General features: G+C 46.8%; 3 protein-coding genes across 7 annotated transcripts in view; all 3 read right to left on the bottom strand.

Annotated features, from left to right (window-relative positions):
* lamtor3 (late endosomal/lysosomal adaptor, MAPK and MTOR activator 3) overlaps positions 1 to 9783 on the bottom strand; it is a 19378-nt gene extending 9595 nt beyond the window's left edge. The window contains exons 1-3 of one of the 5 annotated variants that reach the window (XM_078206992.1): positions 9703 to 9783; positions 3500 to 3545; positions 2237 to 2271 (exon numbers count right to left, since the gene is read on the bottom strand). In XM_078206992.1, coding sequence (XP_078063118.1) covers positions 2237 to 2271; positions 3500 to 3508 — 44 coding nt within the window. In that variant the 5' untranslated portion in view covers positions 3509 to 3545; positions 9703 to 9783. Of the gene's footprint in view, positions 1 to 2236; positions 2272 to 3499; positions 3546 to 5284; positions 5342 to 9319 lie in introns of those variants that run through there. The other 4 variants (XM_078207046.1, XM_078207056.1, XM_078207210.1 and 1 more) reach the window with 4 other exon arrangements.
* A 5168-nt stretch (positions 9784 to 14951) lies between these two features.
* LOC144488755 (dnaJ homolog subfamily B member 14-like) lies at positions 14952 to 58410 on the bottom strand. The gene is made up of 8 exons (XM_078206885.1): positions 58066 to 58410; positions 31050 to 31233; positions 25278 to 25423; positions 23768 to 23950; positions 22069 to 22154; positions 20260 to 20369; positions 17326 to 17498; positions 14952 to 16445 (listed from the first exon to the last, which is right to left on the bottom strand). Exons 1-8 carry the CDS (start codon positions 58196 to 58198, stop codon positions 16321 to 16323), a joined length of 1140 nt encoding a protein of 379 aa, XP_078063011.1. The 5' UTR covers positions 58199 to 58410; the 3' UTR covers positions 14952 to 16320.
* A 7355-nt stretch (positions 58411 to 65765) lies between these two features.
* On the bottom strand, positions 65766 to 68009 carry LOC144496424 (histone H2A.Z). Its single transcript, XM_078217390.1, has 5 exons — positions 67891 to 68009; positions 67675 to 67752; positions 67340 to 67453; positions 66355 to 66484; positions 65766 to 66250 (listed from the first exon to the last, which is right to left on the bottom strand). The coding sequence occupies exons 1-5, from the start codon at positions 67891 to 67893 to the stop codon at positions 66189 to 66191; spliced, it is 387 nt and encodes a 128-aa protein (XP_078073516.1). The 5' UTR covers positions 67894 to 68009; the 3' UTR covers positions 65766 to 66188.
* Positions 68010 to 71736: the final 3727 nt, after the last annotated feature.

Genomic DNA, 71736 nt, shown 5'->3' with positions numbered 1-71736 from the left:
ACTCATCAGGTGAGATATGCAAGAATAACAACAGTAAACGGAACAATTCATACTGCATGAAAAGAGAACGGTGATTGGTTGGCATGTGGACTCTGATTGGTAGAGGCATTGCCATGGAGAATGCACCAGGCAACAGTTAACTACCAAGCTTTTGTTTAAATTCAAACCACACAGGAACAAACCATGGAAAAGCTGACCCCTAAGATTTGTTTAATTGAAAGTTTGAATATGATCCTTCTGCCTGCAAAGGACAGGGTCCTGTTTTTGAATATACATAGATTTAAGCACATGTTAAGGTGAGCCACACTAAGCCCAACTGATAATCTTAAATTGATTGTTAGTGTAATTCTTAGTACAATCAGGATTGCTGTCTAATAGCAAAAACAGATGTAGTCTTGAACATGATGTTTTAAGTTTTGTAAGCACAGACTAGTTGAGTTTAGCCCACGCTCTGCCTGTTGTGAACAGAAAAAGGAACATGCTGTCTGATACGACCCGCCAGTCATTGAAACTTACGACAGCTGACTCACAAATGAGTAATGCAGAATATGAAATTCATACTCCGCATTACTCATTTGTGTAATAGGCAGATCATCTAGGCTTGACGACAGCATCTTGTTAGTGGTGAAGACAACTTGTGTTGTTACTGCATAGTAACAGAGTGAAACAGCGAGCTTCACCTGCTGCTCATATTTTTAGACACCTTAGCCTTGACAGGCTTACGCCCATTCATGAGTTTGCACAATATACAGTAAGCAATGATCTGATCAGGGTAACCATTATCTCACAGGATGGCTTTGATGCTCTATTTCAGCATCAAGCTTTCATCTGAGCAAGTGATAGGGCCCTATTTACAGGTTGACAATAAGGCCAATCTTATAGTGAATGGAGCCGTAGGAATCCCAGTACGTATGTTGACCAGTGAAGGTTTGCTTGCAGTAGACTACGGTACAGCTTTTTTATCAGCAATACTCTATCATACAAAACAACAATTTCTAAGAGCTTTAATTAAGGAATTATTTTATATTTAGGACTTAATTTTAAAACAGTTTTGAAGAACCCATCAGACCAGGCCACAACTACAGATGGGCGGCACGGTGGCACGGGGTTAGCACTGCTGCCTCACAGCAGATCACGGCTTGGATCAGTGTGTGTGTGTGTCTGCACATTCATCTCGTGTCAGCGTGGGTTTCCTCCGGGTGCCCTGGTTTCTCCCCCCCACAGTCCAAAGATGTGCAGGTTAGGTGGATTGGCCATGCTAAATTGCCCTTTAGCATCAGGGAGACTAGCTAGAGTAAATGCATGGGGTTATGGGGATAGGCCTGGGTGGGATTGTGGTCAGTGCAGATTCGATGGGCCAAATGGCCTCCTTCTGCACCGTAGGATTCTATGTTTGCCAACTAATCAGTTCAAATCTCCATTGGTGTTTTGATTGTTGGCACACAAGATAGTTTCAGCTTGTTCTAATCTTCTAACAGGCATGCATCTCCAACTGGCAACCAAATCTATATTTTTTTTAAAGATAGCTTTTGTTATCAAAACAACTCTCTTGAATGCTAAGCTGAAATATATCAGCTATAAAACCAAGAATGAAGGTCAAAGAGTAATAGTCTTTTTAACTGAGCTTCTAAACCAAGATTATTGTTAAGCAAAATAGGAAAGTCCTGGGAGGGCTAATCATCCCGTGACCAAACCCTGCATCTGCAATATGAGGCATCCAACAGCCTTTCCTCGTGGTGTATGGTATCTGAGTATCATTTAGGGTCATTCTTACTGGCACAGAGACAACATGTCCAAGCTAGCGTCTCTAACAGTGTTAGCAAACAGTTGGCACTTGAAAATGGAATATAAGTTCTTGCGTGTTATAGATTTGAGTTGGGGGGACAGTGAGGAAATCACCACCTCATGCTCCTAAAAAACCCAGGGAACTGCTTTGAGACTATTGGTGAAACCCTCAGACACCCACCATGTTACACAAGCTTGAATTTATATTTAAATTTATCTACAATAAATTTGAATATAAATTGACAAGATGAGAAATCGACTTCAGGAGTAAAAGAGAAAACAATTTTAGAATCTAATGAAAAAGTGGAAAGAAAGACAACAATTTAAAAATATTAAAGAATTAATAATATGCATTTAGGAAGTAGCTAAAGTATTAGCCAATCGAAATTAACTAAAGAAAAGTCAGAGATGGAAACCAATCAGATGAGACAGGATTGATTTATATTCTTACCTAGGCAACTGTTTGTAAAGGTATCTCTTCAAGTCCTGTATAAAAGAAAAATATTTATACATTTTAACTGCACAATTCTAACATAGTATACTGTGAACTTTCAATCTGAAACTATAATTTAAGTTTAAACCTCTCACTGCTCCAATGAGTTATAGAACTACCCTGGATTTGTTTCAAAGAACCAATTAAAAACATGTTAAACCAGCAGCCAACATCCAAAATCAATTCAACCTGTGGTTTTCAATTGGTTCAACTATTTAACTTCATGTATGATTCCTGTGAGTTAAAGTTAAAAGTTTATTTCTTAGTCACAAGTAAGGCTTACACTGCAATGAAGTTACTGTGAAATTCCCCCAGTCGCCACACTCTGGCACCTGTTTGGGTCAATGTACCTAACCAGCACGTCTTTTGGACTATGGGAGGAAACCGAAGCACTCGGAGGAAACACACGCAGACACGGGGAGAACATGCAAACTCCACACAGACAGTGACCCAAGCCGGGAAATGAAGCTGGGTTCCTGGCGCTGTGAAGCAGCAGTGCTAACCACTGTCCCACCGTGCCACCCAGTGTTCCTCAATGAAGTATTCCACAGTGAGACCCAGTATATGCTAGAATAATATACCCTCCCCGATGTTTGCAGCTCTGAGTTTCAAACGGGAGGGTGAGTAAGGATAAAATGGTGGGGGTGGGGGGGAGTAAAGGCAATGGCTCAAGTCAGCCCAATGTTTAGCCAGACTAAATCAAGGCTCATTAGACAGCAGACAAGCAATCCAGCACAGAGACACAAGGAGGAGTTAAGAGAGGGGTGAAGAGAAAGGAGCCATAACCACTGCAAATCTTTAGATGTGCAGTAAATATACGTACTGAAACTTGCACCACTGATATCAGGTTTAGGGAGTTCTCCGACTGCAAAAAAAAAACTGTTCGAACTAGACTTGGACAGAACAATGGAAGATTCATGTGTCCAGAATTAGTTTTTGAATTAGAAAAGGAAGCAAAAGAACCTACCTTGTCAGATGTGGCACACTACATTGCTAGATGAAGTGCTGCTTGCATCAACAATGGCTTACAGAAGTGACAACACCTTCACTGTACCACCCAGCTGGGTTAACAGCACATTTAATAATTGTTGGAACCCAAGGTATATTATGGTGCTTCAAAAAGCAGACTCTTTCCATAAGCGTTTTAAACTTGTTACAATCTGGACAGCCTAGCAAATGACTGACACATTTCCTTTTAGTAATCAGGAAAATAATACTTACATCCGCCATTTTCCTTTACAATTTCACAACCAGGCAAAACCCAATTCTGAAAGAAAAATAGTAAAATACTTCCTTTAAATGCATGACTTTATTCTTGAATACTTAATAGCATAAAAACTAAACTATGGCATAACGAATTGTCACATGTAAACTCTGCTATATTAGAGCATCAGAGAGGAATTTAAGATTTTAAAAATCAGTGGCATTTTTGTTTTACACTTTTGTCTCCTTATTTAAGAAAGGATATCATTGCATTTGAAGCAGCGAAGGGAAGGTTCACACAACTGATACCTGGGATTGGGTGGGGGGGGGGGGTGGTGGTTGCTCAGGTAAAGCTTGTATATGCATTGGAGTTTAGAGGAATGAGGGGTGATCTTAGAATCATAGAATCCCTACAGTGCGGAAGGAGGCCACATTCGGCCCATCGTGTCTGCATCGACCACAATCCCACTCAGGCCCTATCCCCGAAACCCCATGTATTTAACCTACTAATCCCCCTGACGCCAAGGGGCAATTTACCATGACCAATCCACCTAACCTGTACATATTTGGACTGTGGGAGGAAACCGAAGCACCCAGAAGAAACCCATGCAGACACGGGAAGAACATGCAAACTCCATACAGTCACCCAAGGCCGGAATTGAGTTCAGGTCCGTGGCGCTGTGAGACAGCAATGCTAACCACTGTGCTACCGTGCCGCTCATCTCTTATTGAGACAAGTGCCAAGGTGGATGCTGAGAGGATTTTCCTCTTATGGGAGAGACTAGAACTTGGAGACACGGTCTAAAAATAAGGAGTTTCCTATTTAAGATAAAAATGAGAGGTTTTTTATTCTCTCAGAGGGTCAGTAGTCTATGGAATTCTCTTCCCAATAGAACAGCAGAGGCTGAATCACCGAGTTAGATAGATTCTTGACTGACAAGGGAGTCAAATGGTATGGGGTTAGACAGGAAAGAGGCACAATCAGGTCAGCCATGATCTTATGTAATGGCAGAGCCAAGGGCTGAATGGCCTATTCTTGCTCCGAATTTGTAATCATGCAAATACATCCAGCGAGGAAAGAGTTAGTACCGAGTAATGGAATACTTTGTGTATTCAATAGTTTGATGCTTCAGTAACACACTTCAGCCACAATCCTTTTTGCTACTCAAACTCCTCCATGACCTCACCCACCCCTCCCCAAAGCTTTCTTGAAAACATTTGTGGGTGGAACATCCCACTATTTTCAGGGTAGTATATAAATGCAAGTGGTTGTTGCTATACCATTGAGTTTTCTCATTTTATTTTATGTTTTTTATAAGTGTCACAAGTAGGCTGACATTAACACTGCAATAAAGTTACTGTGAAAATCCCCTAGTCGCCACACTCCTGCACCTGTTCGGGTACACTGGAGGAGAATTTAGCATGGCCAATGCACGTCTTTCGGACTGAGAGAGGAAACCGGAGCACCCGGAGAAAACCCACGTAGACACGGGGAGAACGTGTAGACTCTGCACAGACAGCGACCGGAGTCGGGAATCGAACCCAGGTCCCTGATGCTGTGAAGCAGCAGTGCTAACCACTGTGCCACCATGGCTCCCTGGGAAAAACTGGCAAATTTGGAACATTTTTATGTTCTGCAGCTATGACTGCTAAGAACCAGGCTGACGTTTCCCGAATCCATTTTACTTGGGATACTTACAACCAGAGGAGCTTTCACTCATCATTATGGATCTATACATGCTCAAATCCCGAAGCTAGCATAATATATTGCCTGATATTTTCATGTCTGTATCATTCCATTACCTTCAGAATGCACCAATACATTTATCCAAAATGAAAGTAGTCAATTTTCATCTTGAAATGAACTAATTATGAAAAAATAAAGAACCAGCTATTACTGCAGGCAGTTAATATTCTGCCCTGTGACCAACTCCACCATAGCCCACAGCAGTAATTCTCAGATGAAACTTCTCATATCCGATACAAACAAATCTTTTTTCCCCCCCCCTCTATCAGAGCAGAAATTCCTGGACATCAGCAAGTTTAGAAATCTAAACTCCCTGCTCTTCTTCAAGAATAGTGCTGCCTGAGAGTGATACAAGACTTTGACATAAATGCCTCATCTAAAAGATGCACCTCTGCCAGTGCAGTACTCCCTCTGTGCTGGCATCCTCAGCCTAGATTTGTGCTCAATGTTCGAGACTGGGATTTGAACAATTGTGAAATCTCCCCTCAAACTTTTCTGCTTGAAGGAGAACCACCCCAGTTTCTCCGTATAACCAAGTCTCTCGATCCTGATACCATTCCAGTAATCGTCTTCTGCATTCTCACTAATACCTTAGCGTCCTTCCTGAAGTGTGTCTCAGGATTGGACACAATGCTCCAGCTGGGGTCTGACCAGTGTTTTATAATGGTTCAGTGCTTTTGTGCTCGATGCGTCTACTTAAAGCGAAATACTGAGGAGGCCTTTTTAAGAAGTGAAATCTCAGCTTGTCCCTCCACTTTTACAGTTTGATGTACATGCCCCTCCAGGAGTCCCTGCTCCTTCAGCCCCTTTAAAATGGTACCACTAATTTTATATTATATTTCTATTTTATATTGCCTCTCTCGTCTTCAATGTGCGAACTTTGTATTCAATACTTCTTTTTATTCCGGACTTTCAGGTTTTTATTTTTTTTAATTCAAATCAGACTTTTGAATGGACCCACCTCACATTAAGTTGATCTTTCTCTACGCCCTAGCTATGACTGTAACACTACATTCTGCACTCTCTCCTTTCCCTCTTTATGAACGGTATGCTTTGTCTATATAGCGCACAAGAAACAATACTTTTCGCTGTATACTAATACATGACAATAATAAATCAGTAAGTAGTCTCACAACACCAGGTTAAAGTCCAACGGGGTTATTTGGTAGCGTGAGCTTTCGGAGTGCTGGTTCTTCATCAGGTGACTTCATCACTCACCTGATGAAGACGACTTTAAGGACTGTTTTCTTCAGACTAAAGGACTTTAACCTGGTGTGAGACTATTTACTGTGCCTACCCCTGTCCAACGCCGGCATCTCCACATCAATAATAAATCAAATCAATAGTTTGATGCGTCATCTTTTCTTTCCAACAACACACTTCAGCCACAACCTCATTTAAATCGCACCAGTCCCATGTCTTTCTGGAATCTGTTGCTGTTCTTTTCAATATTTGAGTTTAAGGTAGTTGGCATAACTGACAGTTATGTCCTTTATACCAAAGTCCAGCTCATTAGTACTTAATCAAAATGGCTCACAACCGAAAACTATAGCTGTGGAAATTGGTGGAAAAGCTACAGCTTTGAATCCTCTTGGGGAGGGGAATACCATCGTTCAGGGGGCTGACAAGAAAGATTAGTGTGAAAGCAACACATTTCAGAAAACTCCTTTGGTGAACGGATCAGTAACAAGGGTTCAGAAGATTTAAAATGGTTGGCGAGAGGTGGGATAGAGTCATACAGCAAAGAGTCTGTTCAGCCCATGGTGTCTGCGCCATTTTCCAGCACTTCCTCCGTAGCCTTGCAGCCTATGGCGTTTCAATTGCTCACCAAAATATTTCTTAAATGTTGCGTGGGATCCTGCCTGTACCATCTTTTCAGGCACCGAGTTCCAGATTCTCCCCACCCTCTGGGTGAAAACGTTTCTCCTCAAATTCCCTCAATCGCCTGCCCCTTACCTTAAATCTATGCCCCCTGGTTATTGATCCTTTTACTAAGGGGGACACTCCCTTTCCTGTCTATGTCCCTCATAATTTTGTACATCACAATCAGGTCCCTCCCTCAGCCTTCTCTGCTCTAAAGAAAACAGCCCCAACCTAACCAGCCTCTCTTCATAGCTGAAACGCTCCAGCCCAGGCAACATCCTGGTGAATCTGCTCTGCACCCTCTCCAGTGCAATCACATCCTTCCTATAGTGTGGCAACCAGAGCAGCAAGCACTACTCCCGCTGTGACCTAATGAGCATTTTATGCAGTTCCATCATAACCTCTCTGCTATTGTATTCTATGCCTATAAAGTTAAGTATCACATATGTCCTCTTAACCACCTTATCTGCCTGTTCTGTTGCCTTCTGTGATCTATGGACATGCACCCAAGGTCCCTCTGTACTTCCTAACGTCATTGTGTATCCCCTTGCCTTGTTAATCCCCCAAAATGCATCACCTCACCCGTTTCTGGGTTAAATTCCACCTGCCACTGTTCTGCCCATCTGTCGCTATCATTCTGTAATCTAAGGCTTTCCCCCTTGCTATTTATCACACCACCAATTTTTGTGGAGTCTGTAAGCTGACTGATCATACCAGCATATTCATACCTAGATCATTAATGTACACTGCAAACAGCAAGGGACCCAGCACCGATCCCTGCGGAACACCACTGGACATAGGCTTCCAGTCACAAAAACAACCTTTGACCATCACCCTCTGCCTCCTGCCACTAAGTTAATTTTAGGTCCAATTTGCCAAATTGCCCTGGACCCCATGGGCTCTTTCCTTCTTCATCAGCCTCCCATGCAGAACCTGGTCAAAATCCTTACTGAGGTCCATGTAGACTACATCAACTGCATTGGCCTCATCTACACACCAGGTCATCTCCTTGAAAAATTCAACCCAAGTTGTTAGACATGATCCCCCACTGAGAAAGCCATACTGATTTTCCCTGATTAATCCTTGCCTCTCCAAGTGGAGATTTATTCTGTCCAGAATTTTTTCCAATAATTACCTAACCACTGATGCTAGACTACCTGGTCTGTAATTACCTGGTTTATCCCTACTTCTGGAAAAGTGTTTTCACCTGGCGAGTTCTGACATCTAGAGCACACTACTGAATGAATAGTTTAAAGAAATATTTTCACTTTATAGCACTTTCATGACCTCAGGATGTTCCAAAGCACTTCACAGTGAAGTACTTTTGAAGTGTAGCCACTGCTGTAATGTACAAGTCATAGAATGGTTACATCACAGGCAGACATTTGGTCTGTCACATCTACACAGAAACACAGCTAGCCCCAATTCTAATCCTTTCTCCATAACTCTAAATTGCTTCTCTTCAGATTATTCAATTCACTCCGACAACCATGATTGAATCTCCCTCTGTCGCACTTTCACGATCACCAACAACCTGTCCTGGTCCCTCCACGCTACACGATAGTTAAGAAAGCCCACCAACGCCTCTACTTTCTCAGAAGACTAAGGAAATTCTGCATGTCTGCCACAACTCTCACCAACTTTTACAGATGCACCATAGAAAGCATTCTTTCTGGTTGTATCACAGCTTGGTATGGCTCCTGCTCTGCCCAAGATCGCAAGAAAAAGGTCATGAATGTAGCCCAATCCATCACGCAAACCAGCCTCCCATCCATTGACTCTGTCTACACTTCCCACTGCCTCGGAAAAGCAGCCAGCATAATTAAGGACTCCACACACCCCGGACATTCTCTCTTCCACCTTCTTCCGTCAGGAAAAAGATACAAAAGTCTGAGGTCACGTACCAACCGACTCAAGAACAGCTTCATCCCTGAATGGACCTACCTCGCATTAAGTTGATCTGTCTCTACACCCTAGCTATGACTAACACTACATTCTGCACTCTCTCCTTTCCTTCCCCTCTACATACTCTATGAACAGTATACTTTATATAGTGCGCAAAAAACAATACTTTTCACTGTATACCAATACATGTGACAATAATAAATTAAAATGCGTTCCAATCCTAACCCACTGCAGCCTAATAAGGTTGCTGTTGTAACAGAGCCAATTTGTGCACAGCAAGATCCACAGGCAGTGAGCTGACACTCAGTCTGAGGGGTTAATACCGGGGGACTCCCCGCCGGGGAGGGTTGCTGTCTGATCCAACAGGCGGCTCCGCTGACAGTGCGGCACTCCCACACTGATCCCCAGCGCGGGTCAGCTGACAGCCCGCCGGTCACGTGCCATCCGAGTCAGCTGACCGCCCCGCCGCCCCCGGAACCCAGAACAAGAAACCCCCCCAAACCCGAGAGAAGCTTCTGGAAGCCCCCGGCTGGGTTAAATCCCGGGCCATGGGCCGCATTCGGAACTATTTCCCCATCTCCTTGCTGGCGTTTCTGGATCTTTCCATGTCCGGGGCTCCGGCCGGGCCGGCACAGGGCTGGGTCCGCTCCCAGGCCCCGCTCCCAGGCCGCCGGTCCCGGGCTGGGGGCAGGAGCGTCGCTTTTACCTCAGGGACAATCCGGGAGCCGCTCGAGCACAGCGGGGGGGGCGGGGCCAGGCTGGGAATGATATCCAGGGCGGGGCTATCTACTGCGCGGTGACGTAATGTGGGCGGGGCTATCTACTGCGCGGTGACGTAATGTGGGCGGGCCACCTACTGCGCGGTGACGTAATGTGGGCGGGGCCATCCTGTGTGATGACGTCTTGGGGCGAGGCCAGCCAGCGAGGTGACGTATTGGCGCGGGGTCAGTCACCCAATCACGTGATAGGTGCTCCTTTTCTGACGTCACCTGTTTAAGGGCGGGAGCGCTCTCCAGTGTCACGTGACGAACGGGGGCGGGGTTTCGATGGTGACGTGTTTCCAGGGGTGAAGCTGCCACCTTGCGTCACGTGCTCAGGGAGCCAGCTGTAGTGTCACGTGGTTGTAGGGCCCAGTGATACTGTATCCATTGAGGAACATTGGAACAGGCCATTCAGCCCTTCGAGCCTGTTCCCATTCAATCAGATCATGGCCAAACTCCCCCTGCTCTCAACCCCACCTCCCCATATTAAATCAGAAATATATCTATCTCCTTGAAACTATGATTCAGACTCCACCGCGCTGTGGGGGCAATGAGTTCCACAAATTCCCCACCCTCTGCAAGAAGTCATTCCACCTCCGCTCAGTGTTAAATCTGCCGCCTCTCAACCTGTACCTGTGACCTCCTGTTTGAGATTGCCCCATAAGAGGAAACATTTGCTCTATATTTACTCAATCAATCCCTTTCAAAATTTTATATACCGCGATCAGATCCCCTCTCATCATTCTAAGCTCCAGCATCAGCCCAAACTGTTTAATCTTTCTTCACACGTCAACCCTTTCATCCCCAGAATCAATCGGGGAGCACGGTGGGTTTCCTCCGGGTGCTCTGGTTTCCTCCCAGAGTCCAAAGATGTGCAGGATTGGTGGATTGGCTATGCTACATTGTCCCTTAGTGTCAGGGGAGTAGCTAGGGAAAATGCATGGAGTTATAGGGATAGGGGCTGGGTGGAATTGTGGTCGGTGCAGACTTGATGGGGCAAATGGTCTTCTGCACTGTAGGATTCTATGATTCAATGGTGAACTTCCTCTGAATTGCCTCCAATGCCACCACACCCTTCCTCAAATAAGGAGACCAAAACGGAGCACAGTGCTCCAGATGTGGTCTCACTAACACCTTATACAACTGCAACTACACTTCTCTACTTCATACCATAAGAAGTCTCACAACGCCAGGCTAAGATCCAACAGGTTTATTTGGAATCATGAGCTTTCAGAGCGCTGCTCTTTCATCAAGTGAGTGGAGAGGTGGGTTCACAAACACGGAATATATGGACAAAGACAAAATTGCAAGATAATGGTTGGAATGCGAGTCTTTTCAGGTAATCAAGTTTTTACAGGTACAGACAGTGCAAGTGGAGAGAGGTTAAAGAGGTGTGAATTGTCTCAAGCCAGGACAGTTAGTAGGATTTTGCAAGCCTAGGCAAGACCTCTTCACTGCACACGACCTTCATCGACACTATACAGGAAGTTTATTTATTAGTCACAAGGCTTACATTAACATTGCAATGAAGTTACTGTGAAATTCCCAGATACATCGATGACATTTTCCTCCTTTGGACTCATGGCAAAGAATCACTGAAACAACTTATGATTACATCAGCAAGTTCCACCCCACCATCAGACTCACCATGGACTACTCTCCGGAATCGGTTGCATTCTTGGACACACTCATCTCCATCAAGGACGGTCACCTCAGCACTTCACTGTACCGCAAGCCCACGGATAACCTCAAAATGTTCCACTTCTCCAGCTTCCACCCTAAACACTTTAAAGAAGCCATCCCCTACGGACAAGCCCTCCGTATACACAGGATCTGCTCAGATAACGAGGGACACAACAGACAGCTACAGATGCTGAAAGACGCCCTCATAAGAATGGGATATGACGCTCAACTCATTGATCGACAGTTCCAACATGCCACAGCGAAAAATCGCACCAACCTCCTCAGAAGACAAACGCAGGACACGGCGGACAGAGTACCCTTCGTCATCCAGTACTTCCCCGGAACGGAGGAACTATGATATCTTCTTTGAAGCCTTCAACATGTCATCGGTGAAATCTAACATCTCGGCAAAGCCATCCCCACACCCCCACTACTTGCCTGCATACAACCGCACAACCTCAGACTATTGTTTGCAGCAAACTACCCAGCCTTCAGGAGAACAGTGACCACGACACCACACAACCCTGCCACAGCAACCTCTGCAAGACGTGCCGGATCATCGACATAGATACGACCATCACACGTGAGAACACCACCCACCAGGTACACGGTACATACTCTTGCGACTTGGCCAACGTTGTCTACCTGATACGCTGCAGGAAAGGATGTCCCGAGGCGTGATACATCGGCGAGACCATGCAGACGCTACGACAACGGATGAACGGACACAGCGTGACAATCACCAGGTAGGAGTGTTATCTTCCTGTCGGGGAACACTTCAGCAGTCACGGGCATTCGGCCTCTGATCTTCGGGTAAGTGTACTCCAAGGCGGCCTTCACGACACATGACAACGCAAAATCGCGGAGCAGAAACTGAACGCCAAGTTCCGCACACATGAGGACGGCCTAAACCGGGATCTTGGGTTCACGTCACACTATCTGTAACCCCCACCATTTTGCCTGGGTTTGCAAAATCCTACTAACTGTCCTGGCTTGAGACAATTCACATCTCTTTAACCTGTGATTATCCCTCTCTCCACTCGTGCTGTCTGTACCTGTAAAAACTTGATTACTTGAAAAGCTTCGCATTCCAACCATTATCTTGCAATTGAGTCTTTGTTCATATACATGCCATGTTTGTGAACCCAACTCTCCACTCACCTGAGGAAGGAGCAGCATTCCAAAAGCTTGTGATTCCAAGTTAAACTGTTGGACTTTAACCTACTGTTGACAGACTTCTTGCTGTGCCCACCCCAGTCCAACGCCAGCATCTCCACTTCATGGCTACTTTTATACATAGTCCTTTTACAATAAATGCCAACATCCCATTTGCCTTTTTTATTACATGCTGTACCTGCATACCGACTTGAGACTACACTGTCAATGCTGAATGTCGTACAGGGAGAGTGCCGCATTGTCAGAGGGTCAGTACAAAGGGAGTGCCGCACTGTCAGAGGGTCAGTACTGAGGGAGTGCCGCACTGTCAGAGGATCAATACCGAAGGAGTGCTGCACTGTCAGAGGGTCAGTACTGAGGGAGTGTCGCACTGTCAAAGGGACAGTACTGAGGGAGTGCCGCTCTGTCAGAGGGTCAGTACTGAGGGAGTGCTGCACTGTCAGAGGGTCAGTACTGAAGGAGTGCTGCTCTGTCAGAGGGTCAGTTCTGAGGGAGTGCGGCACTGTCAGAGGGTCAGTACTGAGGGAGTGCTGCTCTGTCAGAGGGTCAGTTCTGAGGGAGTGCGGCACTGTCAGAGGGTCAGTACTGAGGGAGTGCCACACTGTCAGAGGATCAGTACTGAGGAAGTGCTGCACTGTCAGAGGGTCAGTACTGAGGGAGTGCGGCACTGTCAGAGGGTCAGTACTGAGGGAGTGCTGCATTGTCAGAGGGTCAGTACGGAGGAAGTGCCGCACTGTCAGAGAGTCAGTCCAGAGGGAGTGCCGCACTGTCAGAGGGTCAGTACTGAGGGAGTGCCGCACTGTCAGAGGGTCAGTACTGAGGGAGTGTCGCACTGTCAGAGGGTCAGTACTGAGGGAGTGCTGCACTGTCAGAGGATCAGTACTGAGGGAGTGCTGCACTGCCAGAGGGTCAGTACTGAGGGAGTGCCGCACTGCCAGAGGGTCAGTACTGAGGGAGCACTGCAGTGTCAGAGGGTCAGTACTGAGGAAGTGCTGCACTGTCAGAGGGTCAGTACTGAGGGAGTGCCGCACTATCAGAGGGTCAGTACTGAGGGAGTGCCGCACTATCAGAGGGTCAGTACTGAGGGAGTGCCGCACTGTTGGGTGTTTTATTTCCTCTCAGGTAGATGTAAAAGATCCCATCGCATCATATGAAGGTGGGAGTTCCCAGCAGTATCCAGGGCTAATATTTTCTTTATCTGTTGGCATCACTAAAACCAGGTTATCTGATGACTTTCACATCGCTGTGGTGGTTGCATGCTGTACACAAATTAGTGGTTGTGTTTCTGACATCAGTGACAACATTTCTAACATACTTAAAATGTTTTGGGACATCCTGAAGTTGTGAAATGCGCTATATAAATGCAACTGTTATTTTTAATGCCCATCACAGCATGTAAACAGATGAATACTGAATTGGTAAATATTTCCTACTCAACAAACTCATTGCGGTCAAATGAGGAGAGGGAAAAGTGGGGGGGGGGAGCCAGTTGATGCCCCCTCATCTGGCCGTAACACTCTGCACAGAAGCTGCTCGATCTACTGAGTATTTCCAGCATTTTCTATTTTATTTCAGATTTCCAGCGTCTGCAGTATTTTGCTTTTGGGATAGCACAGGCTTACTGGGCCAAATGGCCTGTTTTTACTGTAATTGCTGAGGTAATGTTGAAAAAGGACACAATATTTTTATTGCGTGAAGCCAGGCGGTTTGGGGCGTGGATGTCAGGAAGCACCTCCTTCACATCACAGGCCAGTCAAAATCTGGAACACTCTCAGAAATGAAATGATTTTTTGAAAAGCAAATACTGTGGATGCCGGAAATCTGAAATAAAAACTGCTGGAAATACCAGGGTTCAGGCAGCAGTTGTGGAGAGAGAAACAAAGAATTTAAATATGATGAGAGATCATCTCGCCCCGAAATCCGATGGATTTTTATTGGGGTACAGTTCGCAGAACAAAAGCAGGTCATTGGGCAGCTTTGACGAAGGGTCATCCAGACTCGAAACGTTGGCTCTTTTCTCTCCCCACAGATGCTGTCAGACCGGCTGAGATTTTCCAGCATTTTCTGTTTTTGTTTCAGATTCCAGCACCCGCAGTATTTTGCTTTTATTTTAGCAGGTCATTTGAGTTAAGATGCCCATCAGCCATGTTGGAAATGAACAGCAGAACAGGCTCAAGGGGCTGAGTGGCCTGTTTTCTAAAGTGGAAAACCAAGACCAAAATTCAGAAAGATAGAAGTGAAGTGCGACATAAACTTCAGTGGACAAGGGAGCTCCCAGTGTGAACTTAGAACAACACACAAAACTGTGGCCTCAACTCAAAACCCATCCAGGCTACACGCTTAAAATAATTTTTATTTGATGTAGGTTAAGACAAGGATACATTAAATATATATATTACAATCAGCAGTTCAAATTTACAATAGAAACTAAGCCATTCTTACTGATTTCAGTTTGGTTCTAATATATATTCACAATTTTTAGCAGATTATTCCATCAGCACCTTCTAGTGGGATTTATCTTCACAATTCAAATACCTGGGACAGTTTTCTGGGGCATAAAATTATATATTGACACCAACTCGCCGCGTATTAGATATTGGACACATGAAGGAAAGTTGAACATTGCCCGTCTGGAGGGGGAAACTCACTAGAATTCATCACCCTGCGATACAGCTTCAAGCTCCTTCAGCCCAGTGAGTTGGAAGGATTACTTGAGCTGTTTTGTTCTAACCTCATCATTTCTCAGTCTCCCACAACCCAGACATCGCAATATTCAAATCTTCAGCCTTCGCATGGGATTCCTTGGAAACTGTATGTACATTGTCATTATACTTTAATAGTACAAATAAATGCCGCTTTTTAAGAATTACAGCACACCTATACAATATTCACAGATATCAAGTAGTTTATACCACTATACATGCAACAGTGGAGATTGATCCCAAGAACTTTCACATAATCCTTAATATAAGGAATATGTCAATGTACCAATCAATTGTTTACCTTATTCAGTTAATAGCAAAAAACAAAAATGTCAGTGAATAAATCTCAGCCAAATAATTATTCAGAACACAAATAAAGGGAATGTTTCTAAGATTTCAAGACATTAAACCCCATCTCACTGTTAACAAAGTACTGGAATTGTATGGAGTTATTCTGAAACAGCTAATAAATATCTTAAAAAGTACAAAACTTTCAATGAGAGACACGAGCAGGGATGTCTCTTCAAGGTACTATAGACAAGCAACCAAGGACTGGGAGCCTTTGCTCAGTCTGTGTGTGTGTTCCAACGCGGGCCACCGGGACTGCACCGAAAGTCAAACACAGACAAGGCAACTCTGAAATTAAAAACTTGACAGCCTTTGAGTCATTAAACCTTGTTACAACTGACATTAATTGCATTAGATTGAATAATGTGCTTTTTTAAAAAGCTAATCTAGAATACACTGTATTGTATACAATAAAGTGAAGGGGATATGAAACGTACACACACACATACACCATCCAGCCACTGCACAGGACAGCGGCAACAATCGCTCACAGCCCGTGTAAACAGTCAAACAGGGGGACAGCTGAGGATTCTCAAGGTAAGATTCGGTTACAAGACTTCAATTTATCATTTATTTTAAAATGCCGATCGATCAAAATGTCTCCCTGTACAACAAAAAGATTTAAATTAAAGGCTAAATCCCGGCTGGTCTGCCTCAGCCTCCCCGATACAGATCGTTAAGTTTCGCCAGCTTTTCACAACTTTCCATTCTCATCAGCTCAGCTTTCTTCCGGAGTCGGTCATCTCGGTAAACCTTTGACGCGTAAAGGTAGTCATTTTCTTTAAGGACAGAGGAAGTAATGCCATTAATATACACAGTCCAGCAACAATGGATGCTGAGAAAACACTACAAGGTATAGGGTAGGGGCTGTTAGGCCCAGTGACCGAGTATCACACTAACCAAAGGTCTGCAGGGTAGGTGGATTGGCCGCGCTAAATTGCCCATTAGTGTCCCAAGGAGAGTAGGTTAGAGGGATTAGCAGGGTAAATACGGGGTGTCACAGGGATAGGGCCTGGGTAAGACATGCTGTTGAAGAGTCGGTGCAGACTCGATGGGCAGAATGGCCTCCTTCTGCACTGCAGGGATTCTATAACTAAATTGCCAGAAACAGGCCACTCGATTCAACTGCTAATCCACCGGTATTTATGCTCCACACGAGCCTCCGCCCTCACTCTCCATCTAACCCCATCAACAATAGAGTTAGTGGCTTAATGGTAACATCACTGGACTAGTAACCCAAGGACTCAGGCTATGAATCTGAGTACAGGGGTTCAAATCCCACCACGGCAGTGGGTGGAATTTAAGTTAAATTAATATAATCTCATCTGGAATTGGGAGCTGGCCTCAGTCCCATTTGGTTCAATATTGTCATTTAAAAGGACATCTGCCATCCTTACCAGACTGGCCTACATGTGACTTTGGACCCCCAGCAATGTGGTTGACTCTTAACTGCCCTTCAAGGGCAACTAGGGATGGGCAACAAATGCTGGCCCAGCCACCGACACCCACATCCCATGAAGGAATAAAAAACAATCTCCCTCCATTAGGATTAGTTAATGCCTCAAGCTGTACGATGTGGGTGTCTGCATGTTAAAAGGTATGATTGAAGAGTCACTGTAAAAGGATGAAATATCACAAAGATAAGTTCAAACAACTTACTCTCCTGTCTTTCCCTCCAGCAGTTATTCCGAAGGTTGTTTATATAATCTTCTTCAACGCTCTTCTCTACTTTCTGTAATGTCACACCAGTGTATTCTTTGTCAAAGTCTTTGTTGACGTAGTAGACTACCTTCAAGTTGCTCGTCTGCTTCCTGACAGTGTGTTCCATAGCTCTGTAACACACACAACTCATTAGTACGTTCAAAATTGTTAAGCAGAGTGAAAAAAAAACATGTTTCTAGCAATCTGCATTCAGACTATCCGCTTTTTAATCTATCCAAAAAAACATAATTCAAATTGAATCCAATTCATGGTCCACACTACGGGGACAGACATTTTGATTTATTGTCACATGTATTGGGATACAGTGAAAAGTATTGTTTCTTGCATGCGACACAGACAAAGCATACCGTTCATAAAGTACGTAAAGGAGAGGGAAAAGAGTACGTAAGGGAGAGGGATAAGGAGAGGCTGCAGAATATTAACTAGGGTGTAGAGAAAGATCAACTTAATATAAACAAAGAACAAAGAACAGTGCAGTATACTACCCTCTGTAAAAAAAAACTTGCCTCGCACATCTCCTCTAAACTTTCCCCCACGCACCTTAAACCTATGTCCCCGAGTACTTGACTTTTCTACCCTAGGAAAGAGCATCTGACTGTCCACTCTGTCCATGCCACTCAATCTTGTAAACCTCTATCAGGTCACCCCTCAACCTCTGTCGTTTCAGTGAGAACAAACCAAGTTTATCCAACTTCTCCTCATAGCTAATACCATCCAGACCAGACAATATCCTGGTAAAAACCTCTTCTGTACCCTCTCCAAAGCATCCACATCCTTCTGTAGTGTGCTGACCAGAATTATACGCTATATTCCAAATGAGGCCTAACTAAGGGCGTGTACAGCTGAGTAAACAGCTGAAAAATGGCTTTGAAAAATTGCATCAGGTGACGCCTCGGTTTGACCCCCATCGGCCACCCTGATCCTTTACTCTACCCTGGCCTGGGAGATCGATCTGCTTGATCGTTCACTCTCCTCCACCACTCGTAAAAGAAAGACTTACATTTTTATAGCATTATTCATGACTTCAGGTCATCACACAGTGCTTTACAGCCAGTGAAATACCTTTTGCTCACTGCTGTCGTGTAGGAAATGCATTAGCCAATTTCAGTAACGAAGTAATGACTGGATAATTTTTTTTTTAATGAGTGATTTTGGTTGAGGGATAATTATTGGGCAGGAGAACTCTTCAACATGGAAAATTAATGTCTAAAATAACTGAATAATTCAAACAAAGGAACTGTGAATTAGAGCTTTGGAAGTTGAGAAGGGAAGAGAATTTCCTTGAAGGAAATATAAAAGAAAGAAGTTGAAAGATAATATCCCTGCAATAGGACAGTTGCCAATCACAAACTGTCTTCGAGCCCTGCTCAGGTGCAGCATACGCAGCAGAGTTAGAAGATTGTGGATTCACGTCCCACTCCACACATCTGAACACATACAGGCTGACACTCCCAGCGCAGTACTGAGGGAGTGCCTCACTGTCTTTCCGATGGGACATTAAACTGAAGCCCTGTTCCCCTGGTGCTATTTTGCAGAAGAGCGGGAGAATTCTTCCCAGTGTCCTGGGGCCAATACTTGCCCCTCAACCAACGCCAGTGAAACATTCTCTGGCCATTATCCTATCGCGGTTTGTGGGATCTTGCTGTGCGCAAATTGACTGCCATGTTTCCTACTTTACAATAGCGACCACATTTCCAAAGTATTTCTTTGAGTTTACATCACTTTGGGATGCCCTGAGGTTAGCAGGATGCAATATAAATGCAGGATTAAAAAAACAATTATGAAGCAAATATCACAGTAACCAAAATAAAGAATAGAATGTCCATTATAACTTTGGCTCCTTCTCAAAAATTAACAATATGTCACGCAGCAAGTAAACCTCACAGCGCGTGGTTGTTTGAAATTAACCTGGTTGCTCCCTCGAGCTTTGTAAATAACCAAAGTTACTACATTCTGTTATAGCTGAATAAACACTCAAATCAACGTGGTAATCCCAGACCCTCTCAAAACATTCTGCTGAGGGTGATACCGGAGTGGGTAGTGACGTGTGATTGCTCACAATGAGTTTACTCTCAGTAAGATGGCAATTAGCAGTCAGATAACGATATTCAAAAAAATATATATCCATCACATTGGAGTTAAATTTGGGGCCAACACTACAGTTAAGAAAACCCACCAACGCCTCTACTTTCTCAGAAGACTAAGGAAATTTGGCATGTCAGCTACAACTCTCACCAACTTTTACAGATGCATCATAGAAAGCATCCTTTCTGGTTGTATCACAGCTTGGTATGGGCTCCTGCTCTGTCCGAGACTGCAAGAAACTACAAAGCGTCGTGAATGTAGCCCAATCCATCTCGCAAACCAGCCTCCCATCCATTGATACCGTCTACGCTTCCCGCTGCCACGGAAAAGCAGCCAGCATAATCAAGGACCCCACGCACCCCGGACATTCTCTCTTCCAGCTTCTTCCGTCGGGGAAAAAGATACAAAAGTCTGAGGTCACGTACCAACCGACTCAAGAACAGCTTCTTCCCTGCTGCCGTCAGACTTTTGAATGGACTTACCTTGCATTAAATTGATCTTTCTCTATACCCTAGCTATGATTGTAACACTACATTCTACACTCTCTCCTTTCCTTCTCTATGAATGGTATGCTTTGCCTGTACAGTGCGCAAGAAACATTACTTTTCATTGTATACTAATGCATGTGACAATAATAAATCAAATCAAATCAAATGGGTCTGTGACTTGGTGGTGGTGGTGGTGGAGAAAGGTGGTGTGCCACCAGGGGACCCGGACCAAAACAAAACTGCCTCAAGACCAGTGACTGAGTGAAAAGACAAGTTGGACACACTCAGCAATACTTACGCTCTGTAGTACAGACTATAGGGTGGCGTGGATACCATCAACTGGCTTAAAATTGACACTACGACCAAGACAATAATGGGCAACAATTGTATAAACGTTGAAAATCCTCCCTGAAAGATATGAGAGTAAAATTAACATGCAGTTAAATTTTCCATGTTCCACTTCATTACAGATTTGAAAATGTTTTTGTCTTCCTTCAAGGTTCAATAGCACCTCTGAATATTTGCAGGTTCAAAGTTAAATCGGACACTACACGACAATCTGTTCTTATCTTAGAGCACTTTCACAGAAAGGGGCAAGAGTTAGGAGAGTAGACCATTCGGCCCCTCGAGCCTGCTCCGCCATTCGACAAGGTCATGGTTCTTCTAACTGTGACCTAATTTCCTCTTTCCTGTCAGCCACCCCCGCCCGGTTGAAAATCTATCTCAGCCTTGAACATATTCAATGATCCAGCCACCAATGCTCCTTGGGAAAGAGAATTCCACAAACTGACAACATTTAGAGAGAAAACGATTTGCCGTATCTCGGTCTTAAATGGGAGACCCCCGATTTTTAAACTCTGACCCCTGGCTCTAGACTTCTCCACAAGATGAGAAACATCCTCTCAACATCCATCCTGTGGACGAGTACACTATTGGTCTACTTATTCAAGGAAGAATGTGAATGCATTGGAAGCAGTCTTGGTTTACCACACTGATACCTGGAATGAGTGAGTTGTCTTGTGAGGACAGGCTAGGCTTGCATCTGCTGGAGTTTAGAAGAACAAGCAGGGACTTAACTGAAAGATAAGATCGGCCATTCGGCCTATCAAACTTGCGTCAACAGGCCCTATCCTTGTAACCCCATGTGCTAATCCCCTGACACCAAGGGTCAATTTCACACGGCCAATCAACCTAACCCGCACATCTTTGGACTGTGGGAGGAAACCGGAGCACCCAGAGAAAACCCACGCAGACACGGGGAGAACGTGCAAACTCCACACAGACAGCGGCCCGAGGCTGGAATCGAACCCGGATCCCTGGCACTGTGAGGCAGCAGTGCTAACCACTGTGCCACATGTTCCCTCTTGTGGGGCAATCTAGAACTAGGTGTCACTGTTTAAAAAAGGGGGTCGCCCATTTAAAACGGAGATGAGGAGAAATTATTTCTTCCGAGCGTCTTGAGTCTTTGGAACTCTCTTCCTGAAAAGGCAGTGGAAGTAGAGCCTTTGAATATCTTTAAGGTTGAGCGAGATAGATTCTTGATAGACAAGGGCATGAAAGGTTATCGGGGGGTCGGCAGGAATGTGGCGTTGAGGTTACAATCAGATCAGCCATGATGGTATTGGATGGAGGAAGGAGGCCCGAGAGGCCGAGTGCTCTATAACTCGTATGTTAAATACCCCTCCGGATCTTCTCTGATTAATATTTAAATTTAAAAAAAAAAATCAACTTCAAGTGAAATTGCAAATTTTATAAACTCAGAATCCCTGCAGTGCAGGAGGCCATTCAGCCCATCGAGACTGCACCGGCAACAATCCCACCCACCCGTAACCACACGTATTAACCCAACTAATCCCCCTGACACTAAGGGGGCAATTTAGCACGGCCAATCCACCTAACCTGTACATCTTTGGAGTGTGGGAGGAAACCGGAGCACCCGGAGGGAAACCCACGCAGACACGAGGAGAATGTGCAAACTCCACACAGACAGTGACCCAAGCCGGGAATCGAACCCAGGTCCCTGACACAGTGAGGCAGCAGTGCTAACCACTGTGCCATCGAGCCCTGTCTATGAGCTGGGGGTAGTTTGTGGGATGCGAATACATACATCAGCTCTCTCTTCCTCTCTCTCTCCTCTGTGATACGATTGGTAAGATGCTCTTGTTCTTCCATTGGTGTACGGCTGTGTATGTCCTAAAGGAAAAAACTAATGAAATAACTCAACAATCTCATAGCGTCAAATAAATCCAATAGTCTCACATAGAGAGCGAGAGAGAGACTTTCTCCTTGCTTATTTTGCAAAAATATATTAGAAATGATTCCAGTCCACACGAACTGTAACTGGTGTAAATACATTACAAAAATGTTAATGAATTTTATGAGCTGTACAGAAACTGAGACGGCAATGTAAATAAGGGAAGTATTAAATATATTTCTGTAATATAATATGATTTACATTTTGTATTCAAATTCTACCTTCCGGCCTTCTGAACACGGCAGCAAGTTAATGATCCCACACTCTCTGAATTAATTGCTGGGATGGAGGGTTTGTTCTCTGGGCCAAGATTGTTCTCTGGAGTTTCGAGGAATGAGAGGTGATCTCATTCAAATGCACAGACATCTTATAGGGTTCGACAGGGTAGATGCAGGAAGAATACTTCCCCCTGGCTGAGGGGGTCTAAAACCAGGGAACACAGTCTCAGGATAAGGTGTGGGCTAATTAGAACCGGCAGATTGTTATGTGAATGGGTGTAAATTGAGAAAGGTGGATACTGAACAAGATCTTGGAGTCCTCGTGCATCAGTCGCTGAGAGTAAGCGTGCAGGTACAGCAGGCAGTGAAGGCGGCAAATGGTATGTTGGCCTTCATAGCGAGAGGATTTGAATATTGGGATAGGGATGTTTTGCTGCAACTGTATAGGGTGTTGGTGAGGCCACACCTGGAGTATTGTGTGCAGTTTTGGTGTCCTTATCTGAGGAAGGATGTTCTTGCTATAGAGGGAGCGCAGCGAAGATTTACCAGGCTGATTCCTGGGATGGCAGGTCTGTCATATGAGGAGAGACTAAGTTGGTTAGGATTATATTCATTGGAATTTAGAAGAGTGAGAAGAGATCTCATAGAAACTTATAAAATTCTAACAGGACTAGAAAGGGTAGATTCAGAAAGAATGTTCCCAATGGTGGGGGAGTCCAGAACTAGGGGGTCATAGTTTGAGGGTAAGGGATAAACCTTTCAGGACTGAGGTGAGGAGAAATTTCTTCACCCAGAGGGTGGTGAATGTGTGGAATTCACTACCACAGTAGTTGAGGTCAAAATGTTGTGTGATTTCAAGACAAAATTAGATATAGCCCTTGGGGCTAACGGGATCAAGGGATGTGGGGGGGGAAATCAGGATATTAAATTCGATGATCAGACATGATCAAGATGAATGGCGGAGAAGGCTCGAAGGGCCAAATGGCCTACTCCTGCTTCGAGTGTCTAGTTTCTATGAGATGAGGAGGAATTTCCTCACTCAGAGGATGGTGAATCCTTGGAATTCTCTGCCCCAGAGGGGAAGCTCAGTCATTGGGTGAGTTCAAGGCTCAAGATTGATAGATTTCTATATATTAACATTGAGGGATATAGGGACGTGCAGGAAAATGGTGTTGGAAGTAGAAGACCAGTCATGATCTCATTAAATGGTGGAGTGGGCTCGACGGGCTGAATGGCCTCCTCATGCTCCTATTTCTTACGTTCACTCGTGTAGAGAAAATAGTTGTTAATATACATCTTGTGTACTTTTTTTGGGAGGGTACGTTGAACTGTACCTGTGGGGAATCCTCCTCCAAAGAACATGTTAAATAGATCCTCCGGAGTAATGTCTGATTCATAATTCCGGTGAAACTCGAAACCTCCATGTTGGTAGTTACTGGCGGACTGGCTGTCACCGTATTGGTCATAGTCCCTTCGCTTCGCTGGGTTACTGAGTACAGCATAGGCATTTCCAATTGCTACAGATTTAAAAGAGAGAGAGGGGAGTGGGGCGGGGGAGGAGAGAGCGAGAGAGAGAGAGAGAGAGAGATATTAGAAGCCAACATTGAGAACCTGCCTGCCCTTTCAAATGTGCGCAAAGACTCCCATTTCAGATTTTGAGGAGTTTGCTCCAGAGTTCTGGCCACCAATTCCCCCCCCCAACCACTTCTTTTACATAAAAAAGTCATTCTGGTCATTATCACATTGCTGTTAGTGGGAGCTTACTGTGCACAAAATGGCTGCTGTCTGCTTCATAACGGCAGTGATGACACTTCATTGGTGCTTTGGGACGTATTGATGTTGTGAAGGACACTAGTAAAATGCAAGCTCTTTCTTTAATATCTTCAAAGTGATGCTAGTTCATTAAACTTTAGGTGGATGGTTTTGGGTAAATGTGGACCCAATATAGGATCACAATCACAAAAGCACAGAAAGATTCTATTCAACTTCATGTCCTTTGCTGGAACTCTCCAATTAGGGCCACTCCCTGCTCCTTCTCCATTGCTCTGAAATACTTTCCCCTTCAAGGGGGCGGCACGGTGGCACAGTGGTTGGCACTGCTGCCTCACAGCGCCAGGGACCCGGTTCAATTCCAGCTTTGGGGACTGTCTGTGTGGAGTTTGCATGTTCTCTTTGTGTCTGCCCAAGAGACAGATTGGTATAGGCACACAGAACTGGGCAGTGAAATCTAGTACACTTATGTCCTTTGGACTACTTTCCAGAATATAATTCAAACACATAACCATTAAAAATAGGGGACGGAGATGAGGAGGAATTTCTTATGCACATATTAACAAGGAGCAGGAGTAGGCCATTCAGCCCCTCGAGCCTGCTCCACCATTCAATAAGATCCTGGCTAATCTGATGCTAACCGCAAATCTACACCCTGCCTTCCTATTGGTAATCTTTCACCCCCTTGCTTACCAAGAATCTATCCACCTCCACTTTAAAAATACACAAACACTCTGCTTCTACCGCCTTTTCAGGAAGAAAGTTCTAAAGACCCACCGCCCTCAGAAAAAAAAATTCGCCTCATATCTCTTTTAAATGGGCGATTCCTTAATTTTAAACAGTGATCCCTAGTTCTAGATTCTTCCACAAGATTTGATTGACACGGGAGTCGAGGGTTATAGGGGACAAACAGGAAAATTGAGTTACGGCAACAATCATCTTACTGAATGGCAATGCCGGCTAGATGGGCAGAATGGCCTACTCCAGCTCCTATTTCTTATGTTCTTATATTAAGAGGGACAAGGACCGTTGGCTGGATAAAGTAAAACTCTAAACCGGGCTCTCAAGACTCACCTTTAAAGGCCTCAGTTGCTCCAGGTGCGTGGTTTTTATCCGGGTGGAATTTCAGTGCCAGTTTTCTGTAGGCTTTCTTTAGATCCTCATCAGAGGCATCTTTACTGGTCCCCAGAATCTCGTAGTAATCTTTACATCTCTTTATCCTACAGGGAAATTGGAACATTCAATGTGCAAACGGACTCTCAGCAAATAGAAAGTTACCTGTTCATACACCGAGCCAAGCGCAGTAGAATAATAATAGCTCAGGGTGTGGGGGTAACTTATTACTATGGATAGAGGATTGGTTAGCTAATAGGAAGCAGGAATAAATGGCTCATTCTTGGGTTGGCAAAGTGAACCAGTGGAGTGCCACAGAGATCAGTGATGAGACCTCAACTATTTACAATCCAGAGCAATGACTTAGGATGAAAGAATCTAATGCATGGCGGCACAGTGACACAGTGGTTAGCACTGCTGCCTCACAGCACCAAGGACCCTGGGTTCAATTCCAGCTTGAGTGCCTGTCTGTGTGGAGTTTGCGCGTTCTCCGTGTCTGCGTGGGTTTCCTCCGGGTGCTCTGGTTTCCTCCCACAGTCCAAAGATGTGTGGGTTAGGTTGATTGGCCATGCTAAATTGAGCCTAGTGTCAGGGGGGATTAACGGGATAAATATGTGGGATAATGGGGATAGGGCCTGGGTGGGATTGTGGTCGGTGCAGATTCGATGGGCCGCATGGCCTCCTTCTGCACTGTAGGGATTCTATGATTGCAAAATTTGCTGATGTCACAAAGATAAGTAAGAGAGGAAGTTGTGAAGACAACACAAGGAGTCTGAAAAAGGATACAGATATGTCAAGTGACTGGGAAAAGGTTGGGTCTGTATCCACTGGAGTTTAAAAGAATGAGGAGTGATCTTATTGAAACAAATAAGATCCTGGGAGTTGATACTGACAAGATAATTCCCCTGGTGGGAGAAACTAGAACCAGGGGGACTATTTAAAATAAGGAGTCTTCCATTTAAGACGGAGATGAGGAGAATTTATTTCTCTCGGAGGGTCAGTAGTCTTTGGAATTCTCTTCCCCAGAGAGCAGTGGATGCTGGATCATTGAATATTTTTAAGACTGAGTTGGATAGACTCTTGCTGGATACAGGAGTGAAAGGGTATCGGGATAGACAGGAAAATAGAGGCACAATCAGACCAGCTAGGATCTTATTAAATGGCGGGGCAGACGCAAGGGCTGAATGGCCTACTCATGCTCCCACTTTGCATGTGCGTATATACACCAAATGTTGGCTCTCAAAGACAGTGCTTATTCAACAAACGCAAAATTCAGTTTTTTTTCTTATTCAAGAGCGACACACTTGGAAAACATGACTATTAAAACAGAAAATAGCAATTCGCCAAGCTAACTGGGATAATCTAACACCACAAACACCCCAATATTATCCAGCTGAAAGAATGGAATGTCTGGTGTTACAGATCAACAGGAGAAAAAGTGTTAACAAAAAGTGTTAAGGTTCAAAAAGTTGAAACTTTTTCACCCAGGGCAGTCCAGGAGTGGAAGCGCAAGTGACCTGTTTCCAGAGAAGAGACATGAGGTTTTTGACAATGGGAATGATGGGAAGGTTTAGCAGGCGTCGAACATTCAATCAACTCAGCAATTCAAAATGGTTCATTCTGGCCCTGGAAAAACAGGGACATCAGCACCCAAGGCCCCAAACACTCCTTCCAAGTGAAACAGCTATTTATTTGTACTTTTTCTAATTTACATAACAGTATGTGGTCTCCTCCACACTGGGGAAGATCCGACACAGAACGCGTCTATTTAGAGCGCAAGCAACGACCCCGAGTTCCCTGTCATTGTCGTTTCCAATCCCCACCTGGCTCCGACAGTCTGATCTCTCTCTCCTCAGCCGGCTCCAGTGTTCCAATGGCAGAACCCTTAAGAGTATTGATAGGCACAGAGATCTGTGTGTACAGGTACACAGGTTACTGAAAGTGGCAATGCAGGTGGAGAAGGTAGTCAAGGAGGCATACGGCATGCTTGCCTTCATCGGCTGGAGCATTGAGTTTAAAAATTGGCAAGTCATGTTGCAGCTTTATAGAGCGTTAGGTCGCACTTGGAATATAGTGTTCAATTCTGGTCGCCACACTCCCAGAAGGATGTGGAAGCTTTGGAGAGGATGCAGAAAAGATTTACCAGGATGTTGCCTGGTATGGAGCAGAGTTTGGAGAAACTTGGTTTGTTCTCACTGGAACGACGGAGGTTGAGGGGCGACCTGATAGAAGTCTACAAGATTATGAGGGGCATGGACAGGGTGGATACTCAGAAGCTTTTTCTCAGGGTGGAAGAGTCAATTACTAGGGGGCTTAGGTTTAAGGTGCGAGGGGCAAGGTTTAAAGGAGATGTACGAGGCACGTTTTTTTTTTTTTACACAGAGGGTGGTGGGTGCATGGAATGCACTGCCGGGGGAGGTAGTGGAAGCGGATACGATAGTGACTTTTAAGGGGTGTCTGGACAAATACATGAATAGGATGGGAATAGAGGGATGTGGTCCCCGGAATAGGAGGTTTTAGTTCAGTCGGGCAGCATGGTCGGTGCAGGCTTGGAGGGCCGAAGGGCCTGTTCCTGTGCTATAATTTTCCTTATTCTTTGAAGCTGAATGCAAGCTTGAGGAACAACACACCATGTCTATTGGCTCCACACTCTGCAGCCTCCTGCAGTTCACCAGTTTTAGATCACAACCGTTTTATATACCTCTTTCTTTGCTGGTTTCTTTCTTCATTCCTTCATGTTGAGTTTAGACAGCTGCTAGGCTGCCATTCAGACCTCCTCTGTTATTTCTGTATTTGTCTCATTGTTCTAAATTCTCACATCTCTAATTTGGATTATAGAATTCTACAGTGCAGAAGGTGACCATCCGGCCCATCGAGCCTGCACCGGCAACACACACCAGCTCCAGTCACAGGTCATTGACCTAAAATGTTAAATGTTTCACTCTCCATACAGATGCTGCCAGACCTGCTGTTTCCAGCACTATTTGCTTTCATTTCTAAACCTGTAATCTACCTTTATTATTTACAGAGGAAGAGTGATGCATTATTAAAAGTAACCATTCACACACTGTTCAACTGCTGCATCACCATTCACAGTTAGAAGCCCTAAAGGCAGCATTCACTAAAGCAGCAGCTACCCCCATGGTAAACATTCCTGAATTCTCATCTCCAAATCCTCTGGGAATGATCAACACACCTCGTATTGAAAAACAGTTCCCATGTTTCAGCAGCATATTCAAAACATCCCAAAAGGTTTCACAGGAGTGATTATCAAACCAGATTGGACACTGAGCCACAAGGGCAGGTGACCAAAAGCTTGGTCAAACGGGTTTGGGTGGCAGCTTCCCTCTCTGAAAGGGAATAGTTTGAGGGGCATTGGTCAACTCCATTAAGCATCACCTGCTGTGTCTCAGCAGCCCCACTCTGACATGGCAATCTCCGCCGCACTCAAGGGAAGACATGGGCTGAGTAAGGTGCTCAATACAAAGAACAAAGAAAATTACAGCACAGGAACAGACCCTTCGGCCCTCCAAGCCTGCACCATCTGAATTAAAACCCCCTACCCTTCCGGGGACCCTCTATTCCCATCCTATTCATGTATTTGTCCAGACGTCCCTTAAAAGTCACTATCGTATCTGCTTCCACGACCTCCCCCGGCAGCGAGTTCCAGACACCCACCACCCTCTGTGTAAAAAAACTTGCCTCGTACATCTCCTTTAAACCTTGCCCCTCGCACCTTAAACCTGTGCCCCCGAGTAATTGACTCTTCCACCCTGGGAAAAAGCTTCTGACTATCCACTCTGTCCATGCCTCTCAATCTTGTAGACTTCTATCAGGTCGCCCCTCAACCTCCATCGCTCCAGTGAGAACAAACCAAGTTTCTCCAACCTCTACTCATAGCTAATGCCCTCCATACCAGGCAACATCCTGGTAAATCTTTTCTGTACCCTCTCCAAAGCCTCCACATCCTTCTGGTAGTTCGGCGACCAGAATTGAACACTATATTCCAAGTGTGGCCTAAGGTTCTATAAAGCTGCAACACGACATCACTGGCCTCTGTTTTCTCTGGGTCCTCTTCTTGGCCAGATGAGATTGTCATTGTGAGGAGTATCTTGAAAGGGAAAGAGAGAGAGCGAGAGAGTGGGAGACAGCGAATGTGTGAGAGAGAGAGAGAGAGAGTGAGAACTGGGAGAGGTGGAGAAGCTTGGGGCCCCGGCAGCTGAAGCCACAGTTGCCAGTGATGGAGTGAGAGTGTGTGTACAAGTGGCCAGAATGAGAGGAGTGCAGAGATCTTGGAGGATTGTGGAGCTGAAGGGGGTTACAGATGGAGATGCGCAGGAAAAAAAAATTCAAATTCAGCTGAAAATGGAAGTGAATAATAATTTATTTCCAAATGTTTCATTCAAGCTGAGAAGAGCTTCGAGATGTCCTGAACAAACTGAAACACTGGCCTGTAGGATCTGGCAGCACAACTGCACCTTTAAATATTCTGAAGAAAATATCATGAGAGTTCCCCTGCTCTCATTAGGTTAAATGCTTTGTAAATGTTTGTTCTTTCTTGAAAGGCAAATTCAGAATAAGATTTTCACAGATCACCAATTACATGAAAGATGTAACTTGCTTATATTCTGGGCACCAAAGGAAAGAATTGGCCGGAGTGGGATGAACTGGATAGTTCGAACAGAGGCAGTACAAGGCGAATGGGCTGAATGGCCTCCTTGTGTGCTGTAATGATTCTGTTTGGGTTGGGAGCGCAAAGGGGACTGTTCTTACTGTTGGGTGCTGAGTTGATACGAGGCAGTGTGAGGCAGCCCCACAAGATACACAGACCGGTTAGGAAAGCCACAGCACACGAGGTGACTTTCCTGGGAAATTCACATTGACCTGAAACAAAACATATCCCTTCTGCACTTTGAACGGGCTCACAGCGCACTGCCGAATTACACACCTGCTTCATTCCAAAATGAAAATGACATTGCATTATGGGTGGCACAGTGGTTAGCACTGCTGCTTCACAGCGCCAGGGACCCGGGTTCGATTCCCGGCTTGGGTCACTGTCTGTGTGGAGTCTGCACATTCTCCTCGTGTCAGCGTGGGTTTCCTCTTCAGGGTTAGGTTGATTGGCCATGCTGAATTGACCCTTAGTGTCAGGGGAATTATCAGGGTAAATGTAAAATTAAAGTTTATTCATTACCGTCACAAGTAGGCTTACGTTAACACAACAATGAAGTTACTGTGAAAATCGCCTGGTCGCCACACTCCGGCGCCTGTGGGAGGGAGAATTTAGCATGGCTAATCCACCTAACCAGCATGGTCTTTTGGACTGTGGGAGGAAACCGGAGCACCCGGAGGAAACCCACACAGACACAGGGAGAATGTGCAAACTCCATACAGAAAGTGACCTAAGCGGGAATCGAACCTGGGTCTCTGGCGCTGTGAGGCAGCAGTGCTAACCACTGTGCCACCCTATGTGGGGTTATGGGGATAGAGCCTGAGTGGGATTGTTCTTGGTGCAGGCTCGATGGGCCGAAAGGCCTCCTTCTGCACTGTCGGGGTTCTATTCTTCTATCCTATGGGTGAGACGGAGGAGGAGGCTCGTGTGCAGCATAAACACCGGCACATGGTTGGGCCGAATGGCCTGTTGTAAGGCTGTGGGTTCAATGTTACAATACTAATGATGAAAAGGCACGACACTGCACATTGCTCATCACTTCCCAGGCTGGGATCGGTTACCTCTGGACTCCTTCCAGCTGCTCCTGTGTGTAGACCTTTGCTGAATCAGCTTTGTTCTCCTTTTCTGGCATGGTCCCGTTTTCAGCCCCGCTGTTGGCAGTCCGTCGCTGGTACGGTTTACCCGATTCAGAGCGACGGCCAGCACCGGCTGTACTCCCATTTGTGGTGATCGCATCTATTAATGCTAAAAAAAAAACAGGAAGAGAAAGAGGAGGGTCAAGATAGATAGATACTGACGGGGCGGCGGGGGGAAGGAGTGGAAAGCTCTCTGACTCGACCAGGAAGCTGGAGCTTTCTTCCAAATATCCAGCAGTTTCCATGATAATGCAATAGTCCCAGAGGAATCTGGCCTTACCCAATCGGCACGTACACAACTGCCAGTGACAGTGCTGCTATTTCCCCGCTGAGTCACACACACAAACACTGAACATGTCTTGCTGTATTTGTGGAGAGTGTAGAATGTGCTGGTGTCACTGGATTAGTCATCGAGACAAAATCCACCCATGGCAGCTGGTGGAATCTTAAAAACTCAATTCACAAATATAAAATTGAAAGCTAGACTCAGTAATAGAGAGTAAATTGCTATGAAAAACCGTTTGGTTTCCCTTACGGTTTTTAGGGAAGGAAATCTGCTGTCCTTTGCCGGCCTGGCCTATACTCGACTCCAGTCATTGCTTTCGATGCAATTAGGGATGGGCACCAAATGCAGTCACGCCCGCATCACATCAAAGAAAACATTTAAAAAATACCTTTCACCAGCTGAGGATATCTTAGTAGAATCATAGAATCCCCACAGTGCAGAAGGAGGCCATTTGGCCCATCAAGTCTCCACCGACCACAATCTCACCCATTTCCTATCCCCGTAACCCCATGCATTTACCCTAGCTAGTCCCCCTGACACTAAGGGGCAATTTAGTTTGGCCAATCCACCCAACCCGCACATCTTTGGAGTGTGGGAGGAAACCGGGGCACCCGGAGGAAACCCACGCAGACACGAGGAGAATGTGCAAACTCTGCTCAGTCAGTGACACAAGCTGGGAATCGAACCCAGGTCCTTGGCGCTGCGAGGTAGCAGTGCTAACCACTGTGCCTCTCTTCACGTGTACATACCTGTGTGTGTGCGCGGCCGGGGGGGGGGGGGGGGGGGGGGGGTGGGGGGCACTAGCTGAGGAGACAGGTGATGGTTAAGTAGAATTACACGAGGTGAAAAGAAGCAGCTTAAATGAGAGATGAAACCAAAAGAGAAAACACTGGAAAATCTCAGCAGGTCTGGCAGCATCTGTAAGGAAAGAAAAGAGCTGAAGCTTCGAGTCCAGATGATCCTTTGTCAAAGCTAAAAGGCACAGAAAGTGGGAGATATTTATACTGCAGGGGGAGGGAATGAAAGATGAGTCATAGCCACAGAAACCAGGGGAAAGGCTGCTAATAGCTGTCCACAGAGAGAATAAAGGGTGTGAATGGCCCCTCCATCGCCTTCAGCTGGTCCATCTCAGACACTTCCCTTCCCTTCCTTGACCTTTCTGTCTCCATTTCTGGCAATAGACGATCTACCAATATCCATTACTGACTCCCACAGCAATCCGGACTACAGCTCTTCACACCCTACATCCTGTAAGGACTCCATCCCTTTCTCTCAGCTCCTTTGCCTCCGTCGCATTTGTTCCGATGATGCCACCTTCCAAAGTGATGCTTCTAAGATGTGCTCCTTTTTCCTCAACCGTGAATTCCCATCTACAGTTATCAACAGGGCCCTCAACTGCGTGCAGTCCATCTCCCGTGCCACGACCCTCACCCCCTCCCCTCCCTCCCAGAACAAGGATAGAGTCCCCCTTGTTCTCACATTTCACCCCACCAGCCTCCGCATGCAAAGCATAATCCTCCGCCACTTTCGCCAACTCCAGCGTGATGCCACCACCAAACACATCTTCCCTTCACTCCCTCTGTCAGCATTCCACAGAGACCGTTCCCTCCGGGATAACCTAGTCCACTCCTCCACTATACCCAACACCTCTCCCGTCACTCATGGCACCTTCCCATGCAATCACAGAAGGTGTAACACCTGCCCCTTTACCTCTTCCATGTTTACCATCCAAGGTCCAAAACACTCATTCCAGGTTAAGCAGCGTTTCACTTGTACCTCTTTCAATTTGGTCTATTGCATTCGCTGCTCCCAATGTGGTCTCCTCTATATCGGAGAGACCAAGCGTAGAGTGGGTGATCGCTTTGCTGAGCACCTTCGGTCTGTGCGCAATCAGGACCCCGACCTTCCAGTTGCTTGTCATTGTAACACACGATCCTGCTCCCAGTCCCACATGTCTGTCCCTGGCCTGCTGCTATGTTCCAGTGAAGCTCAATGCAAACTGGAGGAACAGCATCTCATCTTCCAGCCTTCCGGTCTCAACATCGAATTCAACAACTCAAATGATTTGCTCTACCCCACCTCCACCCCTTTGTTTTAATTTCATTTAATTTTTTTACTGTTCTCTATCTTTTATTTCTTTATTGTTTTTCTTCATTCCCCCCCACTCTCCCCCCCCCCCCCTACTTTATCCCCAGCTTCCTTAACTTTTCTATATTTTATTTCTCTCCTACCCATCACCCTGCTCTCCCCAACATCTTTATCTGTCACAGTTTACCCTCTGATTTCAGCTTCTCTGCCGTTTGGCCATTCACACCCTTTATTCTCTCTATGGGCTGCCATTAGCAGCCTTTCCCCTGGTTTCTGTGGCTCTGACTCATCTTTCATTCCCTCATCCTACAGTATAAAAGGCTCCCACTTTCTCTGCCTTTTAGCTTTGACAAAGGATCATCTGGACTCAAAACGTCAGCTCTTTTCTCTCCTTCCAGACGCTGCCAGACCCGCTGAGATTTTCCAGCGTTTTCTCTTTTGGTTTCAGATTCCCGCATCCGCAGTAATTTGCTTTTATTAAACGAGAGATGGTTTGGAGACGCTGAACGTGTGAATATTTCAGGGGTGGGCGGGGAACGGAGGAATGGGAAGTTCTGGAACAAGAAGCAAGAAAAGCGCATCAACAACTTCCTTCAATGCCAAAGTCCCCCACCCCCAGGGGATAAAAACTGAAATACTCAGCAAGTCTAACTGCATCCGTGGAGGGAGAAAGAGGAGCTTTCCAGTTCTGATGAAAGGTCATCAACATGAAGAGTTAACGCCCTTTCTCGCTTCACAACTGCTGCTGATCTGTTCAGCATTTCCAGTAATTCCAGATTCCCAATATTTGGAGTTATTGTCCGTCTGTCCCTCCGCCCTGGTATCACTCCCATAAATCTCCGCAAGGTTAACAAGTATAAGGGGAGTAAGTCTGCGGAGGCATTAGTGGAGTACACAAAGTGCAGGATGAAGCTTAAGAAATCAATTAGAAGAGCAAAGAGGGGATATGAGAAAACTCTGGCCGGTAAAAGTAGGAAAAATCCTAAGATATTCTATAAGTAGGGGTGGCACGGTGGTTAGCACTGCTGCCTCACAGCTCCAGGGGCCCGGGTTCAATTCCCACCTTGGGTCACTGTCTGTGTGGAGTCGCCCCGTGTCTGCGTGGGTTTCCTCCGGGTGCTCCGGTTTCCTCCCAGTCTGAAAGACGTGCTGGCTAGGTGGACTGGCCGTGCTAAATTGCCCATAGTGCCCCGGGATGTGTAGGTTAGAGGGATTAGTGGGGTAAATGTGTGGGGTTGTGGGGATAGGGCCTGGGGTGGGATGGTTGTCGGTGCAGACTCGATGGGCCGAATGGCCTCCTTCTGCATTGTAGGGTTTCTATGTTTCTATGGTTAGGTGCATTGGCCATGCTAAGTTCTCCCTCGATGTACCCGAACAGGCACTGGATTGTGGTAACTAGGGGATTTTCACAGTAACTTCGTTGCAGTGTTAATGTAAGGCTTACTTGTGACTAATAAATAAACTTTAACTTTTAAGTATATCAATGGGAGGAGGATAACCAGGGAAAGAGGAGGGCCCATTAGGGACCAAGGGAGAAATCAGTGGGTGGAGGCAGAGGACATTGGTAGGGTGTTAAACAAATATTTCACACCTGTCTTCACCAAAGAGAATGAGGAGGTAGTTATGGAACTCTGGGAGAGATTGAGAGGCTCGAGAGAAAATTATCATAGGGAATGACAGGGTATTGGAGGTATTGGCGGGCTTAAAAGTGGAGAAACCTCCGGGTCTGGATAAATTGTGTCCCCGGCTGTTGTGGGAGGCAAGGGAGGGAAATGCAGGGGCTCTGATCCAAAATTTTAATTCCTCCCTGGCCACCGGGGAGGTCTCCACAGTAAAAGTTTTAACAACACCAGGTTAAAGTCCAACAGGTTTATTCGGCAGCAAATGCCATTAGCTTTCGGAGCGCTGCTCCTTCGTCGAAGGAGCAGCGCTCCGAAAGCTAATGGCATTTGCCACCAAATAAACCTGTTGGACTTTAACCTGGTGTTGTTAAAACTCTTACTGTGTTCACCCCAGTCCAACGCTGGCATCTCCATACCGGGGAGGTGCCAGAGGGCTGGAGAACAGCTAATGTGGTCCCACTATTTAAGAAAGGTTGTAGGGACCAGCCAGGGAACTACAGATCAGTGAGTCTCACATCTGTGGGAAACTACTGGAGAAGATTCTGAAGGAGAGAATCTATCTCCATTTGGAGAGGCAAGGTTTGATCAGGGATGGTCAGCACGGTTTTGTCAGAGGGGGGTCATGCCTAACAAATTTGACTGAATTTTTTGAGCATGTAACCAAGTGTGTGGATGAGGGGAATGAGGTTGATGGAGTTTACATGGATTTCAGCAAAGCCTTTGACAAAGTCCCACATGGGAGGCTTATTAAGAAGGCTGATGCACATGGGATACAGGGTGATCTGACAAGGTGGATTCATAATTGGCTTAGTGGTAGGAGACAGAGGGTGGTGACAGACGGCTACTTTAGTGACTGGAGCTAGTGGCCAGTGGCGTACTACAGGGATCCGTGCTGGACCCCCTATTCTTCATCATTTATATAAATGACATAGATAACTATGTGGGGGGTAGGATCAGTAAGTTTGCCGATGACACAACGATTGGCCCGGTGGTTAACAGTGAGGTTGAGTGTCTTGTGTTGCAGGAAGATATAGATGAGATGGTCAAATGGGCGGATAAGTGGCAGATGGAATTTAACCCTGAAAAGTGTGAGGTGATGCACTTTGGAAGGAGTAATTTGACAGGGAAGTATACTATGAAAGGTCTGACACTGGGAAGTTCCGAAAAACAAAGGGACCTTGGCGTGTTTGTCCATAGATCTCTGAAGGTGGAAAGGCAGGTAAATAGAGTGGTGAAAAAGGCATATGGCACACTCGCCTTTATCAGTCGGGGTATAGGTTACAAAAGCAGAGAGGTCATGTTGGAGTTAAACAGAACTTTGGTGAGGCCACAGCTGGAGCACTGTGTGCAGTTCTGGTCGCCACATTATCGGAAGGATGTGATTGCACTGGAGGGGATGCAGAGGAGATTCACCAGGATGCTGCCTGGGACGGAGCGTTTAAGTTATAAAGAGAGGTTGGTTAGGCTTGGGTTGTTTTCATTGGAGCAGAAAAGACTGAGACGCAACCTGGTCGAGGTGTACAAGATTATGAGGGGCATGGACAGGGTGGATAGGGAGCAGCTGTTCCCCTTAGTTGAAGGGTCAGTTACGAGGGGGCACAAGTTAAAAGTGAGGGGTGGGAGGTTTGGGGGGGATTTGAGGAAAAACATTTTAACCCAGAGGATGGGGACAGTCTGGAATGCGCTGTCTGGGAGGGTGGTAGAGGCGGGATGCCTCACATCCTTTAAAAAGCACCTGGATGAGTACTTGGCACATCATAACATTCAAGGCTATGGGCCAAGTGCTGGCAAGTGGGATTAGATGGGCAGGTCAGGGCATTTCATGCATCGGTGGAGACTCGATGGGCCAAAGGGCCTCTTCTGCACTGTAGTACTGTGTGATTCTGGAGCCCTTTCAATAATTTGATGCCCAGAATTGGCCTCAACTCTCCAGCTCAGGCCCAACTAGTGATGGATTGAAGGTTTTGAATGACACCCTTGCTTTTGCCCTCTTTGCTTCCATTTATAAAGCCCAGGATTAAGTCTTGCCACAATGCAGCACTCCCTCAGTACTGCACTGATATGCCAGTCTAGATCTTGCACTCAGGCCTCTGGAGTGGGGTTTGGCTTGATGCCAGGACTTTCTGACTCAGAAGTGAGAGCGCTACCCACTGAACCATTCAATCATAGATCCCCATTTCTGTCTTGTGTTTAGATGCTGCCCCTCTACACTGGTGCCCCTCACCCACCTGTCTCCAATGATCCAAGCACAGATTGGTTATTCAGGAAGGACATTTCTAACAAAAGCTAATTTCGATCTCCAGGATATTTGACAAATTCCTGAAGAAATGGTGGAACGGGTAGACTGGACAATGATTCTTGTTGAAGTTGTACAAGACATTGGTCAGGCCACACTTGGAAATTGTGTACAGTTCTGGTCACCCTATTATAGAAAGGATATTATTAAACTAGAAAGAGTGCAGAAAAGATTTACTAAGATGCTTCCAGCACTTGATGGTTTGAGTTATAAGGAGAGGTGGAGCATAGGAGGCTTAGGGGTGATCTTATAGAGGTCTATAAAATAATGAGGGGCATAGATAAGGTAGAGAGTCAACATCTTTCCCGAAGGTAGGTGAGTCTAAAACTAGAGGGCATAGGTTTAAGGTGAGAGGGGAGAGATACAAAAGGGTCCAGAGGGGCAATTGTTTCACACAGAGGGTGGTGAGTATCTGGAATGAGCTGCCAGAGGTAGTAGTAGAGGCGGGTACAACTTTGTCTTTTAAAAAGCATTTAGACAGTTACATGGGTAAGATGGGTATAGAGGGATATGGGCCAAACGCAGGCAATTGGGACTAGCTTAGTGGTTAAAAAAAAGGGCAGCATGAATAAGTTGGGCCGAAGGGTCTGTTTTCATGCTGTAAACCTCTATGCAAAACTAGTTACACTGCAAAAAGTGGTTACGAGAGCATATACCAGGCTGAGCTTATAAATAAGGGAATAGAGTCCAAAAGCAAAGAAGTTAGGGTAAACTTGCATAAAAATCTCATTTACGCTTGCTAGAATGGACATGCATTTGTACACAGGGAGCTGTCCTCTGCAAACAAAAGGAAAATGTTCAAGCCTTGCATTTTTAAAAAATTACCCAGGAGTTTGGGCAGCCTATGGCTCCCTTTGCTTTCCCCCCTGGCAACATCTTTGCCAACCAATCAGCATGCTTTCCTCCTGTGGAATAAATTGTTCAGATTGTTTGAAATTTGGTATTCTTGTATTTGTCCTGATGAGTGCAAGATGAAAAACTTCAACGACACAAACCTCTTTTCAGCAATATTCGAGTTCTGTATTACCAAGCAACAGTTTATACAAGATAATCACTAATAAATGGAATTAGGAACTCAGCAGAAACCTCTTCCCATGGGGAGCAGGGGAGAATGTGGAACTCGCTCCCACGGGGAGCGGGGGAGAATGTGGGACTCGCTCCCACGGGGAGCGGGGAGAATGTGGGACTCGCTCCCACGGGGAGTGGGGAGAATGTGGGACTCGCTCCCACGGGGAGCGGGGGAGAATGTGGGACTCGCTCCCACGGGGGAGAATGTGGGACTCGCTCCCACGGGGAGCGGGGGAGAATGTGGGACTCGCTCCCACGGGGAGCGGGGGAGAATGTGGGACTCGCTCCCACGGGGAGCGGGGAGAATGTGGGACTCGCTCCCACGGGGAGTGGGGAGAATGTGGGACTCGCTCCCACAGGGAGTGGGGAGAATGTGGGACTCGCTCCCACGGGGAGCGGGGGAGAATGTGGAACTCACTCCCACGGGGAGCGGGGGGGAATGTGGGACTCGCTCCCACGGGGAGCGGGGGAGAATGTGGGACTCGCTCCCACGGGGGAGTGGGGGAGAGTGTGGGACTCGCTCCCACGGGGAGCAGGGGGAGAATGTGGGACTCGCTCCCACGGGGAGCGGGGGAGAATGTGGGACTCGCTCCCACAGGGAGTGGGGAGAATGTGGGACTCGCTCCCACGGGGAGCGGGGGGAGAATGTGGGACTCGCTCCCACAGGGAGTGGGGAGAATGTGGGACTCGCTCCCACGGGGAGCGGGGGAGAATGTGGGACTCGCTCCCACGGGGAGCGGGGGAGAATGTGGGACTCGCTCCCACAGGGAGCAGGGAGAGAATGTGGGACTCGCTCCCACGGGGAACGGGGGGAGAATGTGGGACTCGCTCCCACGGGGAGCGGGGGAGAATGTGGGACTCACTCCCACAGGGAGTGGGGAGAATGTGGGACTCGCTCCCACAGGGAATGGTTGAGGTGAACAGCATTGGTACATTTGAGGGAAAGCTGGATGAACACATGAGGGAGAAAAGGAATAGGAGATGTTGATAGGGTGAGATGATGAGGGATGGACTTGTGTGGAGCATAAACACCAGCACAGGTCAGTTGGGCCAAACGGCTTGTTTCTGTGCTGTAGATAACGATGGCACAAAGGTTGCTGGGTTTCTGTAAGTGTACCTCCAGAGTCTGGATCTATTTGGGCATCAGCTAATACAGCATTGTCCTTACTGATTACAAAAAGGAACTGTCACATCACTTTAAATTATTTATCCCTTAACTTGCTCTTGGCGCTGGACTGAAAAGGTACTTGGTTTTAAAAGGTTCATTTTAGAAGCATAACTTTTGGGCACTAAACACAACCACAAGAGGCAGAAGGTTGCATTAGAGAGAAAGTGTCTTTCAACTAACAAAGCTGTACAATTACATCAGATAAATATAGTTACCATGGGATCCAACAGACCATAAGGACATCCCTTGAACCTGTTCCACCATTCAGTTAGATCATAACTGACTGGTACCTTAACTCCATCTACCCACCTCCAGTTCCGGAACCCTAGCCCAGCAAAAAAAAACTTTCAATTGATGCCCAGTTGCGGCATCAGTATTGCGGGGTGGGGGGGTTGTGGGGAGAGGGTTCCAGATTTCAGCCTGTGCATGAGCAAGCTCTTCCTGACATCGCCCCTCAACAACCTGGCTCTCATTGGAACGTTCCGTCCCCTTGTTCTGGACTCTCCCCATCAGAGGAGAGAGTTTTCCTCTAACCGGTCAACACCTTTAATCATCTTAAAGTTCCCTAGCCCCCGAATCTTCTACACACGGGAGAATATAGGCCGAGTCCATCCAGATGAATAATTTAACTGTTTCTAGATGGTGTGCACTCAGTGGGTTCCAGACACTTCATTAAACATGTTTCCATGCAGCTTGTTTCCTCTTTCTGGCTTCCCTGCATGGAGCCAAGTTATCAGAAAAGATTAATGGGAGAATCCCAGAATTGTTACATCACAGGAGGAGGCCATTTGGCCCATCATGTTAATGCCAGCTCTGGGCAGAGCATCTTATACCATTCCCACTCCTTCTCCCCCTAACTCTGCACATTCTTCCTTTTTCGATAAGAATTCAATTCCCATCGAATGTTTTGAGATTTTTCTTTCGCAATTTGTCCCATTCTTTGTCTTCCCTAGTTGGGGTGATGTTAACATTACGGTTCAGGGTATTTCTTTGGGGAGGATTTTTACCCCACCTGCCCCATTATTCCATAGTAAGTAGTCTCACAACACCAGGTTTGGTACCAAATAAACCTAGGGCAGCACGGTGGCACAGTGGTTAGCACTGCTGCTTCACAGCTCCAGGGACCTGGGTTCGATTCCCGGCTTGGGTCACTGTCTGTGTGGAGTTTGCACATTCTCCTCGTGTCTGCGTGGGTTTCCTCCCACAGTCCAAAGATGTGCGGGTTAGGTTGATTGGCCATGCTAAAATTGCCCCTTAGTGTCCTGAGATGTGTAGGTTAGAGGGATTAGTGGGTAAATATGTAGGGATATGGGGGTAGGGCCTGGGTGGGATTGTGGTCGGTGCAGACTCGATGGGCCGAATGGCCTCTTTCTGCACTGTAGAGTTTCTGTGATTCTGTGAACCTGTTGAACTTTAACCTGGTGTTGTAAGACTGTGCCAACGCCAGTAGCTTCATACCATTATTCCATGGCTAAGGTAATGTTTGTTTGGCCGCCTTGTGCCTGGTACAGGACAGGATTGGCTGATTCTCCTCCGCAATTACTCTCCTCTTGAGTTACGATTCCATGTTGTAGAGCGCACCCCCCCCCTACCCCTCCAACCTCCCCACCCCATGCCCAGGACCTCCCCTTATTCAATGTTTCAGGGATCGTGTTTAAAATACTCAGCTTGCTCCAGCAGAAAGATAGATAGATAGAATCATAGAATCCTACAGTGCAGAAGGAGGCCATTTTGCCCATCGAGTCTGCACTGACCACCCAGACCCTATCTCCATAACCCCATGCATTTACTCTAGCTAGTCCCTCTGACACCAAGGGGCAATTTAACATGGCCAATGCACCTAACCCGCACATCTTTGGATTGTGGGAGGAAACCGGAATCCTCCCCAAAGAAATACCCTGAACTGTAACTTTATCACCCGGAAGAAACCCACGCAGACATGGGGGGAACGTGCAAACTCCACACAAACAGTGACCTGAGGCCGGAAATTGAACCCGGGTCCTTGGCGCTGTGAGGCAGCAGTGCTAACCACCGTGCCACCGCATTTGCATTTATACAATGCCAATAACAACCTCAGGACACCTCAGTAATCTTTACAGTCAATTTGTACACGTAATGTTCCACCAAACAGCAATGTGGTCAGGAACAGATAACCTTTTCCTGTGGGGAGAGGAGAGTCCGGTGGAGCATAAACACCAGCATCAGTCGGGCCACATGGCCTGTGTCCACGCTGTGGACACTGTGCAATACCTACCCAATAACACAACACTTGATTTATTGTTGCATGTACCCGGGATCCACTGGGAAGTTTCGTTTCTTGTGCACTATACAGGCAAAACAAAGAAGTACACAAGGTCGAAGGAGAGGGTGCAGAATATAGTGGTGCATCAAGAGAGGATTATTAGACAGTTTAAAAGATTTAGAATTCAGTTTTAGAAGCACAGGAGTAAATGATGGAATTAGAGGGTATGTTGGGGACAGTATGTTGGGGACAATATGTTGGGGACAATATGTTGGGGACAATATGTTGGGGACAATATGTTGGGGACAATATGTTGGGGACAATATGTTGGGGACAATATGTTGGGGACAATATGTTGGGGACAGTATGTTGGGGACAGTATGTTGGGGACAGTATGTTGGGGACAGTATGTTGGGGACAGCTTGCAAGAGGTCGCTCGCTCCAGCACCATCTTTTTTTCGCTGCCTTTCTGTAAATATATCTACAGGCCTTTGCATCTATCTGGGCATCAGTCGCAGTTTCTGAACAGGTTTAATACAGCATTGTCTTTACCAATTCCCATTACAAATTGGATGGTCACACACACCACTGTGTCCTGGGAGCGGAGATGAAAGGTTCGCTCTTGATAAATAATTATTAAGATGGAGAAATGTTGGGGGCGTACTCCCCTGCCCTTCTTCCAAAATTTATCATGGAGCCTTTAACATCCACCTGGTTGGGGGGGTGGTTCTTGGCTTCAGAATATCATCCAAGTGGACGGTGCAGAATTCGCTCAGCACGGCACCAGGTGTGTCAGCCTAGATTGTGGGCTCAGCACGACAGCACAGTGGTTAGCACTGCCGCCTCACAGTGCCAGGGACCAGGGTTCAATTCCCGGGGGCACGGTGGCACAGTGGTTAGCACTGCCGCCTCACAGCGTCAGGGGCCCGGGTTCAATTCCCGGCTTGGGTCATTGCCTGTGTGGAGTTTGCATATTCTCCCCGTGTCTGCATGGGTTTCCTTCAATTTCCTCCCACATTCTGAAAGACGTGCTGGTTAGGTGGATTGTCCATGCTAAATTCTCCCTCAGTGTAACCCGAACAGGCACCGGAGTGTGGCGACTAGGAGATTTTCACAGTAACTTCATTGCAGTGTTAATGCAAGCCTTACTTGTGGCACTAGTAATAAATAAGGTCTCCTGAGTAGCGGCTTGAATCCACAACCCTCTAAGTCCGAGGAGAGAGCTGCACAGATATCCAAGGGGCCGGGAGGGGGGGATAATTGGGCGAGAGGGAGAGGTCATTGGGCGAGAGGGGGAAAACAAACGTCACCTCTGTGCAGGGACCCACTCAGCACTGTCAGAGCGAGAAGAGTTCCACTGGCGAGGGTCAGGCACCTCTACACAATGCTCATTTCTCTCCCAATGAACTCAGCGGAAAGTCTCGGTGCGCTGTTACCCACTGGAGTCTTCACCCTCAGTGAAACAGAAACCGAATCGACCACAACACTTGCCAGTTCGTTAATGCATCCACCCATTAATTCTTAATGCTGACACTAATTCTCCAATAAAGGACTAATCTTTTCTTTACACAGAGGTTTCAATTATATTTTTAATCCTTGGACGAATAAGCCATCTGTCTGTTCGGATTCCCCTCCCCCTCTGATGTAGTTCTGCTATTGTATCACTGATAGGAAGACATATCAAACTAACAGCACACAAACAGACCCCAATTTAGCCCAAGTGCCCATCTGTGCTTATATCATAGAATCACTAGTGCAGGTGGTGGGCACTCGGCCCATCGAGTCTGCACCGACCACAGTCCCTCTCAGGCCCTAGCCCCATAACCCCATGTATTTGCTCCTCTAAATCACATAGCCTGCAAGTCTTGGGACATTAAGGGGCAATTTAGCATGGCCAATCGACCTTACATCTTTGGACTGTGGGAGGAAACCGGAGCACCCGGAAGAGACCCACGCAGACACTGGGAGAATGTGCAAATGCCACACAGACAGTGACCCAAGCCGGGAATCGAACCCGGATCCCTGGCGCTGTGAGGCTGCAGTGCTAACCACTGTGCTACCGTGCCGCCCAATATGTAACACAAACCTCCTTCCACCTTATCAGCATATTCCTCTATTCCTCTCGCCCTCGTGTTTATCCAGCTCCCCCTTAAAAGCATCTGTACTATTCATCGCAGTCACTCGCCGCGGGTCCCAAGCTCCCACCATGGGAGTGGGAGCAAATTCCACATTCTCCCTGTGGGAGCGAGTCCCACATTCTCCCCACTCCCTGTGGGAGCGAGTCCCACATTCTCCCCACTCCCTGTGGGAGCGAGTCCCACATTGTCCCCACTCCCTGTGGGAGCGAGTCCCACATTGTCCCCACTCCCTGTGGGAGCGAGTCCCACATTGTCCCCACTCCCTGGGTAAAGAAATGAAACAAAGGCTGAGAAGAGATTTGAAAGGTATGTTTAAAATCGGGGGGGGGGGGCTAGATACAAGTTACAAAGAGAAACTGTTCCCATTGGCAATCAGGTTGAGAACTCGAGATCCCGAATTTCAGCTGATTTACAAAAAAATCAAAGGCGACTGGGGGAAATTTTTTTTAAAAAGAACGCAGCGAGTGGTTAGGATCTGGAATGCACTGTCTGAGAGTGTGGTGGGGACAGACTCACGCAGCGAGTGGTTAGGATCTGGAATGTACTGTCTGAGAGTGTGGTGGAGACAGATTCACACAGCGAGTGGTTAGGATCAGGAATGTACTGTCGGAGAGTGTGGTGGAGACAGATTCACACAGCGAGTGGTTAGGATCTGGAATGTACTGTCGGAGAGTGTGGTGGAGACAGATTCACACAGTGAGTGGTTAGGATCTGGAATGTACTGTCTGAGAGTGTGGTGGAGACAGATTCACACAGTGAGTGGTTAGGATCTGGAATGTACTGTCGGAGAGTGTGGTGGAGACAGATTCACACAGCGAGTGGTTACGATCTGGAACGCACTGTCTGAGAGTGTGAGGAATGTAGATTCAATTGTGAATTTCAAAGGGGAACTGGAGAACCAGCGGATGGGAATAGAAGTTGCAACATTACGGGGAAAGCACAAGAGTGACCACGAAGTCGCTCCTGTAGGGGCTAGCATACACACAACGGACCAAAGAACAAAGAATACAGCACAGGAACAGGCCCTTCGGCCCTCCAAGCCCGCGCCGCTCCCTGGTCCAAACTAGACCATTCTTTTGTATCCCTCCATTCCCACTCTGTTCATGTGGCTATCTAGATAAGTCTTAAACGTTCCCAGTGTGTCCGCCTCCACCACCTTGCCCGGCAGCGCATTCCAGGCCCCCCACCACCCTCTGTGTAAAATACGTCCTTCTGATATCCGTGTTAAACCTCCCCCCCCCCCTCACCTTGAATCTATGACCCCTCGTGAACGTCACCACCGACCTGGGAAAAAGCTTCCCACCGTTCACCCTATCTATGCCTTTCATAATTTTATACACCTCTATTAGGTCACCCCTCATCCTCCGTCTTTCCAGTGAGAACAACCCCAGTTTACCCAATCTCTCCTCATACCTAAGCCCTTCCATACCAGGCAACATCCTGGTAAACCTCCTCTGCACTCTCTCCAAAGCCTCCACGTCCTTCTGGTAGTGTGGCAACCAGAACTGGGCGCAGTATTCCAAATGCGGCCGAACCAACGTTCTATACAACTGCAACATCAGACCCCAACTTTTATACTCTATGCCCCGTCCTATAAAGGCAAGCATGCCATATGCCTTCTTCACCACCTGTGACGTCACCTTCAAGGATCTGTGGACTAGCACACCCAGGTCCCTCTGCGTATCTACACCCTTTATGGTTCTGCCATTTATCGTATAGCTCCCTCCTATGTTAGTACTACCAAAATGCATCACTTCGCATCTATCTGAATTGAACTCCATCTGCCATTTCTTTGCCCAAATTTCCAGCCTATCTATATCCTTCTGTAGCCTCTGACAATGTTCTTCACTATCTGCAAGTCCAGCCATTTTCGTGTCGTCCGCAAACTTACTGATCACCCCAGTTACACCTTCTTCCAGATCGTTTATATAAATCACAAACAGCAGAGGTCCCAATACAGAGCGGAACACCACTAGTCACAGGCATCCAGCCAGAAAAAGACCCTTCCACTACCACCCTCTGTCTTCTGTGACCAAGATGTGGAGATGCCGGCGTTGGACTGGGGTAAACACAGTAAGAAGTTTAACAACACCAGGTTAATACACATCTTTACACATCTTTTTAACCTGTCTTGATGCTCTCTCCACTCCCATTGTTTTGTTTCTTAAAGACTGGATTAGTTGTAAGTATTCGCATTCCAACCATTATTCATGTAAATTGAGTCTGTGTCTTATAAGTTCTGTTTGTGAACAGAATTCCCACTCACCTGAAGAAGGGGCTCAGAGCCTCGAAAGCTTGTGTGGCTTTTGCTACCAAATAAACCTGTTGGACTTTAACCTGGTGTTGTTAAACTTATTCTGTGACCAAGCCAGTTCTCCACCCATCTAGCCACCTCCCCCTTTATCCCATGAGATCCAACCTTTTTCACCAGCCTACCATGAGGGACTTTGTCAAATGCTTTACTAAAGTCCATATAGACGACATCCACGGCCCTTCCCTCGTCAACCATTCTAGTCACTTCTTCAAAAACCTCCACCAGGTTAGTGAGGCATGATCTCCCTCTCACAAAACCATGCTGACTATCGTTAATGAGTTTATTCCTTTCTAAATGCGCATACATCCTATCTCTAAGAATCCTCTCCAACAACTTCCCGACCACGGACGTCAAGCTCACCGGCCTATAATTACCCGGGTTATCCTTCCTACCCTTCTTAAAAAGCGGGACCACATTAGCTATCCTCCAATCCTCTGGGACCTCACCTGTGTCCAGTGACGAGACAAAGATTTGCATCAGAGGCCCAGCGATTTCATCTCTCGTTTCCCTGAGCAGCCTTGGATAGATTCCATCAGGCCCTGTGGATTTGTCAGTCTTTATATTCCCTAAAAAACCTAACACTTCCTCCCTGGTAATGGAGATTTTCTCTAATGGGTCAACACTCCCCTCCGAGACACTCCCAGTCAACACATCCCTCTCCTTTGTGAATACCGACGCAAAGTATTCATTTAGGATTTCCCCTACTTCTTTGGGCTCGAAGCATAATTCCCCACTTTTGTCCCTGAGAGGTCTGATTTTTTTCCCTGACAACCCTTTTGTTCCTAACGTATGAATAAAATGCCTTGGGATTCTCCTTAATCCTGTCTGCCAAGGACATTTCGTGACCCCTTTTTGCCCTTCTAATTCCTCGTTTGAGTTCTTTCCTACTTTCTTTGTATTCCTCCAGAGCTCCCTCCGTTTTTAGCTGCCTGGACCTAACGTACGCCTCTCTTTTCTTTTTGACCAATCCCTCAATTTCCCTGGTTATCCACGGTTCTCGAATCCTACCCTTCCTATCCTTTTTTACAGGCACATGCCTATCCTGCAGCCCTAACAACTGTTCCTTAAAAGACTCCCACATGCCAGATGTGGATTTACCCTCAAACAGCCTCTCCCAATCAAGAGCTGCCAATTTCTGCCGAATTCCACTAAAGTTAGCCTTCCCCCAATCCAACACCTTATCCTTGGGACACCACTCGACCCAATGGCCTCCTTCTGTTCTGTACTGTAATTATTCTACATTTCAAGATGTCTTGTGTGATATAAATCTCGATACACCACTCTCAATGGCTGGATTCTGTGTCAAGGAGACATTTTAAACGCATCCTCCCATAGCCCAGCTAAAGTGAAAGCATTGTTTGCAACTTTCCCGGACAGTAATACTAATTAAAGAGTTCGCTATCATTAACCTGATCTTTTCAGGAAGTTTTATATCGTTTTCCACATTAATCACTTCCCCCACATTTGCAGATGTTGAATGAATTCTCTGTTGTGAGCTCTTGGCCACAGTGGTCATGTCAACCCTCAGGCTGTGATATTGTCCGTGCCATTCTTTAACACTGCGGCAGTTAATATCGGACTCGTTATTCGTACAGAAATAGCAAACACATCATGCTGCCTCCCAACAGTGTTCACTTTGCTCAACTCTGATCAATATAACCTCCTGTTGGGAAGTGGCCCTGGAGTTTCCCATGAGACATTTATTCAAGGTTCACACTGGGGTGGGTGCTCATCAACCTTTCTGCTTAGCTTCGTGGCAATTTGCTGTTCACTCATTCACTTCCAAACCCACGGCCTCTACCACCCAGAACAACAAGGGAACACCACCACCTGGAATCATAGAATCCCTGCAGTGCAGACAGAGGCCATTCAGCCCATCAAGTCTGCACTGACTCTCCTAAAGAGCATCTTAGGCAGGTCCACATTCCCGCCCTATCCCCGCACATTTACCACGTCGACTCCACATAACCTACACATCTTGGGACAGTAAGGGTCAATTTAGCCTGGCCAGTGCACCTAACCTGTCCATCTTTAGACTGTGCGAAGAAATTGGAGCACCCGGAGGAAACCCACGCAGACACGGGGAGAATGTGCAAACTCCACACAGACAGTGACCCGAAGCCAGAACTGAACCTGGGTCCCTGGCGCTGTGAGGCAGCAGTGCTAACCACTGTGCCACCCTCTAGGTTCCCCTCCAAGTCACTCACCATTCTGACTGGGAAATATATTGCTGTTCCTTCACTGTCGTTGGGTCAAAATCCTGGAGTTCCATCCCTAACAGCACTGTGGGTGTACCCACACCACACGCTGCCGCAGTTTTAGAAGGCAGCTCACCACCATCTTCTTGAGGATAATTAGGGATGGGCAATAAATGCTGATGTGGAGATGCCGGCGTTGGACTGGGGTAAACACAGTAAGAAGTTTAACAACACCAGGTTAAAGTCCAACAGGTTTATTTGGTAGCAAAAGCCACACGAGCTTTCGGAGCCTTAAGCCCCTTCTTCAGGTGAGTGGGAATTCTGTTCACAAACAGGGCATATAAAGACACAAACTCAATTTACAGAATAATGGTTGGAATGCGAATACTTACAGCTAATCAAGTCTTTAAGATACAAACAATGTGAGTGGAGAGAGCATCAAGACAGGTTAGAGATGTGTATTGTCTCCAGACAAGACAGCCAGTGAAATTCTGCAGGTCCAGGCAGGCTGTGGGGATTACAGATAGTGTGACATGAACCCAATATCCCGGTTGAGGCCGTCCTCGTGTGTGCGGAACTTGGCTATCAGTTTCTGCTCAGCGACTCTGCGCCGTTGTGTGTCGTGAAGGCCGCCTTGGAGAACGCTTACCCGAATATCAGAGGCCGAATGCCCGTGACTGCTGAAGTGCTCCCCCACAGGAAGAGAACAGTCTTGCCTGGTGATTGTCGAGCGGTGTTCATTCATCCGTTGCCGCAGCGTCTGCATTGTTTCCCAATGTACCATGCCTCGAACATGAAGACGAACATCTCACCAAGTCCATCCCCACACCCCTACTTCTTACCTTCAAACAACCGCACAACCTCAAACAGACCATTGTCCGCAGCAAACTACCCAGCCTTCAGGAGAACAGTGACCACGACACCACACAACCCTGCCACAGCAACCGCTGCAAGACGTGCCGGATCATCAACACAGATGCCATCATCTCACGTGAGAACACCATCCACCAGGTACACGGTACCTACTCTTGCAACTCGGCCAACATTGTCTACCTGATACGCTGCAGGAAAGGATGTCCCGAGGCATGGTACATTGGGGAAACCATGCAAACGCTACGACAACGGATGAATGAACACCACTCGACAATCACCAGGCAAGACTGTTCTCTTCCTGTTGGGGAGCACTTCAGCGGTCACGGGCATTCGGCCTCTGATCTTCGGGTAAGCGTTCTCCAAGGCGGCCTTCACGACACACGACGGCGCAGAGTCGCTGAGCAGAAACTGATAGCCAAGTTCTGCACACACGAGGACGGCCTCAACCGGGATATTGGGTTCATGTCACACTATCTGTAATCCCCACAGCCTGCCTGGACCAGCAGAGTTTCACGGGCTGTCTTGTCTGGAGACAATACACATCTTTTTAGCCTGTCTTGATGCTCTCTCCACTCACATTGTTTGTATCTTAAAGACTTGATTAGCTGTAAGTATTCGCATTCCAACCATTATTCTGTAAATTGAGTCTGTGTCTTTATATGCCCTGTTTGTGAACAGAATTCCCACTCACCTGAAGAAGGGGCTTAAGGCTCCGAAAGCTTGTGTGGCTTTTGCTACCAAATAAACCTGTTGGACTTTAACCTGGTGTTGTTAAACTTCTTACAGTAAATGCTGGCCACCCAGCAACGCCCATGTCTCACAGAAGAAAAACTCGGTCTAAGAAAACCAATCAACAATCATGCTGCACAGAGCAGTCACACAGCTGGGCGATTACAAGATATAAAAAAAGAATCTGCATTTCTATAGCACCTTTCACATCCCAGGACATCCTAAAGTGCTTTGAAACTAATGAAATACTTTTTAAAATGTAGTCACTGTTGTAACATTAAAAATTTGCCAGCCAATCTGCACTCTGCAAGCTCCCATAGACAGACATATGATGATGGTTGGATAAACTAATTGATTAAGTGATACTGGGCAGCAAGCAGAACTCCCCCGAAAGCCTCAAGAATCTTTCACATCGCCCTGGGAAGGCAGACAGGGTCCTTGGTCTCACGTCTCGGCAGCCCCGACAGTGCGGCACTCCCCCGGCACCCCCGACAGTGCGGCACTCCCTTCGGCACCCCCGACAGTGCGGCACTCCCCTCGGCAGCCCCGACAGTGCGGCACTCCCCTCGGCAGCCCCGACAGTGCGGCACTCCCCTCGGCACCCCCGACAGTGCGGCACTCCCCTCGGCACCCCCGACAGTGCGGCACTCCCCTCGGCACCCCCGACAGTGCGGCACTCCCCTCGGCACCCCCGACAGTGCGGCACTCCCCTCGGCACCCCCGACAGTGCGGCACTCCCCTCGGCACCCCCGACAGTGCGGCACTCCCCTCGGCACCCCCGACAGTGCGGCACTCCCCTCGGCACCCCCGACAGTGCGGCACTCCCCTCGGCACCCCCGACAGTGCGGCACTCCCCTCGGCACCCCCGACAGTGCGGCACTCCCCTCGGCACCCCCGACAGTGCGGCACTCCTTTCGGCACCCCCGACAGTGCGGCACTCCCTTCGGCACCCCCGACAGTGCGGCACTCCCTTCGGCACCCCCGACAGTGCGGCACTCCCTTCGGCACCCCCGACAGTGCGGCACTCCCTTCGGCACCCCCGACAGTGCGGCACTCCCTTCGGCACCCCCGACAGTGCGGCACTCCCTTCGGCACCCCCGACAGTGCGGCACTCCCTTCGGCACCCCCGACAGTGCGGCACTCCCTTCGGCACCCCCGACAGTGCGGCACTCCCCCGGCACCCCCGACAGTGCGGCACTCCCTTCGGCATTCACAGTATCAGTCTGGCCAACTTGGTCAAGTCTCTGGGCTGACTCGAGCTCAGGACCTTCTAACGGGGATGAGAGTGCTACCCACTCAGCCACGGCAGAGCATCTCACCGGTTCCCAACTTCAGCCATCTCCCCAGAGCAATAGTTCTCATAAGGAGTCCACACTTACAATTCCAGTAGCGAGCTCCTTTTACCATACAGGTTTGAAATAAATTTAATGTACTCATCCAATGCTAGATTACACAGGAGTTTAAAACTGTGTACAGGATAAAACTTGCACTTAAAGCTGAATGAGTATGCAAGGATGCAATTCTGCACAAATTATCAAAGTGAAAAATTGTTTGCAAGAAATTTCTTATTCATTGGCTTGTTACTAATACAAAATTTAAAGTGACAAGTTTGAAGGGAAAATTTTGAATATTCCAACATAACCTGGGAGAGTTCACATCTTTGTTTGCATCTGAAGTCATGGATGACTGACAGCGATAATAATGCATCAATATAGAAAATACAGATGGGGAGGGAGGGAGCCTTCAAGCCTGGAGATAAGGGGAGGTGAATGAGGCATTTTGGATGATTGAAAATGGGGAGATGTGTGCGCGCGGCGACAGAAGCAGAAAGGACATTAAAAAACTTGCAATCGCTTTTCAACAACTGGGGGCAACAGTTCCATTTGGAACTGAGGAAAACACAGTTGTGTGTGTCCCTGTGCACCACAGGAGCTGCGGCCCTGGGGACCACAGCTGATGATCTGCGTCAGGCTCCCATTAATCAGCAACATCCCAAGCTGCTGATCAAAACAGCTCCGAACGCCAGCTAAAAACAACAGAAAAAAATAATGGCCCACGGAATTCGACCAGAACACAGCAGCGAATGAGAAACACTCGCTCCGAGAGTCTTGGCACAGAAAAAGGGCATCATGTCTGCACCAGATAAACAAATAGAAGCCAGGCGCTCATTTTAATTCCATTTTCCAGCACCCGCTTCACACCCGGGCAGCTTCCAGCACCGGGTTCAGATCCAGATACTTTTCAAACTGAGTTCAGCGCTTTTGCCTCAAGCACCAATTCAGGCCGTGAATTCTAGATGCCAACCACCCTCTGGGTGAATTTTATTTTCCTTTAAGTCATAGAATAGAATCACAGAATCCCTACAGTGCAGAGAGAGGCCATTTGGCCCATCGAGTCTGCATCAAATCACCAACAGAGCATCACACACAGGCCCTTTCCCATCACCCCACGTATTTACCCCGCTAGTCCTGCTAAACTACACATCTTGGGACTAAGGTGAAATTTACCATGGTCAATCCACCTAACTTGTACATCTTTGGAGTGTGGGAGGAAACCGGAGCACCCGGAGGAAACCCACGCAGACACGGAGTCTTACATTAACACTGCAATGAAGTTACTGTGAAAAACCCCTAGTCACCACACTCCGGCGCCTGTTCGGGTACACTGAGGGAGAATTTAGCACGCACAATGCATCTAACCAGCACGTCTTTCAGACTGTGGGAGGAAACCAGAGCACCCGGAGGAAACCCACGCGGACACAGGGAGAACGTGCAAACTCCACACAGACAGTGACCCAAGCCGGGAATCGAACCCAGGTCCCTGGCGCTGTGAGGCAGCAGTGCTAACCACTCTGCTGCCCTAATCTTTCTACCAATTATCTTAAGTCTATGCCTCCTGATAATTGACCCCTCAACTCGGGGAAATGGGTCCTTTTTTGCCTCCCCTATCTGGACTGCTTATAATTTTGTACTCCCCTGAAACACGGAAACAGGCCATTCGGTCCATCTAGTCTCTGCTGGTGTTTATGCTCCACAGGAATCTCCCTTCCCAAAATCTGCTGCCCTAAACCCATCCTTCCATCCCATTCTCCGTCATGTTCTTGCCCAACTTCCCTTAAATGCAGCTAAGCTAGGGTTGGCTGGGATCCATGGCTGGATTCCCAGGGATTGAGGGGCACAGATTGGAAATCCCTGCTCTCCAACAGGCAGCAGATGAGTCACATACACTGGTACTGATCAAAATAAGAAGACCCACCTGGTTATTCCTGTCAGTGAGGAACGGGAAGATAGCAAAATAATTATTTTGTCTTAAGAAAAGAATGATTCTATTGTATTTATGGTACCACAGTACCTCCTGAAGGGGAGGCTGATCTGGGTTACTTCCTTGTAAGGTAGCACTGGATCAGAGACAGGCCCGGATTACCATTCTCCAGACTGTATACACCCCCTACCCCACCCCCACACACCCCTTCATATCCTCTATTTCCAAAATCAGCCTCACAGAGTGTTCAAGTGCTGGGTTTTTGTATAATGAATAAAAGTTTATTTATTGGTATCACAAGGAGGCTGACATTAACACTGCAATGAAGTTACTGTGAAAATCCCCTAGTCGCCACACTCTGGTGCCTGTTCGGGTACACTGAAGGAGAATTTAGCATCTAACGATGCATCTAACCAGCACGTCTTTCAGACTGCGGGAGGAAACCGGAGCACCCGCAGGAAACCCACACAGACACGGGGAGAAGGTGCAGACTCCGCACAGACAGTGACCCAAGCCGGGAATGGAACCCGGGTCCCTGGTGCTGTGAGGCAGCAGCGCTAACCACCGTGCCACCGTGTCACCCTACTTTGTAGGGGGCTGAGGTTACCATGGCAGCTTCTCACACTGTATTTAGAACAATGGTTAAGAAAGGTTTGGAAATTCTATCCCACTGACTGGAATCAATCCCTTATTAAATCGCTGGGTGTGGATTATTTTCCAATTGTCCCATTTAATGTTTAAACAGAACTATGCCAGGCCTGTAAAATATCATTGTTAGATTGAATGCAGAGCACAGAAAAGGCCATTCCATCCCACCAGTCTATACTCCATTATGAACCTTCTCCTATCCCTCATCACCTCACCCCATCAGCATACCCTTCTATTCCTTGCTCTCCCATGTAGTTAGTTGCCCCTCGACTAATGACTTAATTCTGAAACCACCTACATCACTCTGACACAATGTAGGACTTTATATATTTTAGAAATTGGTACTTTCAAAATCTTCTGAACCTTTCATCCAATTTACAAGATTCGCTGCTGTACAACAACAACTTGCATTTGCATAGTGCCCTTAACAAAGTAAGATGTCCCAAGACGCTTTATAGAGATGTTCCGAACAAAATATGGCACCTAGCTATGTTTAAAAAAAACACATTACAGGACAGACGGTATCAGCTTGTCAAAGGACATAGGTTCAAGGTAAGTGGTGGTAAACCTGCGGCCCAGGAGTCACATACGACCCATCTGGGGTCTGAGTGCGGCCCAGGAGACATTTTGTGGACTGTCACCCACGCGCGGAGTTGTCACGTTCCGCTGATGTCCACCTGTGGAGTTTTGTTCTACCGGCACTGAGGTGATTCGTACGTAAAGCAAAGGCAAGCGAAGCGAGGTGCGTGCTGAATGCTCCCAACATTAACTGTGAGAGCCGTGCGCTCCCTGTGTCCCCAAAGTGTAAATATTCCTTTTGTTTCTACCATTTGAAGTTGATGACAGCTCTATTAATATATAAATGATGAAGCATTTTCTATAACTCGATATGGAATATTCGGCGTGTATTAAATGTGTTTAATCTTATTCACAGGGTCATGGTCAGTGAACAAGCCCGATTTCAATCTTGTGGCCCACTGAGATGAAGGAGGGCCACTTGTGCGGCCCACTCACTAGCCCAGGTTGCCCACCACAGTTCTAGGGAGGAGGGGGTGGTGCAGAGGAGGTTCAGGAGGGAATTCTACGGCATTAGGGCCACGGCAAACTGAAGGCACAGCCACCAACGAGGAGTTAGCCACTACAAAAGTGAGAGAAAGTAAGATTTTGCAGACAGACAAGTTGCTTTCTAAGAAAAAAGAAAATATTGCAGACGTCAAAGATCTGAAGTAAAAGCAGAAAGTGCTGGATAAACTCAGCAGGTCTGGCAGCACCTGTGGAGTGAGAAACTGGAGTGCAATATCTGAGAATCTCCCAAAGATGATTTTTAGAATATTCTAGAGATTTTGAAAAATTGTCGATTTATATTCTACCTGCACACCGGAGCAAATGGATGGAATTTAGTGACTTTTAAGGTACGTCTTGACAAATACATGAATAGGATGAGAAGAGAGAGATATGATCCCCGGAAAGGAAGGGGGTTTTAGTTCAGTCGGGCAGCATGGTCAGTGCAGGGTTGGAGGGCCCAAGGCCTGTTCCTGTGCTATAATTTTCTTTGTTCTTTGGAAATGATGTTTTCCCTCTGTCACAGCATCGCTGAGTTTCAAACATCAAAACTAACTGGTAGCCATGTAAATAACATTGCCTCAGTGCCAGGAACGGTGCATTGGAGATCTTGCGTGCTTAGTGTACGACCAGTGAATCAAAGCAAGTTTGGTTTGCATATTTGCTAACACACAGTGACTTTCAGAAGGTCACCTTCACAATTCTACACTTTTGCGGGATTTTCGTCTCTGACATCACAAGCTAGGCATGACGTTCAGAGGAACTGGAATCCTTCATTCTGCACAAAACATCTTGTCCCACACTTGCCCTTCGTTAACATACAAGGCTCACTTCACTGGCTAGTGTACTTCTTGGAGGTTGCCACTTCTTAAAAAGCCATGGCATCTCCGTGGAGAAATATATAGAGATATATTTGCCGAGTCTACAAAGGTTACATCAGGCACATGGATTCTTTTGAAATCACTGCAGGGAGTGAAATGACTTTTCACCAACAAGTATCTATGATGTGGAGTTGCCGGTGTTGGACTGGGGTAGGCACAGTAAGTAGTCTCACAACACCAGGTTAAAGTCCAACAGATTTATTTGGTAGCATGAGTAGAATGTTCTCTTCCTGTCGGGGAACACTTCAGCAGTCAAGGGCATTCAGCCTCTGATCTTCGGGTAAGTGTTCTCCAAGGCGGCCTTCATGACACACCACAATGCCAGAATCTCCGAGCAGAGACTGATAACCAAGTTCCGCACACATGAGGACGGCCTCAACTGGGATCTTGGGTTTATGTCGCACTATCTGTAACCCCCACCACTTGCCTGAGCTTGCAAAATCTCACTAACTGTCCTGGCTGGAGACAATTCACATCTCTTTAACCTGTGCTTAACCTTCGCTCCACTCGCATTGTCTGCACCTGTAAAGACTTGATTACCTTTTAAGACTCGCATTCCAACCATTATCTTGTAATTGAGTTTGTGTCTATATATGCCCTGTTTGTGAAACAAATCCTGCTTCACCTGATGAAGGAGCAGCGCTCCGAAAGCTCGTGCTACCAAATAAACTTGTTGGACTTTAGCCTGGTGTTGTGACACTACTTACTGTATAAGTATCTAGGTAGATGGGGTGCTGAGTTGGCGGGAGCAGTGTACAGATGCGCTGACCAAGGGGGACACACGATTATACCACGACAGAAAATCCAAATTTTTTTTTAAACGAATGGACAATGTTACCAAAATGAAATTTCTGTATGAATAACAAAGTGAAACTGATAAGAGGGTGTGGCATTGCAATACTGTCCCTGGACTAGTCATCCAGAGACTCAAGGGGGACCTGGGTTCAAATCCCACTATGGTAGATGGAATTTTCATTTTTTTTAAAAATCTGGGATTAAAAGTCTAAGGATGACCATGAAAACTATCGATTTGTCGTACAAACCCATCTGGTTCAGCTCAGACAAGGAGTCATCCAGACTCCAAATGTTGGCTCTATTCTCTCCTCACAGATGCTGTCAGACCTGCTGAGATTTTCCAGCATGTACCAACCGACTCAAGAACAGCTTCTTCCTGCTGTCATCAGACTTTTGAATGGATCTACCTCGCATTAAGTTGTTCCTTCTCTACATCCTAGCTATGACTGTAACACTACCTTCTGCACCCTCTCATTTCCTTCTCCCCTATGTAACATAGAAGTTAGGGTCAGGAGGAGGCCATTTGGCCCTTTGAGCCAACTCCGCCATTCATCACAATCATGGCTGATCGTCCAATTTGATTCCATTCACCCCAAGTGCTATATCCAGCCACCTCTTGAATATAGATACTCTATGAACGGTATGCTTTGTCTATATAAGCACACAAGGAACAATATTTTCACTGTATCCCAATGCATGAGACAATAAATCAAATCATTTTCCAATTTGGTTCACTAATGACCTTTAGGGAAGGAAATCTGCCATCCTTACTCGGTCTGGCCTACATGTGACTCCAGAGCCATAACAATGTGGTTGAAACTTAACCACCCTCTGAAATGGCTGAGCGAGACACTCAGTTCGAGGGGCAATTAAGGATGGGTAACAAATGCTGGTCTTGCCAGCAACACCCACACCCCATGAAAAAGAATTAAAAGCATATTAGGCCAGTTAAACTGTGAAGAAAAAAATGCACAAGTGCTAAATTCATCTGATGGGCCTAAAACGAGCAGAAACTGGCACATAGCATGTTGCAACACACACAGAGGGAGAGGTGACGGTGCAAAGTACAGCGAGAACCCTTTGATTGACAGCTGAGCCGGGCCCGGGGCTCCGGGTTTGATTGACAGCTGATCCCGGGGATTCAGTGTTGCAATCGCAGTTGTTACATTGCAAAGCAGAGGCGGTATGTCTGGGAATCGCTCCCCCAGCCCCGGCCGCTCTCATTCTGCAGCACCACCCCCCCCCCCCTTCCCTTCCCCCGGGCAGCCTCACCTCTCGCCTCCGCAGAGGGGTACAGCTTCTCCGCCTTGTGCAGGAACTTGAGCGCCTTGCCCGGCTCCCCATCCTGCAACGCTCTCCTGGCGATCTGTAAACACTTGTCCGCCTCGTCCCTATTTCCCTCCATGGTTCCTCTGCCTCCACCCCCTCTTCCTCTCTGCAGCCGGCCACTCAAACCAGGAAATGAGCAGATTCCACACCCCGCAGCATCAGCCAGGAGAGCCTCACCCCCCCTCCAGCCAGGGGGCTGCAAACCCCAAGCACAGCACCCACACCGCTCATACACCCCCCACCCAAATATTGCTGCAGCACCCTTCCATTGCAAAATTTAATAACACTTTATTGATGGCGAAATGTAAGTTAGGAATCGCTGACTCTCGCTCTGGCTTGCTGCACCAATCAGAAACAGCTCTTCCAGATTCATTTTTTAGACCCGCCTCAATAACAACATCAACTTGCATTTATATAGTGCCTGGTCAGGCAGCAATGACCCGAAGGTACTGCATAGCAACATTTGCAAAACAAGGTTTGCCACTGATGGATACGTTAGAGCAGATAATCAAAAGCTTGATCAGAGGTAAATCTTAAAAATTTGATTTGATTTATTATTGTCACATGTATTAGTACACCGTGAAAAGTATTGTTTCTTGCGACAAAGCATACCGTTCATAGAGTAATAAGGGAGAAGGAAAGAGAGTGCAGAATGTAGTGTTACAGTAAAGGGTAAAGATCAACTTAAAATAAGGTAGGTCCATTCAAAAAGTCTTATGGTGGCAGTGTTAAACAGTTAATGAAGTTGGAGTGATTTGATTTGATTGAGGGGCAGCACGGTGGCGCAGTGGTTAGCACTGCTGACTCTCAGCGCCAGGGACCCGGGTTTGATTCCTGGTTTGGGTCACTGTCTGTGTGGAGCTTGCCCATTCTCCCTGTGTCCACGTGGATTTCCTCCAGGTGCTCCGGTTTCCTACCACAGTCTAAAGATGTGCAGATTAGGTGGGTTGGCCGTGCTAAATTGACCCTTGGAGTCAGGCGCACTAGACTAGCTAGGGTTATGGGTATCAGGCCTGGGTGGGATTGTGGTCGGTGCAGACTTGATGGGCCGAATGACCACCTCCTGCACTGTAGGGATTCTATGATTATTGTCACATGTATTGGGATACAATGAAAAGTATTGTTTCTTGCACGTTATACAGACAAAGCATACCATTCACAGAGGAGAGAGTATTAAGGATGTTTTAAAGAGGAGGGAGAGGGGTTGAGAGGTTTATTTGACTTGATTTACTATTGTCACATGTATTAACATACAGTGAAAAGTATTATTTCTTGCACACGACACAGACAAAACATGCCGTTCATAGAGAAGGAAACGAGAGAGTGCGGAATGTAGTGTTACAGTCATAGCTAGGGTGTAGAGAAAGATCAACTTAATGCAAGGTAAGTCCATTCAAAAGTCTGACGGCAGTAGGGAAGAAGCTGTTCTTGAGTTGGTTGGTACGTGACCTCAGACTCTTGTATCTTTTTCCCGAAGGAAGAAAATGAAAGAGAGAATGTCCGGGGTGCGTGGGGTCCTTAATTATGCTGGCTGCTTTGCTGAAGCAGCGGGCAGTGTGGACAGAGTCAATGGACGGGAGGCTGGTTTGCGTGATGGATTGGGTTACATTCACGACCTTTTGTAATTCCTTGTGGTCTTGGGCAGAGCAGGAGCCATACCAAGCTGTGATACAACCAGAAAACATTCTTTCTATGGTGCATCTGTAAATGTTGATGTGAGTCATAGTTGACATGCCAAATTTTCTTAGTCTTATGAGAAAGTAGAGGCGTTGGTGGGTTTTCTTAACTATAGTGTCGGCATGGGGGGACCAGGACAGGTTGTTGGTGATCTGCACGCCTAAAAACTTGAAGCTCTCAAGCCTTTGTACTTCATCCCCATTGATGTAGACAGGGGCATGTTCTCCTTTACGCTTCCTGAAGTCGATGACAATCTCCTTCGTTTTGTTGACATTGAGGGAGGGATTATTGTTGCTGAACCAGTTCACCAGATTCTCTATCTCATTCCTGTGCTCTGTCTCGTCATTGTTTGAGATCCGACCCACTACGGTGGTGTCGTCAGCAAACTTGAAAATCGAATTGGAGGGGAATTTGGCCACACAGTCATAGGTGTATAAGGAGTATAGTAGGGGGCTGAGAACACAGCCTTGTGGGGCATCGGTGTTGAGGATGATCGTGGAGTGTTATTGTGGCCTATCCTTACTGATTGTGGTCTGTGAGTTAGGAAGTTCAGGATCCAGTCGCAGAGAGAGGTGCCGAGGCCCAGGCCACGGAGTTTGGAGATGAGTTTCGTGGAAATAATAGTGTTGAAGGTTGAGCTGTGGTCAATAAATAGGAGGAAATAGGCGGGGCTCAAGTATAGAATCACCAAAGTGCAGAAAGAGGCCATTTGGCCCATCAAGTCTGCACCTACAACAATTTACCCTGCTAGTTTAGGGAGGGAATTCAAAAGTTTGGGATTTTTTTTGCAGCTAAAGGCAGGGCTACCAATGGTGGAGCGATTAAAATCTGGGATACTTTAGCCCAGAATAGTAGGAGCGCAGATATCTCAGGGGGGTTGTGGGACTGGACGATATTACACAGATTGGAAAGGGAGAGGCCATGGAAGGATCTGACAGTAAGGGTGAGAATTGTAAAGTCAAGGCATTGGTTAACCGAGAACCACTGTTAGGTCAGTGAATACAGGTGATGGGTGAACAGGACTTGGTGCTGGTCAGGATTTCGAGTACAGGAGCAGGGATGTCTTGCTGCAGTTATACAGGGTCTTGGAGAGGCTATGCCTGGAATATTGTGTGCCGTTTAGGTCTCCTTAACTGAGGAAGAATGTTCTTTCTATGGAGGGAGTACAGCAAAGGTTTACTAGACTGATTCCTGGGATGGCAGGAATCAAGTATAGAATCACCAAAGTGCAGAAAGAGGCCATTTGGCCCATCGAACCTGCACCGACAACAATCCCATCCAGGCTCTATCCCTGTAACCCTAAATATTTACCCTGCTAGTCCCCCCCTGACACTAAGGGGCAACTTAGCATGGCTAATCAACCTAACCGGCACATCGTTGAACTGTGGGAGGAAACCGGAGCACCTGGAGGAAACCCATGCAGACACGGGGAGGACGTGCAAACTCCACACAGTCACCCGAGGCCAGAATTGAACCCGGGTTCCTGGCGCTGTGAGGCAGCAGTGCTAACCACTTAGCCACCGTGCCATTCACGGTGAGGAGATTGAGTCGGTTATTATTCACTGGAGTTCAGAAGAATGGGGGGGGGGGGAGAATCTCACAGAAATGTATAAAATTCTAACAGGGTAGATGCAGGAAGGATGTTCCCGATGGTGGGGGTGTCCAAAACCATGGGTTACAGTCTGAGGGTACAAGGCTAACTTTTCAGGACAGAAGTGTGGAGAAATTTCTTCACCCAGAGAGTGGTCAGCCTGTGGAATTCACAACCACAGAAAGTAGTTGAGGCCAAAATATTGTATGTTTTCAAGAGGTTAGATATAGCACTTGGGGGCGAGGAGTGTCAAAAGATTGGGGGCGGGGGGGGGACACACATGAGGGAGGTGGGATCAGGCTGTTGAGTTGGACGATCAGCCATGATCATAATGAATGGTGGAGCCAGCTTGAACGTCCAAATGGCCTCCTCCTATTTTCTATGTTTTTAAGAACACGGGCAGCAGTTTTTTGGATGGCTTCAGGTTTACAGAAGTCCAGCTAGAAGTGCATTGGAATAGCAAAGTCCTGAGATAACAAAGGCATAATTGAGGTTTTCTGCATATGAGCTGGGACAGGAGCAGAGCAACAGGGTGATGTTAATAGGCGGTTTTAGTGATAGCACGACTGTGAGAATCAGGTCAAATATAGCACTAAAACAGTCAGCGTGAAAGGTGATCACAACCCGAAATGTTAACTCTCTCCACAGTGACTGACTGACCTGAGTATTTCCAGCATTCTTTGTTTCTATATCGGGGGCATGAGGTCAGTAACGGAGCTTTTATTTGAAAGAAACTCTTGCTCATCCAGTATTGCATGTTGGGAAGAGAGAATTGCAGAGGTGGTGATGAGGCAGAGGCGAGTGCTAAAAGCGTACCATGAAGTTGTGTTTTTGAATGGTAATATTGCTGGGTCAGGTAGACCACAGTAAGAAGTCTCACAACACCAGGTTAAAGTCCAACAGGTTTATTTGGTAGCAAATACCATAAGCTTTCGGAGCGCTGCTCATTCGTCAGATGGAGTGGAAATGTGCTCTCAAACAGGGCACAGAGACACAGAATCAAGTTACAGAATACGGATTAGAATGCGAATCCCTACAGCCAGCCAGGTCTTAAAGGTACAGACAATGTGGGTGGAGGGAGCATTAAAGAATCTTGCAGAATCTCACTAGCTGTTCTATCTGGAGACAATACACATCTCTTTAACCTTTGTTTAATGCTCCCTCCACCCACATTGTCTGTATCTTTAAGATCTGGTTGGTTGTGGGGATTCGCATTCTAATCAGTATTCTGTAACTTGATTTTGTGTCTCTGTGCCCTGTTTGAGAGCACATTTCCACTCCATCTGACGAAGGAGCAGCGCTCCGAAAGCTTATGGTATTTGCGACCAAATAAACCTGTTGGGACTTTAACCTGGTGTTGTGAGACTTCTGTGTTCACCCCAGTCCAACGCCGGCATCTCCACATCAGGTAGACCACACAGGCAAGGGTAGTTGATTTCCTTCCCTGAAGGACATTGGTAAAGCAGCTTAGTTTTTATCATAATGGGGTAGTTTCTTGCAGGTGGCCACCATTATAAGTGGTATTATCTGTAGTATTTCATCAAATTTAAATTCCCCAGCTGTTGTGATGGAATTCGATTGAACGCATGGCGTGAGATTATTAATTCAAGTCTCTGCCTGAATATAGCCCAGTAGCAAAACCGCTGTGGTACCATTCCCGAATTAAAATACTTTCTAATGAAGTTCAATCTTGACGTTGTTGTAAACTTGACGCATCTTGTTCTTCACATGGTAATCTTGTGCCTTGAGATTGTCCCCTTGAAAGTATTGTTTTAAACGTTCTTTGATCTGGCAGTGTTCATAACCCTTTCGGCCCTTCAAGCCTGCTCCACCATTCAGTAAGGAATTCATCACCTGATGGAGTAGCGCTCCGAAAGCTCGTGCTACCAATGTAGGACTTTAACCTGGTGTTGAGACTTCTTACTGTGCCATTCAGTATCATAGTTGGGCTGATTAGGGGCTCAACTACTTTGTCTGATCCTCATGACCCTCGACTCCCTTGTCTAACAAAATCCAATGACCTATGCTTTCTGGGGAAGAGAATTCTACAGACTAATGACCCTCAAGAAATTACACATCAAAATGGAGACCTTATTCACAAACTGTGTCTCCTGCAACCAGCCCAGGCTGTGTAACCATCAATAGCCATTGAAGGAATGGTCTCAACTGGCTGCCAATAAATCAATTTTTCTTAATTCTCATGAGATTTCAAGCTTTTGATACACAAGGCATTATGTGGGGGATGGTGAGGGGCAAGTACAGGATGAGAAATAGTGAAAAACAAAACCACAAGTAGTTGAAATTTAGTGAAGTAGCAAGAAATTGTCTCCCTGGTAACCAAAGGCCATAGGTATAAAATTATTAAAAGAAAAAAAATTCTCAATCTTAATGCACAACTTGAAAGGATGTTTAAAGTCAGATATCACAGTAGGGTCTCCTCAAAGGCAATTGGACATGGAGGAACTCATTTGCAGAGACAGAGCTGGCACAAGCATGATGGGCTGAATAGACTTCCTCCATTCACCAAGTTTTTATAGATGTATAAGGTCATGTAGGAGCATTAAGTCATACATTGAGAATGTTATTTGAGAATGCATTGTCTAATGTGCTCACTGCCTGGCCTCTGATTAACTGGTTCGTGTTGATGGCTGCTCTAAACATCACAAAACAATGTAGAAGAAACAACATTCCTCCATGACAGGACATCCAGTGGTCTCACTGGAACGTTTTAGTAAAAGCAAAACTGCAGATGCCGTAATCTAAAACAAAAAAAAGCTGGAAAATCTCAGCAGGTCTGACAGCATCTGTGGGGAAAGAATAGAGCCAATGTTGCAAGTCTGGATGACCCTTCATCAGTGAAGTTTTAGTAAGTGTGGACCAGGAATGGCCCAACCAATGCCCCTGTATCTGAATAAATCATAGAATTCCTATAGCGCAGGAGGCCATTTGGCTCATCGAGCCTGCACGGACCACAATCCCATCCAGGCCCTATTCCCGTAAACCCACGTTTACCCTGCTAATCCCTGATACCGAGGGGCAATTTAGTATGGCCAATCAACCTAACCCACACATCTTTGGACTGTGAGGAAACTGGAGCACCTGGAGGAAACCCAAGCAGACATGGGGAGAATGTGCAAACTCTAGTCACCCGAGGCTGGAATCAAACCTGGAATCCTGACACAGACAGCAGTGCTAACCACTGCCCAGTATTAGATAGGGTTAACAGGCCATTCTGCAACATAGATGTCATGATGGGCAATTCTGAGCCCCCACACCATCTGCAGGAATGGCGACACTTGCTCAAAATCCAAAAAGTGCAATTCGTGTCCAAGTTCCAATCTTCTCAGCCCCTCACCAGTGGAGTGGTATGAAACATGCCACTGCACTGCGGAAGTTCAGAGCAGAAAACTCATTTTAATACATTAGCAAGCAATCTGGGACTTCCCCTTCAGATATTCTGGTACCTATGGTCACCCGATTCTGTCCTGAGGGTCTCCCTGGCGGTTGTAAAAAGTATAGCCCAGACATGGGGAGAATGTGCAAACTGCACATTGACACTGACCCAAGGCCAGAATTGAACCTAGGTCCCTGGTGCTTTGAAGCAGTGCTGCCATATGTATTATGTACCATCCAAGTGTATAAGCATCACTCCTCCAGAATTGGGGGTTGTAAAATTACATGTATGCAGTATCCACAAGTGCTCCGGGGAGAAATTTTCATAAGGCTGATACACAACTCCCACAGCTCACTATAAAGTATGTTTAAGGATGTGCTGAGATGGAGTTACAGGGAAAGGGCAGGAAAGTGGAAAGTCAATGCTATTGAATGGCAGAGCAGGGTGTCAAGGGGCTGAATGGCCTTGCCACAATGAGTGCCTCAGGTGGAGGGACTTGGGGGTTAATTCAGGCACATACAATAATGTGCTGTTGTTCCAACAATGGTAATTCTGTTAGTGTAGCCACTAGCCTGGTTATAAAACAATCACTAATGTCCTGCTGCAGCTCCGCCAATAACAAATGGAAAAAGGGAATCTTCACTGATCAGGGCTGGTATCAGCCAACAAACTAATAGCTTGTCAGACAGGAGCTGCAACTCACTGCTGCTGTCAGAGACAAACACTAAGCAGCAACTAATTCAGTAGCTCAGAAATCAAACCATCTTTTCCCCCTATACAAGCTAGGAAAGGGTCACATCACGGACACCTGGCAAAGCAGGCAGGTGCACTGTCCAACTTCACTGCAGTGTTTGTCAATGCATCAGACATGCCTATCCAATCAAACAGGAACCATCCAGGCTAAGGTGGGGCTGTTGGTCAAACTGCCTCAGCAGCAAGAGAATGGTTCAATCCTCCTTCAAAGACATCACAAGCCACAGGTATTTTAATACACATTTTATTGAAAACTTTACCCACCAGTAGACAGTCAGAACAAACCATCTAGATTTAAATCCACTCCAAAAATAAAGTTATACCAGCAATGAGCTCATCCTGCATTTAAAACATTACAATAGGGCTGTTAAAAGAGTAACCAGGAAATGACTCCAGGTCACTAGATACAGTTCCACCATAGAAGATATGGTCCCAGATTTGGCTTTTCCAGACCAGTGCACAAGATTATTGAATTTACTTTAAAAAGTCCCCCCTTCCCCTGAATACTATCGAGATAAAAAATGTTTTTCTATGCAATCACATTTTCAGAAGTCCAGTGTCTTTTCAGCCACATCCTCCAAAAATTCTACAGCTGATTAATTGGAGATGGAGTCCTGAGATAACAAACCTAAAAGTTGGGAGCATCCATCCTCAAACAGTCTTCTGTTGTCCCTTTTTGCCAATTAGGGATTTGTGAATGTGAGGAATGACACCTGAGAATAAAAAAGAGCAACAAAGTCAGCAGGGGACATCACAGCAAAGACAGGCGAGGGAACAGGGGGACCTATAAGCACAGCCAAATATACAAGACACTCACCACCACCAGCAATGGTAGCTTTGATTAAGGAATCCAATTCTTCATCTCCTCGAATGGCAAGCTGCAAGTGGCGAGGGGTAATACGCTTCACCTTCAAGTCTTTGGAAGCATTTCCTGCAAGCTCCAGTACCTGGCAGGAAGATAAAGTATTGAAAAACTGCCAAGCACAACCAGCTAGTGTTTCAAGTGTGGAAGTTTGAGTTCAGAAGCCTAAGAATTGAAGAGCTCTTGACAGAAGGATACAACAGCAGAGACATCCATTTCCTCTGATGCCAATGGCCTATTGCTAGACTATCAATCCAGAAGCTACTGATCTGGGGACATAGGTTTGAATCCCACCACAAGCAGATAAATATCAGGAAAGAATAATCTCCTAACTCATGTGGCTGTGGAAATGACCCCACATGATCAAACAAGGGATGGACAATAAACACAGCCAACCAGTGACACCCAAGTCTCACAAATGAATAAAAACTAAAACGGTGGTGGGTTGGCAGAGTCCAGAACAAGAGGTATCAGCCCAGAAAAGCCTAGCTTTAGATTAGGTTAGGAAAAATCTCAAGCAAGACTGGGAGAGAATAGGGAAGCCTTCCAAAGGAAAGACAATTAAAAAACAAACTATAAGGATGTTAGGTAAAGCAGTTAAAAGTCAGGGGATACAGCTTGGCAATCCAAATGCAAGGCTTTTGCTGGAAAATAAAATGGACAAGTTGGCCAAAGCTAATTAAAATGAACTGGGAGGGGGAATATTGCAAGAGCCTCGCCAATGCAGAAAGGAAAGGCTTCTCTGCCCAGGACTGAAGGCCAGGATCCCAGAGCAAAACAGCAGCAACCCACCCCGGAACCAACATCACCCGGAACGCTGTGACCGGGCCCATTCTCACCCGGAACCCCTGCGACCAACCCCCACCCATCCACCCGGAAACTTTCCCACCCGGAACGTTCAGCGACGGACCAGCCTCGGCCTCAGGCACCCCCCCCTCACCTCGGCAGTCAGGTACTCCAGGATGGCCGCGCTGTAAACGGCCGCCGTGGCACCCACCCGGCCGTGGCTGGTGGTCCTCGACTTCAGGTGCCGGTGGATTCGACCGACCGGGAACTGCGGGGGGGGGGGGGGGGGGGGAGAAGGAAAAAAAAAGAGAGAAGTGTGACGAGAAACAATAAATCAATCCGGGAGGGAGCCCGCCGCAGCCGTTAGTGGGAGAGGGTAAAAACAATCGTGTGTGAGCGGCGCCCGCCCGCCCGCCTGCTCCAGCCCGCGCGCGCGGGCGGCTTCACCCTGCAGCCCCCGCTCGCGCCGAGCTCCCGGCACCCACTCACCTGCAGCCCGGCTCGCTGCGAGCGCGAAACCGCTTTCGTCTTCGCCTTCCCGGAGTCTTTACCCGCTTTACCGCCAGCCTGTCAGGAAAATATCAGCCGCAAAACAAAAAAAATTAATGAATAAAAAAAAACCCCAAACAAATCGGTAAGTGCATGAAACAGTTAAAAGAGTTAATTTCAGCCGGTGCAGCGTGCCCGCTGAGGCGCCCTCCTCACCATCGCCTCGTGTCCTGTGCTTGTGCAGCCTCCTCCGCTCCCTTTCTCTTTTCAAACGGCTCTGCGCTCCCGCCCCGGCCCGCCTCCTATTTATAGCCTGGCCCGGGACCACATCCGGTTCCCCCTGGCGGCGGAGCGGCTGCGCCATTGTTGGCGGAAGGTCCAATCAGATCAGCGGGGGGGGGCGGGGCGTGTGACGCACGGACGCCGGATTGCACGTGCTGATATGCGCGCGCAACCCCCCCTGGGTACCACCTTGGAATGCAAGCTGCATGGGGTCTACTGAGAGCAAGATTCCCCCTGCAGCAGTCTGCATGCTCCCATTGCAAAAACTAACCCCAGCAAGGTAACTGGGATGAGATAATTACCATTACAGCCAGAGGAGCGATGGTTTACCAGTCTGATTCCTGGGATGGCAGGTTAAAGTTTATTTATTTTGTCGCGAGTAGGCTGACATTAACACTGCAATGAAGTTACTCTGAAAATCCCCTAGTCACCACACTCTGGCCCCTGTTCCGGTGCACTGAGGGAGAATTTAGCGCAGCCAGTGCCTCCTAACCGGCACGTCTTTCAGACTGTGGGAGTAAAAACCGGAGCACCCGGAGGAAACCCATGCAGACACGGGGAGAACATGCAAACTCGACACAGACAGTGACCCAAGATGGGAATCAAACCCGGGTCCCTGGCGCGGTGAGGCAGCAGTGCTAACCACGGTGTGCCAGCGTGCCACTACAGGTCTTTCATATGAGGAGAGACTAAATCATAGAATCATAGAACCTCTGCAGTGCAAAAGGAAGCCATTCGGCCCATCAAGTTTGAACCGACAACAAACCCACCCAGGCCCTATCCCTGTAACCCCATGTATTTAGAACATAGAACACTACATCGCAGTACAGGCCCTTCGGCCCTCGATGTTGCGCCGACCAGTGGAACCAATCTAAAGCCCCTCTAATCTGCACTATTCCAATATCATCCATATGTTTATCCAATAACCATTTGAATGCTCTTAATGTTGACGAGTCCACTGCTGCTGCAGGCAGGGCATTCCACGCCCTTACTACTCTCTGAGTAAAGAACCTACCTCTAACATCTGTCCTATATCTCTCTCCCCTCAATTTAAAGCTATGTCCCCTCGTGCTAGCCATCACCATCTGAGGAAAAAGACTCTCACTATCCACCCTATCTAATCCTCTGATCATCTTGTATGCCTCTATTAAGTCACCTCTTAACCTTCTTCTCTCTAACGAAAACAACCTCAAGCCCCTCAGCCTTTCCTCATACGATTTTCCCACCATACCAGGCAACATCCTGGTAAATCCCCTCTGCACCCTTTCCAACACTTCCACATCTTTCCTATAATGCGGCGACCAGAACTGTACGCAATACTCCAAATGCGGCCGCACCAGAGTTTTGTACAGTTGCAGCATGACCTCCTGGCTCTGAAACTCAATCCCTCTACCAATAAAAGCTAACACACCGTACGCCTTCTTAACAACCTTATCAACCTGGGTGCCAACTTTCAGGGATCTATGCACAAGGACACCCAGATCCCTCTGTTCATCCACACTACCAAGTATCTTACCATTAGCCCAGTACTCTGTATTCCTGTTACTCCTTCCAAAGTGAATCACCTCACACTTTTCCACATTAAACTCCATTTGCCACCTCTCAGCCCAGCTCTGCAGCTTATCTATGTCCCCCTGTAACCTGCCACTTCCCTCCGCACTGTCTACAACTCCATCGACTTTAGTGTCATCCGCAAATTTACTAATCCATCCTTCCACACCCTCATCCAGGTCATTAATAAAAATGACAAACAGTAGTGGCCCCAAAACAGATCCTTGCGGTACATCACTAGTAACTGAACTCCAGGATGAATATTTCCCATCAACCACCACCCTCTGCTTTCTTACAGCTAGCCAATTCCTGATCCAAACCACTAAATCACCCTCAATCCCATGTGTCCATATTTTCTGGAAAAGCTTACCATGGGGAACCTTATCAAATGCTTTACTGAAATCCATATACACCACATCAATCGCTTTACCCTCATCCACCTCTTTGGTCACTTTCTCAAAGAACTCAATAAGGTTTGTGAGGCACGACTTACCCTTCACAAAACCGTGCTGACTATCCCTAATCAAATTATTCCTTTCTAGGTGATTATAAATCCTATCTCTTATAATCCTTTCCAATACTTTGCTGACAACAGAAGTAAGGCTCACCGGTCTATAATTACCAGGGTTGTCCCTACTCCCCTTCTTGAACAAGGGGACAACATTTGCTATCCTCCAGTCTTCCAGCACTGTTCCTGTAGACAATGACGACACAAAGATCAAAGCCAAAGGCTCTGCAATCTCCTCTCTAGCCTCCCAGAGAATCCTAGGATAAATCCCATCTGGCCCAGGGGACTTATGTATTGTTACCCTTTCCAGAATTGCTAACACCTCCACCTTATGAACATCAATCCCATCCAGTCCAACAGCCTGCATCTCAGTGCTCCCCCCGACAACACTGTCCCCCTCCAGTGTGAATACCGACGAAAAATATTTATTTAGTGCCTCTCCTACCTCTTCAGACTCCACGCACAACTTCCCACTCCTGTCCTTGACTGGCCCTAATCTTACCCTCGTCATTCTTTTACTCCTGACATACCTATAGAAAGCTTACCCTGCTAATCCCCTTGACACTAAGAGGCAATTTATCATGGCCAATCAACCTAACCTACATATCTTTGGATAAGTCTGTTAGGAATACTGAGGGAGACAAGAGAGGAAATTGTTGGGCCTCTAACAGAAATCTTTTTTTCTCGTTGGCCACAGGTGAGGTCCCAGAGGATTGGAGGATAGCCAGTGTTGTCCCGTAATTTTTGAAGAGTAGCAAGGATAACTCGTGTAATTATAGGCCAGTGAGCTTGACGTCAGTGATAGTGGAATTGTTGGAGAAGATTCTTAGGGATAGGATCTATACACATTTGGTACTGAATATTAGCAACAGCATGGTTTTGTATGAGGGAGGTCATGTATCACTCATTCAATTGAATTTTTTGAGGAGGTGACAAAAATGATTGACGAGGGAAGGGCCATGGATGTTGTCTACATAGATATTTGTAAGGCATTCAACAAGGTTCCTCATGGCAGGCTGATGCAAAAGGTTAAATCACATGAGATCAAGGGTGAACTAGCTAGATGGATTCGGAACTGGCTTGGCCATAGAAAGAGTAAGAAGTCTAACACCGGCATCTCCACACCTTGGCCATAGAAGACAGAGGGTAGCAGTGGGAGGGTGTTTTCCTGAATGGAGGGCTGTGACAAGTGGCATTCCGCAGGGATCAGTGGGACCTCTGTTGTTAGTAGTATATGTAATTATATATGGAAGAAAACATTGCTGGTCTGATTAGCAAGTTTGCGGATGATAGTAAGCTTGGCGGAGTTGCGGATAGTGACGAAGGTTGTCAGAGAATACAGCAGGATATTGATAGGCTGGAAAATTGACGGAGAAATGGCAGGTGGAATTTAATGCGAGGTGATGCATTTTGGTAGATCCAATTCAGGTGGGAGCTATAAAATAAATGACAGAACCATCAGGAGCTTAGATACACGAGAGAGATCTGGGAGTACAGGTCCACAGATCCTTAAAAGTGGCAGCACAGGTGGAAAAGGTGGTGAAGAAAGTATACGGCACGCTTACCTTCATCAGACGGGGCATCGAGTTTAAAAGTTGGCAAATTAGGTTAGTTATACAAAACGTTGGTTTGACCACATTTGGAATACTGTGTCCAGTTCTGGTCATCACACTACCAGAAAGACGTGGAGGCTTTGGAGAGAGTATGGAAAAGGTTTACCA

Source organism: Mustelus asterias, chromosome 1 (assembly GCF_964213995.1).
Source record: "Mustelus asterias chromosome 1, sMusAst1.hap1.1, whole genome shotgun sequence".
In the NCBI taxonomy this organism is placed as follows: Eukaryota; Metazoa; Chordata; class Chondrichthyes; order Carcharhiniformes; family Triakidae; genus Mustelus; species Mustelus asterias.
The sequence above is the reverse complement of the archived record's forward strand: the minus strand, read 5'-3'. Positions and strand labels throughout refer to the sequence as shown.

Excerpts from the sequence above, each read along its gene's own strand:
- LOC144488755 (XM_078206885.1), bottom strand. The coding sequence starts at position 58,198 with ATGGAGGGAAATAGGGACGAGGCGGACAAGTGTTTACAGATCGCCAGG. Across the intron at positions 31,234-58,065 it reads CCCCTCTGCGGAGGCGAGAG|CATTAATAGATGCGATCACC; the intron begins GTGAGGCTGCCC and ends TTTTTTTTTTAG. Across the intron at positions 17,499-20,259 it reads TATAGTCTGTACTACAGAGC|AGCTATGGAACACACTGTCA; the intron begins GTAAGTATTGCT and ends TGTGTGTTACAG.
- LOC144496424 (XM_078217390.1), bottom strand. Across the intron at positions 67,454-67,674 it reads CGCAGCGAGCCGGGCTGCAG|TTCCCGGTCGGTCGAATCCA; the intron begins GTGAGTGGGTGC and ends CCCCCCCCGCAG. Across the intron at positions 66,251-66,354 it reads AGCTACCATTGCTGGTGGTG|GTGTCATTCCTCACATTCAC; the intron begins GTGAGTGTCTTG and ends TTTTATTCTCAG.